Genomic DNA, 72089 nt, shown 5'->3' with positions numbered 1-72089 from the left:
CGCTCTGCACCTACTAGCGCCCGCCTGGCCCCCGCCTGGCCTTGGTCTTCATGGCTCACATCAGCTGAGCCTCATGAGGTGCACCTTGCATAGAACTCTCCGCCCCTCGGGAACCAGCCTGAAGAGGTCGATCCCCTTGGGGGTCTTGGCGTCGTCCACCTCACAAGGGTCTTGAGCTGTTGATGTCGAAGCTAGGCCGTACCAGGCCATCGATGGAGCAACGTGGTGGGCCACAGGCAAGCAAGTCTGGATACCCCCATATCCAGAACGCCGATAGTAGCCCCCGGGCCCAAGGCGCGCTCGCACTTGGCTTCTAGGCGAAGCCAAAGGGCACGTACGGAGCGCCGCGGGCCCTAACTGCCTGCGGCCTTGATGATGCATGGCGATTGATGGGACGTGGGCATCTCCACATCCCCATGCTGCCTTAGCAATTGTTTCTATCTAACAAAAGGGGAGCCGCCTGCTGTCATGCCTTCATTGCCTTTCCTTTGTCTAGCTCCAGATCCCCTTCTCCCAACACTGAAAGAACTCACCAGATCTGCTGATTTTCTCCTCCAATCTTCCGCCCAATGGCTACTGAGAAGACCAAGGCTTCAGCCCCGGCTGTCGGCCTCGCCTAGTATGAGCCGGTGCTGACCCCGCCCCCCGTCACCAAGGAGAAGCTCCAGACCGCGCTTCTCCTGACGGCGAGCGAGGACAGCGAGTGGAAGGAGACTGCGCGCTGGGTCGCCGCTGCTACACCGAAACCGGCGAACATCACCTTCTATCCTTTCTTCCTACACAGCGTCTATTCGGGGCTGGTGCCCCCATTCTCCCGCTTATTCTACGCCGTTCTTCACCACTACGGCCTCCATGCGCTCCATATTCACCCCAATTCCATCCTCCTCATGTCCAACTTCTCCTTCTACTGCGAGGCGTTCGTGGGGGTGATGCCCTCCGTCGCCATGCTCTGCCACTTCTTCTTCCTCCGTGTGGGTGGCGACCGACCCGCTAGGTGAATTGGCTTCATTGCAGCCCGGGGCGGTAACGTGATCTCCCACGCCAGGAATAAGGTGGAGGATTGCTACGTCTAGAGCTTGCATTGGTTTTCCTTGAAGAGGAAAGGGTGATGCAACAATAGTAGCGTAAGTATTTCCCTCAGTTTTTGAGAACCAAGGTATCAATCAAGTAGGAGGCTCCTCAAAAGTCCCACGCACCTACACAAACAAACAAATAACTCGCAACCAACGCAATAAAGGGGTTGTCAATCCCTTCACGGCCACTTGCGAAAGTGAGATCTGATAGAGATAGTATGATAAGATAAATATATTTTTGGTATTTTATAATATAGATGCAAAAAGTAAAGATGCAAATAAAAGTAGATTGAAAGCAAATATGATAAAAGATAGACCCGGGGCCATAGGTTTCACTAGAGGATTCTCTCAAGATAGCATAAGTATTACGGTGGGTGAACAAATTACTGTCGAGCAATTGATAGAAAAGCGAATAATTATGAGATTATCTAGGCATGATCATGTATATAGGCATCACGTCCGCAACAAGTAGACCGACTCCTGCCTGCATCTACTACTATTACTCCACACATCGACCGACTCCTGCCTGCATCTAGAGTATTAAGTTCATAAAGAACAGAGTAACGCATTAAGCAAGATGACATGATGTAGAGGGATAAACTCATGCAATATGATATAAACCCCGTCTTTTTATCCTCGATGGCAACAATACAATACGTGCCTTGCTGCCCCTGTTGTCACTGGGAAAGGACACCGCAAGATTGAACCCAAAGCTCAGCACTTCTCCCATGGCAAAAAAGATCAATCTAGTAGGCCAAACCAAATTGATAATTCGAAGAGACTCGCAAAGATAACTCAATCATACATAAAAGAATTCAGAGGAGATTCAAATATTTCTCTTAGATAAACTTAATCATAAACCCACAATTCATCGGATCTCGACAAACACACCGCAAAAAGAGTTTACATCGAATAGATCTCCATAAGAGAGGGGGAGAACATTGTATTGAGATCCAAAAAGATAGAAGAAGCCATCTAGCTAATAACTATGGACTCGAAGGTCTATGGTAAACTACTCACAACTCATCGGAGGGGCTATGGTGTTGATGTAGAAGCCCTCCGTGGTCGATTCCCCCTCCGGCGGAGCGCCGGCGAAGGCTCCAAGATGGGATCTCGCGGATACAGAAGGTTACGGCGGTGGAAATTGTGTTTCGTTGGCTCCTTGGATGTTTTTGGGGTACGTAGGCTTATATAGGAGGAAGAAGTACGTTGGTGGCCGCCCGAGGGGCCCATGAGATAGGGGGCGCGCCCTCCTGTCTCGTGGCCACCTCGGCTGCTTCTTGACTTGCACTCCAAGTCATCTGGATCACGTTCGTTCCAAAAATCACGCTCCCGAAGGTTTCATTCTGTTTGGACTCTATTTGATATTCCTTTTCTTCGAAATACTGAAATAGGCAAAAAAACCAGCAATACGGGCTGGGCCTCCGGTTAGTAGGTTAGTCCCAAAAATGATAGAAATGTGTAAAATAAAGCCCATAAACATCCAAAAGGGGTAATATAATAGAATGGAACAATCAAAAATTATAGATACATTAAGAGAGGTATCAAGCATCCCCAAGCTTAATTCCTGCTCGTCCTCGAGTAGGTAAATGATAAAAACAGAATTTTTGATGTGGAATGCTACCTAGCATAATTCTCAATGTAATTTTCTTTATTGTGGCATGAATGTTTAGATCCAAATGATTCAAGATAAAAGCTTATAAAACATAAAAATAATAATGCTTCAAAGCACACTAACAAATAATCATGTCATATCAAAATAGCATAGCCAAAGAAAGCTTATCCCTACAAAATCATATAGTTCGGCCATGCTTCATTTTCATTACAGAAAATACTCCCATCATGAACAACCCCGATGATGAGCCGAGCAATTGTTTCATACTTTTTAACGCGCTTCAGCTTTTTTTAACTCTTACGCAATACATGAGCGTAAGCCATGGACATAGCACTAAGGTGGTATGAGGTGGTGGTTGTGAGGACAAAAAGAGGGAGAAGATAGTCTCACATCAACTAGGCGTATCAACGGGCTATGGAGATGCCCATCAATAGATATCAATGTGAGTGAGTAGGGATTGCCATGCAACGGATGCACTAGAGCTATAAATATATGAAAGCTCAACAAAACAAACTAAGTGGGTGTGCAACCAACTTGCTTGCTCATGAAGACCTAGGGCATTCTGAGGAAGCCCATCATTGGAATATACAAGCCAAGTTCTATAATGAAAAATTCCCACTTCGTATATGAAAGTGACAACATAGGAGACCCTCTATCATGAAGAGCATGGTGCTACTTTGAAGCACAAGTGTGGAAAAAGAGATAGTAGCATTGTCCCTTCTCTCTTTTTCTATCATTTTATTTTTTTTTCTTTCCTTTTTTTCTTTTTCTTTTTCCTTTTTTTTCTTTTTTTCTTCCTTTTTTCTTTGGCCTTCTTTTTTTTCTTTTTCTTTTTGGCCTTTCTCTTTTTTTCTTTTTTTTTCTTTTTGTAAAGTCCGAAGTCTCATCCCGACTTGTGGGGGAATCATAGTCTTCATCATCCTTTCCTCACTGAGACAATGTTCTAATAATGAAGATCATCACACTTTTATTGATTTACAACTCAAGAATTACAACTCAAAGCTCGAACAAGATATGACTCTACAAGAATGCCTCCGGCGGTGTACCGGGATATGCAATGAATCAAGAGCGACATGTATGAAAATTGTGAAGGTGGCTTTGCCACAAATACGATGTCAACTACATGATCATGCAAAAAGCAATATGACAATAATGGAACATGTCATAATAAATGGAACGGTGGAAAGTTGCATGGCAGTATATCTCGGAATGGCTATGGAAATGCCATAATAGGTAGGTATGGTGGCTGTTTTGAGGAAGGTAAATAATGGGTTCACGATACCGGCGAAAGTTGCGCGGTATAATAGAGGCTAGCAAAGTGGAAGGATGAGTGTGCGTATATCCATGGACTCACATTAATCATAAAGAACTCATATACTTATTGCAAAAGTCTACTTAGCCCTCGAAGCAAAGTACTACTATGCATGCCCCTAGAGGGATAGATTGGTAGGAAAAGACCATCGCTCGGCCCCGACTGCCACTCATAAGGAAGACAATTAAAAGAGCACCTCATGCAACAAATTTGTCACACAACTTTTACCATACGTGCATGCTACGGGACTTGCCAACTTCAACAAAAGTATTTCTCAATTTCATAATTACCCACTAGCATGACCCTAACATTACTACCTTTATATCTCAAAACAATTATCAAGCATCAAATTGATCATAGCATCCAATTCAATTCCTATGATAGTTTTTATTATACCCAACTTGGATGCTCATCATTCTAGGACCAATTTTATAACCATAGCAAATATCATGCTGTTCTTAAAGACTCTCAAAATAATATAAGTGAAGCATGAGAGACTAGCAATTTCTACAAAAATAAGCCACCGCCGTGATCTAACAGATAAAAGTGAAGCACTAGACCAAAACTATCAAGCTCAAAAGATATAAGTGAAGCACATAGAGTATTCTAGCAAATTCTAATCAAGTGGGATTCTCCCAAAAGGTGTGTACAGCAAGGATGATTGTGGTAAACTAAAAAGCAAAGACTAATATAATACACGACGCTCCAAGCAAAACACATATCATGAAGCGAATAAAAATATAGCTCCAAGTAAAGTTACCAATGAACAAAGACGAAAGAGGGGATGCCTTCCCGGGGCATCCCCAAGCTTAGGATTTTGGCTATCCTTGAATATCTTGGTTACCATGGGCATCCCCAAGCTTAGGCTCTTTTCACTCCTTATTCCATAGTCCATCAAAGCTCTACCCAAAACTTGAAAACTTCACAACACAAAACTCAACAGGAAATCTTATAAGCTCCGTTAGTGAAAGAAAACAAAACCACCACATAAGGTACTGTAATGAACTCATTATTTATTTATTTTGGTGTTAAACCTACTATATTCCAACTTCTTGATGGTTTATAAACTATTTTACTAGCCATAGATGCATCAAAATAAGCAAACAACACACGAAAAACAGAATCTGTCAAAAACAGAACAGTCTGTAGCAATCTGTAACTAACGCAAACTTATGGAACTCTAAAAATCCTACAAAACTAGGAAGTCCTGGAAACTTTGTCTATTGATCAGAATCAAAAAGAATCAACGCAAAATCACGTTTCTGTGATTTAACAAAACTAATTTCGTGCGCGCAAAGTTTCTGTTTTTCAGCAGAATCAAATCAACTATCATCATAGGTTATCCTATAGGTTCTACTTGGCACAAACACTAATTAATACATAAAAACACATCTAAACAGAAGGTAGATGAAAAATTTATTCCTAAACAGAAACAAAAACAAAACACACAAATAAAATTGGGTTGCCTCCCAACTAGCGCTATCGTTTAACGCCCCTAGCTAGGCATAAAAGCGAAGATAGATCTAAGTAGTGCCATCTTTGGCACTCAGTTCACAATAGAGCACTTATAATCCTTAGGGGTTTCTCCCTTTTTGGCAATGATTAAACCTTTAGGCAAAAATTCAACAAATTCTTTTGTAGCAAAAGGTTCCTTAACGATAGAGAGACAATTGGGATGAACACTTATGGATTTGAGATCCGCGTCTCCCTTACTAGAAGATTCACCCTTATTTTTAGGAACATCAATTAACTTGGCAGTTTTGGTAGTGGGTTTTGGAGTGTTTTTCATGGAAGAGAACACGGAACCTAAGTTGGTAATGATATCCTCAAGTTTACCGATTCTAGCAGAATCTAGATCTATTTTTTCATTAACTATAGGTTCTTTCTCTTTAAGATTTTTCAAAGTAACTCCAACCCTAGATCCATATTGGGTAATGTGATTATGAATCTTTTTATCCAAATTTTCAATCAACTCAACAGTGGCAATTTTATTTTCAATAATATCAAGCCGTTGCATCACATGTTCTAAAGTTAAAACCGTTCCTTCAACCAAAAGAGGTAGTGGGCCAAACAAATCTAACATAGCATTATAAGCATCAAACGTATGGTACTCAAGAAATCCCCTCCGGCAACGGTATCAAGAACACATCTATTCCAAGGAGTGATGCCAACATAAAAATTGCGAAGAAGAACGGAAGTAGAAAGCTTCGTAGTAGATCTATTTTTAGCATTGCAAATTCTATGCCAAGCATCTTTTAAATTCTCTCCCTCCCATTGTTTAAAATTAAGAATTTCATGTTCGGGAGTGATAACAAGGATAGAAGGACTAGCCATAATGACAAGGTAAACGATCTAACACACGAGCAAACATAAAAAGGCAAGCGAAAAGAGAGAGGAGGATATTGGGAAAGAGAGGGAAAATAAAACGGCAAGGGTGAAGTGGGGAGAGGAAAACGAGAGGCAAATGGAAAATAATGTAAATGCGAGGGAGATGGGTTTGTGATGGGTACTTGGTATGTCTTGACTTGAGCGAAGACCTCCCCGGCAACGGCGCCAGAAATCCTTCTTGCTATGTCTTGAGCTTGCGTTAGTTTTCCTTGAAGAGGAAAGGGTGATGCAACAATAGTAGCGTAAGTATTTCCCTCGGTTTTTGAGAACCAAGGTATCAATCCAGCAGGAGGCTCCTCAAAAGTCCCACGCACCTACACAAACTAACAAAGAACTCGCAACCAACACAATAAAGGGGTTGTCAATCCCTTCACGGCCACTTGTGAAAGTGAGATCTGATAGAGATAGTATGATAAGATAAATATATTTTTGGTATTTTATAATATAGATGCAAAAAGTAAAGATGCAAATAAAAGTAGATTGAAAGCAAATATGATAAAAGATAGACCCGGGGGCCATAGGTTTCACTAGAGGATTCTCTCAAGATAGCATAAGTATTACGGTGGGTGAACAAATTACCGTCGAGCAATTGATAGAAAAGCGAATAATTATGAGATTATCTAGGCATGATCATGTATATAGGCATCACGTCCGCAACAAGTAGACCGACTCCTGCCTGCATCTACTGCTATTACTCCACACATCGACCGACTCCTACCTGCATCTAGAGTATTAAGTTCATAAAGAACAGAGTAACGCATTAAGCAAGATGACATGATGTAGAGGGATAAACTCATGCAATATGATATAAACCCCATCTTTTTATCCTCGATGGCAACAATACAATACGTGCCTTGCTGCCCCTGCTATCACTGGGAAAGGACACCGCAAGATTGGACCCAGAGCTAAGCACTTCTCCCGTGGCAAGAGAGATCAATCAAGGAGGCCAAACCAAACTGATAATTCGAAGAGACTTGCAAAGATAACTAAATCATACATAAAAGAATTCAGAGGAGATTCAAATATTTCTCATAGATAAACTTGATTATAAACCCACAATTCATCGGATCTCGACAAACACATCGCAAAAAGAGTTTACATCGAGTAGATCTCCATAAGAGAGTGGGAGAACATTGTATTGAGATCCAAAAAGAGAGAAGAAGCCATCTAGCTAATAACTATGGACCCGAAGGTCTGTGGCAAACTACTCACAACTCATCGGAGGGGCAATTGTGTTGATGTAGAAGCCCTCCATGGTCGATTCCCCCTCCGGCGGAGCGCCGACGAAGGCTCCAAGATGGGATCTTGCGGATACAGAAGGTTACGGTGGTGGAAATTGTGTTTCGTTGGCTCCCTGGATGTTTTCGGGGTACGTAGGCTTATATAGGAGGAAGACGTACGTCGGTGGCTGCCCTAGGGGCCCACGAGATAGGGGGCGCGCCCAGAGGGGGTGGGCGCGCCCTCCTGTCTCGTGGCCACCTCGGCTGCTTCTTGACTTGCACTCCAAGTCCTCTGGATCACATTCGTTCCAAACAAACACGCTCCCGAAGGTTTCATTCCATTTGGACTCTGTTTGATATTCCTTTTCTTCGAAATACTGAAATAGGCAAAAAAACAGCAATACGGGTTGGGCCTCCGGTTAGTAGGTTAGTCCCAAAAATGATATAAATGTGTAAAATAAAGCCCATAAACATCCAAAAGGGGTAATATAATAGCATGGAACAATCAAAAATTATAGATACGTTGGAGACGTATCAAGCATCCCCGAGCATAATTTCTGCTCGTCCTCGAATAGGTAAATGATAAAAACAGAATTTTTGATGTGGAATGCTACCTAGCATAATTCTCAATGTAATTTTCTTTATTGTGGCATGAATGTTTAGATCCAAATGATTCAATATAAAATCTTATATAACATAAAAAAATGCTTCAAAGCATACTAACAAATAATCATGTCCAATCAAAATAGCATAGCCAAAGAAAGCTTATCCCTACAAAATCATATAGTTAGGCCATGCTTCATTTTCATTACACAAAATACTCCCATCATGAACAACCCCGATGACGAGCCGAGCAATTGTTTCATACTTTTTAACGCGCTTCGGCTTTTTTCAACTCTTACGCAATACATGAGCGTAAGCCATGGACATAGCACTAAGGTGGTATGAGGTGGTGGTTGTGAGGACAAAAAGAGGAATAAAATAGTCTCATATCAACTAGGCGTATCAACGGGCTACTGAGATGCCCATCAATAGATATCAATGTGAGTGAGTAGGGATTTTCATGCAACGGATGCACTAGAGCTATAAATATATGAAAGATCAACAAAACAAACTAAGTGGGTGTGCATCCAACTTGCTTGCTCACGAAAACCTAGGGCATTTTGAGGAAGCCCATCATTGGAATATACAAGCCAAGTTCTATAATGAAAAATTCCCACTTAGTATATGAAAGTGACAACATAGGAGACTCTCTATCATGAAGATCATGGTGCTACTTTGAAGCACAAGTTTGGAAAAAGAGATAGTAGCATTGTCCCTTCTCTCTTTTTCTCTCATTTTATTTTTTTCTTTCTTTTTTTCTTTTTCTTTTTCCTTTTTTTTCCTTTTTTTCCTCTCTTTTTTTCTTTGGCCTTTTTTTTCTTTTTCTTTTTGGCCTTTCTCTTTTTTTCCTTTTCTTTTTCTTTTTGTAAAGATCGAAGTCTCATCCCAACTTGTGGGGGAATCATAGTCTTCATCATCCTTTCCTCACTGAGACAATGCTCTAATAATGAAGATCATCACACTTTTATTGATTTACAACTCAAGAATTACAACTCAAAGCTAGAACAAGATATGACTCCATATGAATGCCTCCGGCAGTGTATCGGGATATGCAATGAATCAAGAGCGACATGTATGAAAATTATGAAGGTGGCCTTGCCACAAATACGATGTCAACTACATGATCATGCAAAAAGCAATATGACAATAATGGAACGTGTCATAATAAATGCAACGGTGGAAAGTTGCATGGCAGTATATCTCGGAATGGCTATGGAAATGCCATAATAGGTAGGTATGGTGGCTGTTTTGAGGAAGGTAAATAATGGGTTCACGATACCGGCGAAAGTTGCGCGGTATAATAGAGGCTAGCAAAGTGGAAGGATGAGTGTGCGTATATCCATGGACTCACATTAATCATAAAGAACTCATATACTTATTGCAAAAGTCTACTTAGCCCTCGAAGCAATGTACTACTACGCATGCCCTAGAGGGATAGATTGATAGGAAAAGACCATCGCTCGTCCCCGACTGCCACTCATAAGGAAGACAATCAAAAGAGCACCTCATGCAACAAATTTGTCACACAACTTTTACCATACGTGCATGCTATGGGACTTGCCAACTTCAACAAAAGTATTTCTCAATTTCATAATTACCCACTAGCATGACCCTAACATTACTACCTTTATATCTCAAAACAATTATCAAGCATCAAATTGATCATAGCATCCAATTCAATTCCTATGATAGTTTTTATTATACCCAACTTGGATGCTCATCATTCTAGGACCAATTTTATAACCATAGCAAATACCATGCTGTTCTAAAAGACTCTCAAAATAATATAAGTGAAGCATGAGAGACTAGCAATTTCTACAAAAATAAGCCACCGCCGTGCTCTGAAAGATAAAAGTGAAGCACTAGAGCAAAAACTATCAAGCTCAAAATATATAAGTGAAGCACATAGAGTATTCTAGCAAATTCTAAACAAGTGGGCTTCTCCCAAAAGGTGTGTACATCAAGGATGATTGTGGTAAACTAAAAATCAAAGACTAATATAATACACGAGGCTCCAAGCAAAACACATATCATGTGGTGAATAAAAATATAGCTCCAAGTAAAGTTACCAATGAACGAAGACGAAAGAGGGGATGCCTTCCCGGGCATCGCCAAGCTTAGGCTTTTGGCTATCCTTGAATATCTTGGGGTGCCATGGGCATCCCCAAGCTTAGTCTCTTGCCACTCCTTATTCCATAGTCCATCAAAGCTCTACCCAAAACTTGAGAACTTCACAACACAAAACTCAACAGGAAATCTTATAAGCTCCATTAGTGAAAGAAAACAAAACCACCACATAAGTTACTATAATGAACTCATTATTTATTTATTTTGGTGTTAAACCTACTGTATTCCAACTTCTCTATGGTTTATAAACTATTTTACTAGCCATAGATGCATCAAAATAAGAAAACAACACACGATAAGCAGAATCTGTCAAAAACAGAACAGTCTGTAGCAATCTATAACTAACGCAAACTTCTTGAACTCTAAAACTCCTACAAAAATAGTAAGTCCTAGAAAATTTGTCTATTGATCAGAAGCAAAAAATAATCAACACAAAATCACGTTTCTGTGATTTAACAAAACTAATTTCGTGCGCGCAATGTTTCTGTTTTTCAGCAGAATCAAATCAACAATCATCATAGGTTAGCCTATAGGTTCTACTTGGCACAAACACTAATTAAAACATAAAAACACATCTAAACAGAAGGTAGATGAAAAATTTATTACTAAACAGGAACAAAAACAAAACACACAAATAAAATTGGGTTGCCTCCCAACTAGCGCTATCGTTTAACGCCCCTTGGTAGGCATAAAAGCGAAGATAGATCTAAGTAGTGCCATCTTTGGCACTCAATTCCACAATAGAGCACTTATAATCCTCAGGGGTTTCTCCCTTTTTAGCAATGATTAAACCTTTAGGCAAAAATTCAACAAGTTCTTTTGTAGCAAAAGGTTCCTTAACGATAGATAGACAATTGGGATGAACACTTATGGATTTGAGATCCACGTCTCCCTTACTAGAAGATTCACCCTTATGTTTAGGAACATAAATTAACTTAGCAGTTTTGGTAGGGGGTTTTGGAGTGTTTTTCATGGAAGAAAACGCGGAACCTAAGTTGGTAATGATATCCTCAAGTTTACCGATTCTAGCAGAATCTAGATCTATTTTTTCATTAACTATAGGTTCTTTCTCTTTAAGATTTTTCAAAGTAACTCCAACCCTAGATCCATATTGGGTAATGTGATTATGAATCTTTTTATCCAAATTTTCAATCAACTCAACAGTGGCAATTTTATTTTCAATAATATCAAGTCGTTACATCACATGTTCTAAAGTTAAAACCGTTCCCTTAACCAAAAGAGGTGGTGGGCCAAACAAATCTAACATAGCATTATAAGCATCAAACGTATGGCTACTCAAGAAATCCCCTCCGGCAACGGTATCAAGAACACATCTATTCCAAGTAGTGATGCCTACATAAAAATTGCGAAGAAGAACGGAAGTAGAAAGCTTCCTAGTAGATCTATTTTGAGCATTGCAAATTCTATGCCAAGCATCTTTTAAATTCTCTCCCTCCCATTGTTTAAAATTAAGAATTTCATGTTCGGGAGTTGTTGGGGATCTCATGGACAAGCTTACGACCCTGTTAACCGCAACGGTTATTCCCGCAGATAAAGATGAGCATGACGCGGAGGTGGCACGGGTGCGTGAGGAAATAGCTCAGGCCAAGGAGGCCTTGGCAGCTGAAGACACTAGATTAGCCACAGAGCAGGCGGCTCTAGACGCCCGGGCGCAGCGGTTACAGTCAGAAGCTTACCAGCTCACGATGAGCTTAAACGCGTCCAATGAGGTGATGAGGAGGAGACATCAGAAAACCCAGTCCCGTTTACCTCCGAATTACGACCATCGGGTTCTTTTTGCTACACCCGAAGCCGGCCCGAGTAACCCTCCAGAGGCCAATCAGCTTATGACAGCCGGAACAGGAGGGTCGGCTCAGCCTCGGGAGATGGCACCACCTCATGTGAGCATGGCACCGCCGCATTATGTGCCGATACCACCGGGTCACTTTTCCAACCCCATGGAGAACTTAATCGCGGCTTCAGCGCGTTTGGCGGCTCTTCCCATGGACGGCGATGACCCGACAGCAGTGGAGACCCGGAGGTTCAGAGAGCTTCTCTAGACGGCCTTAGCTCAGCATGAGACCTATTCTTATAGCCGGGACAGGATTCACTCAACTCCCCCGCCTTGGTTAGCGCCGCCTCATCAGAACTGGATCCCGAGTTACAGCAGGCACATGGAGTCTGAAGCTTTTTCAAGCAACGCCCAACACCGTAACCAGCCGGGTGGCTATAATCCGGTGCAAGACCGAATATGTCAGGAGAACGAGCCGGTGGCTCAGCTAGCGGCTCAGCTGGCGGCTCAACAAACGGCACATCAAGATTTCCCAGAGTATCTAACGACTTCTGTTGAGGCATGAGTAGCCACTATAACCGGCGGTGTTCCTTGTCTGGTACCAGCTCTGCGTAACATGTGCCTGCCCAAGGACTTCAAGGGACCTCGAAAGGTGCCGAATTACACGGCCGACCTGCAGCCCAGAGCTTGGATCGAGATTTATGAGATGGCCATGGAGTTATTGGAAGTCAGCGACACGGCAATGGCTAAATACTTCACCATGATGTTAGATGGAACAACCCGGTCTTGGTTGAAGGGTTTGCCACCCAATTCCATTGGTTCATGGGCAGAACTGAAAGCCCGTTTCATCCAGAATTTCAAAGACACTTGTAAGCAGTCTATGTCAATTGTGGACTTGACAAATTGTAAACAGGAGGAAGGAGAATCTACGACTCGTTGGGTACGCCGGGTTAAGGAGATAATACATTCATTTGACAAGATGGATGCCGGCTCTACAGTCCTCATGTTGGAGAAGAATTGCCGTTTTGAGCCACTAAGGCAGAAACTGGGGCGCCTTAAGTGTGATTACAATGATATGGGTACGCTGATGGCGGCTTTAGTCAAATATGTTGATTCTGATAGTACCAAGGATCCTGCGTCGGATGAGGAAAAGACCAGGAAGGGAAAGAAGAACGGCAATGGAAAGGATCAGCAGCATAACCCGATGAATCAAGGAGGCAATAAGTGTAAGGCGGATGGTAACCCAGAGTTTGTGGCCAATGCCAATGCGCAAGGTAATAATCAGCGACGTAAGGGTAAGCCGCCTCGATCCGGCGGGTCAGGCCCATCTCTTGAGCAGCTACTTAATGAGCCCTGCCTGAGACACGGCACCAGGGAGCGGCCCACCACACACCTGTGGAAAGATTGCACGATCATGAAAGCGTTTAAGAATTCCAACACCTTTGATGGCAATAATGGATTTGGTGGCGATTCAGGGGCTGGCGGTTTTCATGGCCCGGGCGGCGGTTAAGGTTCCGGTTTTCAGGGACGTCAAGGCGGCTATAATCAACAGCAATCTGGTCAAGGAGAGCAGCAGTAGTCGGGTTATCAAAGCAATCTAAAGTAGTTGAACGGTGGGCAGTACCACGTGTTTACCACTAGCTTATGCAAACGCGACCAGAAGGTTCATAAGAGGGCCGTGAATTTTGTTGAGCTGGCAGTTCCTCGTTACTTGAGGTGGTCAGAACAGCCCATTGTATGGAGCAAAGAAGATCACCCTTCACGGGTCGATAATCCAGGTCAGTTGGCCCTGGTGGTAGCACCTCAGGTTGGTGGATATAAATTCACTAAGGTACTCATGGACGGAGGTAGTAGCATCAATATCCTTTATTATGAGACCTTCCGACACATGGGGTTAACTGATAAGAATCTGAGGACATCCAACACTGTTTTCCATGGAGTGGTCCATGGTAAGTTGGCTTACCCAGTTGGCAAGATTGAGCTGGAGGTGGCCTTCGGAGATGAAGATGACTCCAGGGCTGAGAAGTTCACATTTGAGGTGGTCAAAATCAGGAGCCCATATCATGCTCTGTTTGGGCGGCCGGCTTATGCTAAGTTCATGGCCCGGCCGTGTTATGTTTATTTGCAGCTCAAAATGCCGGGTCACAAGGGCACCATCACTGTGCATGGAAGTTGGAAGGTAGCGTTGGAATGTGAAGAAGGCGACGCGGCTTATGCTGAGTCTGCCTGTGCAGCGGAAGAGCTCAAATTTTATCAAGATAGTGTTGACCCAGCGGATATGACCTCCCTGAAGAAACCAACTACAGAGCATGACCCGGCGTTGAAGTTTAAATCGGCCACCGAGACGAAGCTTGTTAACTTTACCCCAGGTGACTCTTCTAAGCAATTCAGCATGAGCAACAATCTGGATCCCAAATAGGAAGGCGCGCTCATCAAGTTCATCCCTGAGAACCGGGACATCTTTGCATGGAAACCTTCTGACATGCCGGGTGTACCAAGGGAACTCGCTGAGCACACTCTCAATATTGATCCGAAGTATAAGCTAGTCAGGCAGTTTCTTCGATGTTTTAACGAAGAGAGACGGAAAGCTATTGGAGAGGAAGTCACCCGGCTCTTAGCGGCCGGGTTTATTATTGAAGTTTTTCACCTGGAGTGATTGGCTAACCCGGTGCTTGTCCTCAAGAAGAATGGCACCTAGCGGATGTGTGTGGACTACACAGACTTAAACAAGGCTTGTCCGGCTGATCCCTTTGCTCTCCCCCGTATTGATCAAATCATTGATGCTACGGCGGGTTGTGAACGCTTGAGCTTTTTGGATGCTTACTCTAGTTATCATCAGATCAAAATGGCAGTTAAGGACCAGGAGAAGACGGCTTTCATCACTCCGTTTGGGGCCTTCTGTTATGTATCTATGCCGTTTGGACTCAAGAGTGATCAAGCAACTTATCAGGGATGTGTGCAGAACTGTCTACACGATCAAATCGGGCATAATGTTCATGCTTACGTAGATGACATCATGGTGAAGTCCAGAGAGAAGGAAACCTTAATATCCGACTTGAAAGAAACCTTTGATAATCTCCGGGTTTATAAAATGATGCTTAACCCGGCCAAGTGTGTATTTGGTGTACCTGCAGGCAAGCTTTTGGGTTTTCTGGTATCAAATAGAGGCATTGAAGCTAATCCAGAGAAGATTAAGGCAATTACCTCTCTGGCTAAACTGACGTGCATCAATGATGTTCAGCGATTGGCGGGTCATGTTGCCACTTTAAGCCGGTTCATAAGTCGGTTAGGTGAGAAGGCCCTACCACTGTATCAGATGATGAAGAAAACAGACACTTTTGTCTGGAGTGATGCTGCTGATGCTGCCTTTGAAGACTTGAAGAGACAGTTGTCTGAACCACCGGTTTTTGCGGCTCCCATTGATAAAGAGATGTTGTTGTTATATGTGGCTGCCAATTCACGAGCCGTCAGTGTTGCCATCGTGGTGGAGCGTAAGGAAGCTGGCAAGGAGCATCCAGTTCAACGGTCGGTTTACTACATCAGTGAGGTGCTCATTGAGTCTAAACAAAGGTATCCACATTGATAGAAACTCATTTATGGAGTGTTTATGGCCAACCGAAAGTTGAAGCAGTACTTTCAAAGTCATCCTATAACTGTGGTAAGTTCTGCCCCTTTGGGAGATATCATCCAGAATAGGGAGGCTACAGGACGAGTCGCCAAGTGGGCCATCGAGCTTGGGCCTCATGATTTGAAGTATATGCCACGTACTGCTATTAAGTCTCAGGCTTTGGTGGACTTTATCAATGATTGGACAGAGTTGCAGGCCTCTCAGGAGAAGCCAGATAACACATATTGGACTATTCACTTTGACGGGTCCAGGCAGCTAGAAGGCTCGGGGGCTGGAGTTGTTTTAACTTCCCCTTGAGGTAACAAATTTTGTTATGTACTCCGGCTTATGTTTCCGTGTACTAACAATGCAGCTGAGTACGAGGCCTTACTCCATGGTCTCCGGATGGCCAAAGACATGGACTTAAGCCGGGTAAGGTGTTTGGGCGACTCAGATCTCGTGGCTCAACAGGTGTCAAGCAAGTGGGATTCCAAGGATCCCCTTATGGCGGCTTATCGTCGTGAAGTAGATGTTGTGGCTGGTCACTTCAAGGGTTATCAAGTGGAGCACATTGATCGAAGGAAGAATGAGGCGGCTTATGCTTTTAAGCCGGTTGGGATCTCAACATAAACTGGTACCGCCTAACACCTTTCTCGATATTTTACATAACCCTTCTGTCAAGGTGCCCACCGAGGAAGAGCTAGCGGTGCCAGACCCGGAGGCACAGCTGGTGGAGGCTCTTCATGTTGTACCGGATTGGACAGTGCCATATCTGGCTTATATGACCCGGGGAGAATTACCTGAGGATGAGACCTTGGCAGGAAAAATCGTCAGGCGCTCCAAATCTATGACGATTGTTAACCACGAGTTACATCACCTAAGTGTTACTGGGGCGTTTCAACGTTGTGTGTCACCTGCAGAAGGCCAAGAAATGCTTCATGAGATCCATGAAGGGGATTGTGGCCATCATGCCGGGTCAAAATCTCTGGTAGCCAAAGCTTTTCGTCATGGTTTCTACTGGCTGACGGCTCATGCTGATGCGGAGGATCTGGTCAGTAAATGTGACGGTTGTCAAAAGTTCTCACGACGAGCTCATGTGCCGGCTCAAGAGTTGAGGATGATCCCAATTACTTGGCCGTTTGCAGTCTAGGGGCTTGACATGGTTGGACCTTTCAAGAGGTCTATAGATAAAAAGACACATCTCCTGGTGGCAGTGGATAAATTTACAAAGTGGGTTGAGGCAGAGCCAGTCAGTAAGTGTGATGCAGCCACGGCGGTTCAATTCATGAAAAATGTGATCTTTCGTTTTGGTTTCCCACACAGAATTATAACTGATAATGGCACTAATCTATCTAAGGGTGCCATGGAAGAGTTTTGTCAACGAGAACATATCCGGCTTGATGTTTCGGCTGTTGCTCATCCTCAATCCAATGGTCAAGCAGAAAGAGCTAATCAAGAGATCCCGAAGGGTATCAAGCCCTAGCTCTTAGTCCCCTTACAGCGGACTCCGGGTTGTTGGGTGGAGGAGTTACCTTCTGTGTTATGGAGCATCAACACTACGCCTAACAGATCTATAGGCTACACGCCTTTCTTTATGGTGTATGGTGCAGAGGAGGTCCTGCCAAGTGACATCCGGCATGATTCACCCCGCGTGGCGGCTTACGTTGAGGCTGACAACGAAGCAGCTCGTCAAGATGCACTTGACTTGTTGGATGAGGAGCGAGACTTGGCAATAGCCCGCTCGGCGATTTATCAACAAGACCTGCGCCGCTATCACAGCCGCCGGGTTAGGAGCAGAACCTTTCAGGAAGGCGACCTGGTGCTCTGGCTTATCCAGGATCAGTCTGACATGCACAAGCTATCCCCACCTTGGGAAGGGCCCTTTGTAGTCAGCAATAATCTGCACAACGGGTCATACTACCTCATTGATGTTCGAGAGCACAAAGACTCACGTAAATCGGAGGAGGAGACCCACCGGCCGTGGAATATTGCTCATCTCCGGCCTTACTATACTTAAGCCACCAGCTCTCATGATGTATATATTTTTTGACAATGTATATATTATATAAAGAAATAAAGCAGGACCTCTGTCCTTTTTACCCTCAAAGGTTTATGTGTGCTCTTTATCAGGTGGTGGAAACAACCAACAGGGAGCGGATCACATTTGAATTCGGCTTTTTCTTTGGTCTGGCTTATGATCATATCTGAATCTAGCCATGGTCACTTGGGGGCTTCCTGTTCAAACATAGGTCGTATTCGAACCAAAGAGAACATAGCTGTTGATACTCACTTGATCGGCATACTGCCAAACCCACTTGGGGGCTTCTTGATCATATTTGAATCATAGCTTAACCCCTTTGGGTCTGACGTGGGTCGTATTCGAATCAGCGTCATTAAACAACTCTTATGGTCACCTGGGGGCTTCCTGTTCAAACATAGGTCGTATTCGAACCAAAGAGAACATAGCTGTCGATACGCACTTGATCGGCATCGCCAAAGCCACTGGGGGCTATATGATCGTATCCGAATCTTAGCTTAACCCCTTTGGAACGGTTTACTGATCGTATTCGAATCAGAAGCCTTTGAACATTGTTTATCATAAGCATAATTATTTGACTATCTTGAGACCATTTTGAAAGCACTATAAGATGGCTTTCATTCTTCCGGCTTAATATTGATTATCCCAGGTTGTCAAGTGCCAGGTGAACATTATATGTTCCAACTTTCAGGAGTTGAATTTATCCATATGGTGAAGGTCATATAAGCGGGTGAGATTACCAAAGGGATTGCAGGTATGCTATGGTGATTATGTTTAACAAATGTAATCATAAACCGGCCTGTATATTATGTTTTGAGGTTTGCCCTCTGGGTTATCAATACCTTATGTGTCCCCGATGCAATAACCCGCCAAGGGAACTTTGCTTGTTTTATATGCAGGATAAGGCAAGCAAATTTAACATCAAGGAAATAAACGATCAACATAAGCTGGAAATATATAACAATGGCGGCTTAAGAAAGTATTAAGCGCCATAAACATGCACGAAGGCATGACAAGCATTGAGAGGTTTTTTCTATCCTATTACAAGACTCCCCGAGTCTGAATAAATGAAGCATTGTTTTTTGCAAAGTTATAAAACGCCTGGCGGTTCATTCCTTCGGCGGGCTTGAAGACTCCGGGTTATCCTTCTCCGCCTCTCCGTCGGTTGCTTTGTCCTGGAAGGTGGATGAGGCCCAGTCAATGCCACTCAAGGCTTCAAAGTCAGCCTCATCATCTATTAAACCGGCCGGGTCCACTTGAGGGGCAAAGGTATGTTCACGCATTGGAGGGATCAGGCTGACTTGGTCATATGGAATGTTTGGAATTCCCCGGTTCTCGCTATCATAGCCCGGCGAATACTTAGTAAGATCAGTATCATTCCCAATAAGGGTAGCCAAGGGACGTATGACTTTGACACAGGCGGTGAAATCTTGATCATCAAATATAGTATCGTCCTCCTTCAGGCTCGAATATCCAAGAGAGAGGTCAGCCAAGTCAAGCTCTGGCATCCATGCCTTTGCCCGGCTTAGTGCGGCCACGGCTCCGGCTCTTCAAGATGCCCGCCTTAAATCCTGAATTCATTGAGGTAGCACTGCGAGATGCTTCAGCATGTCTTGTAGGAGGTTGGGAGTGGTATTTGATAAGGCCACAACAGCCAAGGCACGTTGTGACCCGGAGTACAGCTGTTCCACTAAGGTGTAAACCGCCTTAAGCTTGATCAGCATGTTTTGCTTGAGGTTGGTACTCCTGGGGCCTGTATGTTCACAAGCATAACAATGAGCCGGAGGTAACTATTACAATAGTCATTGGAAGATTACAATGTTTGAGGTTTTACAAAGTAACTTACCGAAGATGGTCGAGACCATTTGGGATATCTGTCGTTTTAAGTCGGACAGCTCGGTTGTTGCCTCTGCAAGAGATGCTTCTGCCGTCTTAGCCCGAGTCACCAGTGAAGCCTTCTCATCAGTCCAGGCTTTCTTCTCTGACTCAAAATTTTTCTTCAACTTCTCATTTTCAGAGACACTTAATTCAAATTTGGAGTTGGCCTTCTGAGTTTCAAGTTCTTGGGTTTTCAGCCGGCTCTTCAGGACAGCAAGTTCCGACTCAAATTGACTTATGGTGGTCTGCATTGATATCAGATTATGGTAAGGATCACAGTCAGTTAACATTCAAGTCCCAAGCATTTTACAAGTAAAGATACTTGACACTTGGGGGCTAATGTATGCTTAAGAATTTTTAACCTACCCTGCCGGGTCATACTTATTAAGTCTCAAGCACTTTACAAGTAAAGACACTTGACACTTGGGGGCTAATGTATATCGCAAATTTAAAACTATCATGTTATAACCGGGTTAAATATATTCTATTGAAACCGGACAAACTAACAGTATAGCAGATTTCTAAGTCTACAGCATATTCATTCATAAGAAATAGACTTGGGGGCTGGTACAGTAAGTAAGATTCAGGAAAATAGCATAAGTTATACCTCAGATTTGTGTTGTATTTGTTTCACCGTGTCAATTTCCAGGTCACGACTATTATGCACTTGGTTCAGATAGCCCGAGACTATATCACCAATGCTTAAGTGAGTATAGTTAGTGATGTCTTGCTTGGCTTTTCGGCGTTCGGCAAGTTCTTCCTTGGCAGTGCATTTGGCAAGAACAGTAGGCCGCCCCCGTTCAACAATTTGAGTTTTCAGAAATTCAACTTCTGGGTCAGTCGTCTTGGCCGGGCTAGGAGCTTCCGGATTATCAGAATTGTGGATAGCATCTTCGGCAGGCGGGTCAAAGGTTGGCACCGGAATATCAGAAGCTGGTTTAGGCGGCGGCTGATGGGTGTAGCTGTCAGGAGCGGACATGTCAAGCGCTGGTTCAGTGACAACCGGGTCTTGGGACGGCTTATTCTTTCTTGCCCTCTTGTTGGGCTTCACTTGCACGCTGTCAATAAAGGTAGAAGGATGAATACTAAAGCATAAGTAAGGTAAAGCCTAAAGTAAGTAAGGTTACATTTCCCGGGAGCCGTTTTGAAAGCCGGCATGTTTGATTGCATAGACTCGTCGGAAGAAGGAGAGGTATCCTGGTAATTGGAGTCAGATGAATTGAGAGGTTGGCGAATCAAACCCGCCAAAGGTAAAACAGAACGTAAACTGGAGATAACCTCGGTCCGACGCTTCCTAGTTACATCGGGTAAGCCGGAGGAGAGTTCTGCGTCTTGATCGGCCCGATTCTGCCTCCGGTTCTCAAGTTGTTGTTGCTTCAAAAGAAATTGAGGATCTTGATAAGCTAGAGGATGTGAAAATCTTACTTTCTGGGTCACCCTTCGGATTTTTTATTTTGGCAAAGGCTCTGAGTCGGAGGAGATTATAGTTACCTCTTCTTCAACTGCTTGACTGTTCCTTGTATCCTCCTCAAAGGATAGAATGTCAGTAAAATAACGACAAGGGAGTTAAGAAAATTAAAGGATTACCTCTTCATCATCCAAAGAAGTATCATCCAATTTGAACAAGTCGGAGGCGCTGGGTTTCTTCTTCTTTGAGGTTCCCGTCTTGGCAGCTTTCCTTTCGGTTTTCTTGGCTGCCCTGGCTTGTTTGGTAGCCTCGTGGTCATACTTGACCTTCCAGAAATTATCACCAGCCTGTGGAAAAAGATAAGGAATTATAAGTACAAATAAGGTATAACATGTTAAAGAGTATTTATTAAGATTGATAACTCACTGCAGGGGCCGGGTTCTTCTTGCAGAAGGGAAGTAAGCCGAAGGCATTGCTAGTTACAATGCCCTCCTTCAGCAGTGACTGGGTTGTAGCATCTACCACATCATCTGGTAAGTCGTCAGGACTATGACGCATTGGATCGTCCTTTTCGCCTGTGTAAGTACACAGTAAGCCGGAGCGGCGGCTTAATGGAAGTACTCGCCAAGTGACCCAGACTCGGACCAGATCGATGCCATTTAAACCGTTTCCCAAAAGAGCTTTAATCTTCTTGATGGTGGGATTAAGAGGCAAACGTTCAACAGCGGTCAGTTTATCCGCCAGCTGATGGTTGGACTCAAGGCGCAGGGTGCGAAAGCCGGGCAGAGGCTTCTCATCAGCCGGAGAAGTGTCTTGACAGTAGAACCACGTCTGGTTCCAATCTTCTGGGTGACTCGGAAGTTCAGCATAAGGAAAAAGGCAGTCTCTCTGACGCTGGATCGAGATGCCTCCAAGCTCAAGACTTGGCCCGTTGGCACGTTCATTCTGCCGGTTCAAGTAAAAAAGTTCTCTGAACAAAAGAAGACTTGGCTCCTCTCCCAGGTACACCTCGCAGAAGACTTGGAAATTGCAAATATTTGACATGGAATTGGGTCCAATGTCTTGAGGTCTAAGATCAAAGAAATTCAAAACTTCCCTGAAGAATTTTGAGCTGGGAGGGGCAAATCCCCGGTTCATGTGATCCGTGAAAACTATCACCTCCCCTTCTTTGGGTTGAGGCCTCTCTTCAGACGGGTCAGGGGCACGATAAGACATAACCACCTTTTTTGGCCGATGGCCAGACTTCACAAATTTGGACAGTTTGCTCTTAGTGACTATGGATGGGACCCAATTGCAGGTCACAGGGGCCTTGGCCGCCTTAGGTGCCATGACAACAGTTGGCCTACGACAAAATAAGAAGTTCCGGTTCAATTTTAACCCGGGGAAAATATCTTAATTATTCAAGGTGGCGGCTTAAGAAGGGGCCTAACGATATAAGGATAACTGTGCAACAGTATTTAAGCCACTACATGTATCAAGCAGTTCAAACTTCTTAAGGTCATGAGAAGCAAGCAAGGTTCACGGTTCAGGGTCATGTGTTTAAGTCGGTTACATGGACAGTTGTGTTTTAAGGGTATTTGACAGAAGTAGTTTTCCGGGTGATATAAACAGGTTTCATAATATGCTACTGTTATTTTAGATCAAAAGGCAGTTCTGACAAGAAAATTTTGCAGATGTGTTCATAGGCTCGAATGAGGCTCTTACGCAAAGAAAGGGGTCTGTTCTCTATCCAAAACAAGTGCAAAAACAACTACCGCGGCCATTTTATATCATTCTCATATCAGAAGAGGCGTCTAAGAAGAAAACTAACAAGGGTTTGGCTCTAATGGTGATGAACTCCAACGAACTCGAGGAAGATCTGATGCGGATCTAAGCAAGGAAGGGAAGGGAACTTACGGATCTAGATGGGCTGCGGAAGTTCACCGTTGTTTTCTGATCCGATTCAGCTTGATGCAGCGGCCTGGGACGGTGAAGACAAGAAGCTCGAGAGCGGCGGCGGCGGAGCTCGAGAGGAGGCAAGAGGAAGAAGACGACTCAAAGAGGGAAGAATGGAAGACCTAGATTACCCTATTTATAAGGGAAGAGCTAACTGAGACGGCGCGAAAAACGAGGAGACCAAAACATTATTATCCAGCGTCCCCGACGCCTCGATTCTCGGGATGGTCAGTAAAGGCAAAGATCCGTTGGAGGATATGATGGAGTAAAAATGAGTTTTATTGAAGATGACGTCACGGTGATTTAACCCGGATCCAGATGATGACGTCACGGCGGGTTAAAGCTTCCGTGCAAGATAGAAGACTGAAGGCCAGTTCCATAAGGTTTTAAAGATTGACATGAACCATTTCAAATCAATCTGGGGCCTAATGTTGGGGATATAACTATTTGTGTAAGCCGCCCAGGAGGAGACGGGTTACGTAAAGAGGATTCACCAGAGAGAAGCCCAAGACCAAGTATGAAGATGGCGGTTCAATAAAGGGCTTAAAGTCCACAGGCGACTTAAGGCCCGATGTAGTAAACTGCCATAATGGCTTGACTTGTATCATAAGGTATATTTAACTAGTCACCGAGCCGGACACTGTTGATAAGCCGGCCGGGACTCTGTAAGCCACAGGGCGTCAACCTGTGTATATAAGGGGACGGTCTGCTGGCGGCTTAGGGCAAGAAACAACTCATCGAGAGCCGGGCATAGCGTATCTCGCTCCCTAGTCATCGAAACATCAATACCAACCCAACTAGACGTAGGCCTTACCTTCACCGTAAGGGGCCGAACTAGTATAAACCTCTCGTGTCCTTTGTCCCGATTAACCCCTTCAAGCTTCCTAGTTGCAATGGCTCCACAACTAAGTCCTTTCACGAGGACATCTGGCGTGACAATTCCACGACAGGAGTGATAACAAGGATAGGAGGACTAGCCATAATGACAAGGTAAACGATCTAACACACGAGCAAATAGAAAAGGCCAAGCGAAAACAGAGAGGAGGAGATTGGGAAATAGAGGGCAAATAAAACGACAAGGGTGAAGTGGGGGAGAGGAAAACGAGAGGCAAATGGAAAATAATGTAAATGTGAGGGAGATGGGTTTGTGATGGGTACTTGGTATGTCTTGACTTGAGCGAAGACCTCCCCGGCAACGGTGCCAGAAATCCTTCTTGCTACGTCTTGAGCTTGTGTTGGTTTTCCTTGAAGAGGAAAGGGTGATGTAGCAATAGTAGCATAAGTATTTCCCTCAGTATTTGAGAACCAAGGTATCAATCCAGTAGGAGGCTCCTCAAAAGTCCCACGCACCTACACAAACAAACAAAGAACCCGCAACCAACGCAATAAAGGGGTTGTCAATCCCTTCACGGCCACTTGCGAAGTGAGATCTGATAGAGATAGTATGATAAGATAAATATATTTTTGGTATTTTATAATATAGATGCAAAAAGTAAAGATGCAAATAAAAGTAGATTGAAAGCAAATATGATAAAAGATAGACCTGCGGGCCATAGGTTTCACTAGAGGCTTCTCTCAAGATAGCATAAGTATTACGGTGGGTGAACAAATTACTGTCGAGCAATTGACAGAAAAGCAAATAATTATGAGATTATCTAGGCATGATCATGTATATAGGCATCACGTCCGCAACAAGTAGACCGCCTCCTGCTTGCATCCACTACTATTACTCCACACATCGACCGACTCTTGCCTGCATCTAGAGTATTAAGTTCATAAAGAACAGAGTAACACATTAAGCAAGATGACATGATGTAGAGGGATAAACTCATGCAATATGATATAAACCCCATCTTTTTTATCCTTGATGGCACCAATACAATACATGCCTTGCTGCCCCTGCTGTCACTGGGAAAGGACACCGCAAGATTGAACCCAAAGCTAAGCACTTCTCCCATGGCAAGAAAGATCAATCTAGTAGGCCAAACCAAACTGATAATTCGAAGAGACTTGCAAAGATAACTCAATCATACATAAAAGAATTTAGAGGAGATTCAAATATTTCTCATAGATAAACTTCATCATAAACCCACAATTCATCGGATCTCGACAAACACACCGCAAAAAGAGTTTACATCAAATAGATCTCCATAAGAGAGGAGGATAACATTGTATTGAGATCCAAAAAGAGAGAAGAAGCCATCTAGCTAATAACTATGGACCCGAAGGTCTGTGGTAAACTACTCACAACTCATCGGAGGGGCTATGGTGTTGATGTAGAAGCCCTCCGTGGTTGATTCCCCCTCCGGCGGAGCACCGGCGAAGGCTCCAAGATGGGATCTCGCAGATACAGAAGGTTACGGTGGTGGAAATTGTGTTTTGTTGGCTCCCTGGATGTTTTCGGGGTACGTAGGCTTATATAGGAGGAAGAAGTACATCGGTGGCCGCCCGAGGGGCCCACGAGATAGGGGGCGCACCCAGAGGGGGTGGGTGCACCCTCCTGTCTCATGGCCGCCTCGGCTGCTTCTTGACTTGCACTCCAAGTCCTCTGGATCACGTTCGTTCAAAAAATCACGCTCCCGAAGGTTTCATTCCGTTTGGACTCCATTTGATATTCCTTTTCTTCGAAATACTGAAATAGGCAAAAAAAATAGCAATACGGGTTGGGCCTCCGGTTAGTAGGTTAGTCCCGAAAATGATATAAATGTGTAAAATAAAGCCCATAAACATCCTAAAGGGGTAATATAATAGCATGGAACAATCAAAAACTATAGATACGTTGGAGACGTATCAAGGATGCCTTGAAGAGGTGGGTCCTAATGGACGCCAAGTGCTCGCAGGACCTGCTGGAGCTGCCGATCGAGCTCCCCTCCTACGAGAAGGGGTGGCTTTCTGAGAAGATCACCGACCCTTCCCTGAAGCCGTTGATGAAGAAGATGGAGGAGGACCTGAAGGGACAGAAGCTGATGGGGGCCATGATCGTCAAGGAGTTCTTGATATAGCGCCTAGTGCCGCTCCAAGATCGCTCCTGCCCCTTGTGGAAGCTTGGGGGCACCGACGACAAGATTCGCCTCCACCAGGACGCCCTTCCCAAGGAGGAGCTGAGCAAGGTGTCGCTTTATTTGACTGGGAAAGATCCAAGTGGCCCTGTGGAGGAATGGCTCCCGCTGTACCGCCGAGTTGACGGGGAGGAGGTTGCTGCTGCCATGCCAGTCTTTGACGAGTTCGGGCCCGTGCGGACGGGGTCTCCCCCGCCACCTACCTCCTTGGTGGACCTATCCTCTAGCGACCATTCCTCTGAGGCCACCGAGGACGAGGGCGAGGGGGAATCCTCTACCCTGAGGCAGAGGGAGCTCCTCCACAACTTCCCTGATTACAATGATGATGACGCGCCTCCGGTGGTGGAGCTGGCTTGCCCCTCTGGGGTCACCACGAGATCCGGGGCGGCCTCCTCGAAGCAGCCCAAGCGATCGGCCGTGAAGAAGGGCAGGACTGCGCTGATCCCCCACGGGTAGTGCTCCGCCTTCGCCAGCAACATCACGAGTGGTGCCGACCGCGTGCTCTTCTGCTCCCAAGAGTGCAGCTCCGACTGCTCCGACAAAGCCCCCGCTATTAGGCCTGAAGAGGAACTACGTCTTCTCTGACCAGTGAGTGCTTTCCCTTGATCTTGTCATCGATTCCTGATGTGATGCTTAGAGTCTTCGTCTGTCATTAGGCAGCAGTCGTCGAAGAAGAAGGAGGACGCCGGAGTTGCCATGGTCGAGCGCGTCGAGGTAGCCGCCGCAGCCCTGGCGAAGGAGAGCGTTGTGGCCCCTGCAGCTCTAGTGGTGATGTCGTCTTCTCAAGGCATCGAAGCCCGTCCTCAGGAGGTGTCGGCACCTTTAGTGGGGCTGACCCTGTCGGCGCCCATCCTTGCTGCGGCTGCTGAGGTCGCCCATCCTCCGGAGCTCCCAGTCCTTCCTGCTGTTGTGGTTTCTCCTGTCCTGGCGCCGAGGACGTCTTCTCTCCTGCCCGGCGCGCAGCTGGGCCATGGCACTCCTGCCGCCTCCGGATCCCTGGAGGAGGCACGAGCGACGCTGAACCTTCTCCAAGGTGAACTTCGGGGCCCAGACCTGTGTGCAGCATTGGGGTGCCTGGGGCTAATCTCTGGATGGCTCCAGGCTAACGCCTCTGTCCGAGCGGCCTAGGGCTCTATGGAGGAGGCCCAGAAGGTGTCTGGGGTGGCAGCTGTCGAGCGCGACCTGGCGCGAAAGGAGGCCACAGAAGCCGAGGATCGGTGCCGCACGGTGGAGGCTAATCTGAAGGCTCTTCAGGATCTACAGGCCGCCCAGGCCGGCCAACTCCAGGAGCAAGAGGAGAAGCTGAATGCCCAGGAGGCTGCCATTGCCGATCAAGATGCTGAGCTGAAGAACACAGCCCTGGAGCAGGCTGCAGAGCGCGACTGCCTGACGAAGCTGAAGGAGGAGTTAAAGGACGCCTAGGCGTCCCTTGACGAGGCCAAGGAAGCGGCCACCATGGAGTGCAGCACCCTCGCCTCCCTCGAGGCGAGGTTCCACAAGGCTTAGCGGTCACTCTTTGGGGACGATCCCTTGAAGAAGAAGGCAGTGGTGGCCCCGAGGGAAAGCCCTGTCGCTCTGCTCCATGAGGTTGTGGCAGTGCTCGAGGACGCCATCGACGGGTTTGGCTCTTTGGTGGAAGGTGAGGCTCGCTTGCTTTCTTCCTCGGCCCTTACGTGTGTCTTCAGCCATCTCTATCTCCGGGACACCAGCTTCGACTTCGCCACCTTCCTCGATCTCGTGGACTTTGACTCCCACAGCACTGCTGCTACCACCATGAAGAGCTCCGTGGATGCCTTGCTGAACAAGTTCCTTGTCGTCGGTCCTCTGGCTGGGGCCGAGGGGATGGGCGACGCGCCTGGCGACGAGGCTCCGCTGGCGGGTGATGGCGGTACCCAGGGCTGAAGAGGTGGCCTCGTGACGCTGCTCCTTCCTGTTCGTCCTATATCATGTAGCATGCCTCGTGGAGGCGTTTAAAACTGATTGTTTGGAACAATATGTTTTGTAATAATTAGATTATGGTTCCCCGACTTTTTCCATTTGCTTTATTGTTCTGCATCGGCACAGCCCGGCCCCGCGCATACCTCACCTGCCGTTGGGTCGTCCGGATCGCCAAGACGAGCCCAAGGGGTGAGGTGCTACGTGACCAGTTAGGCTCCTGAGACGCGATGCTCAGGAGTCCTCCTTGACGTGCTAACAACTTTGGAAAAAGTGCGAAGGCAAGCCTTGGCATTCTGCGTTGGCAGTGCCCGGTCCCGCGCATACCCCAGCCGCTGTTGGGTCGTCCGGATCACCAGGACGAGACCAAGGGGTGAGGGGCTACGTGGCCAGTTAGGCTCCTGAGACGCGATGCTCAGGAGTCCCCCTTGACGTACGAACAACTTGAAAAGGGCGAAAGTCAGGCCTTGGCGTTCTGCGTCGGTAGGGCTCGGCCCCACGCATGCTTCAGCCGCCGTTGGGTCGTCCGGATCACCAGGACGAGACCAAGGGTTGAGGGGCTATGTGGCAAGTTAGGCTCCTGAGACGCGATGCTCAGGAGTCCTCCTTGACGTATGAACCGACCATCCTACCTTTCCTCGCGGGGCTCTCGCTCGAGAGGGGCGCGCGAAGACTAGGCACCGTGTGACCTGGCGAGGAGGGGTACGTCAGGCATGACCTGAGCATAGCCCCCGTGCCCAGCCCCCTCGCGCTACCCTCCCGAGGGAGAGCAGCATGATGAGGCTGGTCACTGACCCCGAAAGCTCCCTGAGATTAATGCAGCCGCGAGGCCACCCCCAGTTGTTTATCACTAGCGCGGAGCATAGCGCTTCCGCTCTTGCACGGGCATTGCCGCTCCTCGGCAATGTCGACGGCCAGCACGGAGCATGGTGCTTCCACTGGTGCGTGGGAGGGGGCTCCATCTAAGGAGAGCCCTCGGGGCGTGTACAGCCCCTCCCTGACACGTGGCTTGCACGGCAGGGCTGGAGGAGGTGTGTATGGGCACCCGTGAGCCAGCGCGGGACTCACAAGGCCCTACCTCAAGGCGGGTTGTGCCTGAACTTGATTGGAGACACTTGTACTAGTCCTGCAAGATGGTTAGGCAGCCTGCACCGAATGAGTCTCCTGAGGCTATTGCATGAGAAGGCCAGACACCAATGACCCTAGGAGGTGACGTGAACGGGGCTGGCCCACCAGACAGATCTCAGTTGTTGGGTTTATCGATGCTGCAGGGATGGACCCAAGCACAAACGCCGTGCCCAATCTTCTCATGCAAAGATCGTGAAGAAAAACAATTGGCGCGCGGTTCCTGTAGCCACAGGGGCATCAGGTCGCGTGCCCTTACTCATCCGCCTGCGATTAGCTCATGCAAGAACAATGGAGCAAGGGCCATGGGAGGTGACATACACAGGGACTGGCCCGCGAGCCAGAGCTCAGCCTCTTGGGTTTAGCGACACTACAGGGACAGACCCGAGCACAGACGTTGTGCCAGTCCTTAATCATGAGGCGGTCGCGGGAGGGCTTGCAAGGGCGCGAGACGTTCTTGGTGACGAAGCGCTGGTCAGGCAGATGATAACCTTAAGGTAGCTTGCGAAGGAAGGTAAACTACCTCTGATAGATGCAAAAAGGGATACATGCCGCAGGGATGGACCCATACGGCCTGGGGATGATGCAGCCCATGGGGCGCCCCCAAACTGAACGAACTAGAGAGATGCCACTTGGTTCCATCGCTGAAGAGGTGTTGGGGTAGCAAAAGACGCGCGCTGCTGGAGTCGTTCCTCATGAGCTGCCCTGGCCCCGAGACTCAGGAGGCCCAGAGGGCCTGGGAGGCTCCTGGGGGTGCTCCTCCATCTCCTCCAGGGTTGCTTGGTACCTGGCCTCGCGAGCTGCCAAGGCGTCCCTTGTGTAGTGCTAGAACACCACAGCTGCGCCTGGTAGGCCCAAAGGCATGCAGACGTAGCTGTGGGGTGGACCCTCGCATCGGCCGACACGAGACGGACAGAAGAGCTGCCGAGATGCAGCCCTGTTGAACCCTAGGATGTTGATGTAGACACGGAACTCCTTACCCTCACCAGGGCAGTGAGTCGCGCCTCGCGGTAGGCGGCGATCGCCTTGCAGAACCCTTGCCTCTTGAATCTGCTTGATTGTCTTGCTGATGAACTCCTAAACGCCTGGCGCCTCCCGCCTGACGCCTTCTCTTGGGAAGCCTGCACTGAAGCGCGCCTCCACATGGTGCTCGAGTGCCTCCCTCGTGACCCTGGCTAGGTCTAAGGTCCTCCCGAGGAGAGCCCCCGAGCCCAGCCCGAGAGGGGCGTCGAGTGCACCTTCCTATGCGATGGGTGAAGGCGCCCCGTCAGGGGACGCGAGGCTCAGCGTGGCGTCCTCGGGTGAAGTCTCCTCGCGAGATCCCTGACCCAGCTGCAACTTCTTCGTCTTGGGAGTGACCTTAGGAGGTAGGGCACTGCCCTCATTTTCAGGGGTCTCGACTGCTGCAGCCTAGAAGGCGCGCTCTAGGGAGCACACCACGTCCTTTTCCTGGCATGCGACCTTGATGATGCCGCTGCTTCCTGGCATCTTGAGGATGTTGTAGACGTGGTGCATCGCTGCCATGAACTTGGCTAGTGCTGGGTACCCTACGATGGCGTTGTACGGCATGCGAATGTCGGCGACATCAAAGTCGATGAGCTTAGTGTGGTAGTTGTTGCGTTCATCGAAGGTGACAGGGAGGTGGACCTGCCCTATCAGGTGTGTGGAACCGTCGGTCACTCCTGAAAATGGCTTGGTTGGCTGAAGCTGGTAGTACGACACTTGGAGTCTGTTGAACGTTTGAACAGACAGGACATTGAGACCCGCTCCACCATCGATGAGAATCTAGGTGATGACCACGTTGCTGATGACGGGCGAGCAGAGCATGGGGAGCACGCCGGCAGTGGCCACGCACTTGAGTTGGTCTAAGGAGCTGAAGGTGATGGCGCATTTGGACCACCTGAGAGGGTGAGTTGCTTCGGGCTTGGGGAGCGCTGCATTCACCTTGCGTGTGAACATCTTCAAGACGCGGTGAGAAGCCGGGGCCTATGAGCCGCCCAGGATGCAGGCGATGGCTCGAGGCTCCTGGAAGCCCCCAGCCCCCTCATCCTGGTGATGATCTTCATTCCTTATTGGTGGTGGAGGTAGTGGAGGAAGACCGGCATTGCCCTGAGGGTGCTCCTTGCAAGGCTGCTCCCTCCAAGCGCCCTCGCAAGGTTGTCCCTGCCAATGGTCCTCCCGAGGATGGTCGCACCACTCCTAGTGATGGTTGCGTCCATCCCAGCATCCTCCACCTCGGCCACCTCCGCGGTCGTAGCCTTGATCATTGCACTTGGGGCGTCCACAGAGGCGCCCATCACGGAGGGCCCTGTGTTGGAGATATGCCCTAGAGGCAATCATGTATGATGATATTTCCTATGTGTTTATGAATAAAGATAGTCCTTGGATGTAATCAATGATACTTGTTGGCAAGTACGTGACTTGTCTGTGAGATCTTGTGTTGTATGATACATCCTAAATTGTCCCTAGTCGCAAGTGACGTGTGGGCACACATCGGACTAGACTAGCATATGACACGGTGGATGGCTCGGTCTCACTAGCCATGGAGCATTGGATGCTAACCGGATAATATGGACTTGGAAGGATCTGGTCGGATTCAGTGCAGTCAAATCCGAGTCAAGATAAGGTCAGAGACGGATAGACCCAACTATGACACGCAGCAATATGTCCTCTGTGAGTCTCTAGTACAACATACGTTCTATGTCCCAAGACCTAAGCTGACGCATGTACTCGGGATGGTGACATACCTGCTTTGGGCCGACCAAACGCTACTCCGTGACCGGGTAGTTACAAGGGTAGGTTTCGGGCTTGTCTAAACCCATGCTGCGAGACGTGGTCAAGCAAGATGGGATTTGCCCCTCCAATCAGGAGAGATATACTCATGGCCCCTCGTGTGATCCGACCAATAGAAGCATGGCCATGCGACAAGGATTATGAGATAATCTAGATAGTGGTCGGCATCACTGGAACGATAAAGAGGTCGGGCTAGCACAAGGATGACAATCTCGCCTTGAGCCCGACAACATATATCGTGTGGCAAAGGGAACAGAAGTGTGACACATTGTACAGGTTCGCCTAACAAGCTTTATAGTCTGCTTGGTGTTTGGCATGCCTTGCTAGAGGCCGTTACCAACCATGAAGTTCGGAGGTGATCCAAACTGCGACCAAGCCGACTTGAACCTAAGGGGTCGCGCACTTAAAGGAAGGAACCTACGAGGTCGGATCCGAGGACACTGGTCGGATGTGATCCGAGTTGTATTTGGATTGTGGCTGAGTACACTTGTGGGCTTTAGGGCCCATGTGAGGCCCAAGTGTTGAGCCCGCGATGGACGCCTATATAAAGTGGAGGTGCGGCACACTCATGTGGGTAGATCGCTTCGGCGCTGTCACTAGGGTTTGCATGTGTTGCGAATAGCCACCTCCACTCGCTGCCGACTGTGTGATTGGACCTAGCAGTCCGCCGCACGGTGTTCCTCCTGCACGCGCGGATACCGTTCAAGGCAGTGCACTTGCGCCGCTCCAATGAACTTGTACGTTGGATCGGACGACCGGCTGTTCGTGGGAGATCGGACGAGGAGGAGATGATCCACGCGGACACGCTGCCCCAACTCTTCTTCCGTTGCACGGCACTACACGTCTAGTGGTAACGAACTGTGATCCATCTCCCATAGCATGTTCCTGTTGTTCTGCGCAAAGGCAATTTTTAATTTGCAGTCGGCGCACCCTGCCGTAGAACCCAACAGTGGCATCAGGGCCTCTGCTATAGGATTTGGATTCAGATCGTATGCATATTAGATATGTGGAGGCGGCAGATGAAATCTGTTGACGTTGATAGGATCGGCTGTGTGCACGGTTGATGAGGTCAACTGCACATGGGGATTGATGTGGCTATGTTTTCTGATGATCGGAATCGATGAGGTCGTGACACAACCTACCTCTACCGGTCGGTATCCGCCATCGGGGTTAACAATGAAAACATAAATCCGAATCGGATTTGCAATGATCGATAAGATCGGTCATATCAGAAAATTCGGCGTGAATGGAGTTCAGATGCGATCTGTGATTTCCAAAAATGTCGGGTGCTGCCCGCACCCGCGAGGGGCACTGCCCCTTCGAACCCCGCCCACTAACCGGCTAGCGGGACCGCATTGTGGGTAGCGCCGTGTATTTCATACCCGACACACAGACCGGTAGAATGTGATTCTATGCATAACTTTGTTTTGCAGGTTTGATGTGAGTAGTATGGCTCATGTGTATGTGATGCATGTGTGTAATTTATACATGGCCTACGTGTCATGTTTGTCAGCTGGCAGGAGCCAAAGTGCTGTCATTATATTGTATAATGACCTGCATGTCGACTTGTGACTCTATGTAAAATTCATTACTAGTTGTAGTAGTTGGATAATAGAGATCAGGTTGGTGGCTTGGCATCCTGACGTGACAAACAAGATGGAGTTCGTAGATGGTCATCGGAGTCAGAGCCGACCTGGAAGAACGTCCATGAAGGAGCCATACTATTTCACAATATGTGTTTATTTGTGATTATTATGCTTCTTTGTTTCTATGCATGTTAGAATGGTAGAATGATCCCTCATGAATATCAAGCGAATTGCCATCCCCGATGTTGCACCTTCGCACGTCAAGTACGTCTAGTAGTGGGCTCATAAAATTGGGGTGCTGCTGGGTGTCCTTGAACTGAAGGGTTCGTGTCGGACACGGACATGCACTGCATCAGGTTAACTTGACAAGGCTATCAAAATGGTTTTGGGCCTTGTGGCAAACAAGATTGGGAGCCGGGGTATAAGATACCTTCCCGACCGACAGGAGTCGTATAGAGATGCTATTAGCAAGGACTTGCTTACCGGATAGGTATGTTGGCTAGCAGTGATGCTAAAGCTCACTAGTCGCATGCGCTAGTCGGATCCTGAATCACTAAGAGTCTGCGGAGGGATGCTGACTTCGGTGGGAGTATTTTTGTTTAGGCTAGAATTACTCTACATAAACACATTCCTTAGTGATTGCATATTTTCTGTTGTAGATCAATGGCACCACCTGCTCAACCCAACTTTGCATTGAAATCAATTCTGGAAAAGGATAAACTGAATGGAACAAACTTTACCACCTGGTATAGAAATCTAAGAATTGTTCTCAAGCATGATAAAAAGGAACATGTTCTAGAGGATCCACTTCCAGAGGAACCTGCCGATAATGCTAATGCCATAACAAAGAATGCCTACTAGAAACTCGTCAATGAATGAATGGAGATCAGATGTCTGATGCTGGCTTGTATGGAGCCCGATTTGCAACAACATTTCAAAAATGTTGAGGCTTACGATATGATCGACAGTGTCAAGAGCATGTTTCAGACACAGGCTAGGACCGAAAGGTTCAACGTCTGGCGATCCTTGATGGATTGCAAGCTGAAGGAAGGTGATCCACTGAGCCCACATGTGATCAAGATGATCGGATATGTGCAAGCTTTGGATCGTTTGGGTTTCCCTCTCTTGGATGAGCTGGCTACTGATGCTGTTCTGGGCTCTCTTCCGCCCAGCTATGGGACGTTCATCTCTCATATGCATGGCATGGATAAGAAGCTCACTAAATTGCATGGGATGCTCAAGGTGGCAGAGCAAGATATTAAGAAAGGCACGCATCAAGTATTGATGGTGCAGAAATCGGCTAAGTTCAAGAAGAGTTGGTCCAAGAAAAAGGCTAAGGCAAAGGGAACGGAGAGGGTAACCTCCGCTGCTGCGCCGAAGTCTGGACCGGACTCAAAGACCGTTTGCTATCATTGCAAGGAGACAGGTCACTGGAAGAGCAACTGTAGCAAGTGGCTTGCAGAGCATGGCAAGAAGGCCGGAAATGCTTCTTCGAGCAAAGGTACACTTGTTGCATATGTTATAGACATTTACCTTGCTGACATGCCTAGTAGCTCTTGGGTATTTGATACTGGATCGGTTGTTCATATTTGCAACTCAATGCAGAGGCTGGTAAGAACTAGGCATGTGGCACAAGGGTAGATTGACATCAGGGTCGGCAACAAAGCAAGAGTTGCCGCGTTGGAGGTCGGCACGATGCAGCTCCAGCTTCCTTTTGGATTCATTATGGAATTTAATAATTGTTATTACATTCCTTCACTTAGTCGGAACATTATTTCTGCCTCATGTTTGATGAGTCAAGGTTATGAATTCAATTTAAAGGACAATGGTTGTTCGATATTTTTGAATGGTATGTTCCACGGCTATGCACCCATTGTTGATGGGCTACTTATATTGAATCTAGAACAGGAACCGGTCTATAACGTAAATGTCAAGAGGCATAATCCTAATGAGATAAATCTGACATACTTCTGGCATTGCCGGCTTGGACACGTTAGTCTGAAACGCATGAAGAAGCTCCATGATGATGGGCTCCTAACTTCGTCTGACTTTGAGTCATTCGAGACATGTGAATCATGCTTGCTCAGCAAGATGACTAAGTCTCCTTTCGCAAAGAGTTGCGAGAGGGCGTCTGAGCTATTGGTACTTATACATAGTGATGTGTGTGGTCCAATGAGCACAACCGCCAGAGGTAGCTATCAGAAATTCGTGACTTTTACCGATGACTTGAGTAGATATGGATATATCTATTTGATGAGGCACAAGTCGGAAACTTTTGAAAAGTTCAAAGAGTTTCAGAACGAGGTTGAAAATCAGCTCGGCAAGACAATAAAGCTTCTACAATCAGATCGTGGAGGTGATTACATGAGCCAGGAGTTTGATGATCATCTGAAAAACTGAGGTATAGTACCTCAGCTCACACCTCCGGGTACGCCACAGAGAAACAGCGTGTCGAAACAGAGGAATAGGACCTAATTGGATATGGTCTGGTCAATGATGAGCAAATCTGATATACCCTTGTAATTCTAGGGATACGCTCCAGAAACTGTAGCTTTCACACTTAATAGGGTACCATCAAAATCCGTAGACAAGACACCACATGAGATGTGGACCGGGAAGAGTCCCAGTTTGTCTTTTCTAAAGATTTGGGGTTGTGAAGCATTTGTCAAGCGACTCATGTCAGACAAGCTTACACCTAAGTCGGATAAATGCATATTCGTGGGATATCCGAGGGAAACCTTGGGATATAGCTTCTACAACCAGGAAGAGAACAAAGTGTTTGTTGCTCGGAACGGGGTTTTCCTTGAGAAAGAGTTTCTCAGTCGAGAGGCCAGTGGGAGGACGGTCTGACTCAAAGAAATTCGAGGACCACTCGGGGACGGCTCAACTGGTGATGAGATCATACCGGAGTCAGTCAGGGAACCTATAGTGGAAGCGGCACTGGAACCATAGAGGTCAGAAAGATTGCACAGAGTGCGTGATGTAATGTTGCTAGAAAGCGACGAGCCGGCCACATATGTGGAAGCGATGGTGAGCCCAGATTCCGAGGCATGGCTGGAGGCCATGAGGTCCGAGTTAAAGTCCATGGATGAGAATCAAATCTCGGACTTGGTTGATCTGCCGCCTGGCGTAACGGCCATTGGTTGCAAATGGGTCTTTAAGAAGAAAACCGATGTGGATGGAAATGTTCAGATCCACAAAGCTCGGCTTGTCGCTAAGGGTTATGGACAAGTTCAAGGAACTGACTACAATGAGACTTACTCGCAGGTAACAATGCTGAAGTCGGTGGGGATCGTACTAGCTATAGCTGCATATTTCGTATATGAGATATGGCAGATGGATGTCAAAACGGCTTTCCTTCATGGAAATTTAACCGAGGACGTGTATATGATACAGCCCGAGGGTTTTGTCAATCTGACTAGCACTAGTAAGGTATGCAAGCTCAAGAGATCCATTTATGGGTTGAGGCAAGCATCTCGGAGCTGGAATATTCATTTTGATGAGGTCGTCACTGGTCTCGGTTTCATCAAAAGCAAAGAGGACGCTTGTTTATACAAGAAGTTAAGTGGGAGCTCGATAGTGTTTTTGATCTTGTATGTGGATGACATATTTTTGATCGGGAACAATTCTTCGATGCTAAACTCGGTCAAGGAATCATTGAATGGCAAGTTTTCGATGAAGGACCTTGGTGAGGCAGTGTATATTTTAGGCATTAAGATCTATAGAGATAGATCGAGGAGGCTGCTCGGCTTAAGCCAAAGCACGTACATATATAAAGTGTTGAAGCGGTTCAACATGAGTGAGGCGAAGAAAGGGTTCGTGCCACTCTCACATGGTATAAGGCTAAGCGAGACTCAGAGTCCTTCGACATCTGATGAGCAAAGCAGGATGAGTAGGATTCCGTATGCCTCGACAATCGGATCCATCATGTATGCCATGATATGTACAAGGCCTGATGTTGCTTTTGCAATAAGCCTAACAAGTATATACCATGCCAACCCAAGTGGGAGTCACTGGGCAGCGGTAAAGACTATTTTGAAGTACCTGAAAAGGACTAAAGAGATGTTCCTAGTTTATGGAGGTGAGGAAGAGCTCGTCGTAAGGGGTTACACCGATGCTAGTTTCCAAACCGACAGAGATGACTGTCGATCACAGTCTGGATTCGTGTACATCATGAACGGAGGGGTAGTGAGCTGGATGAGTTCCAAGCAAGATACGGTGGCCGATTCTACCACAGAAGATGAATACATTGTGGCTTGTGAAGCTGCAAAGGAAGGTGTTTGGATCCGGCATTTTCTGGATGATCTTGGTATTTTCCCAGCCTCGGTAAAACCATTGGACCTTTATTGTGATAATTCCAGTGCCATCGCACAAGCCAAGGAGTCAAGGAATCACCACAAGGTCAGACACAAAGATCGGAAATAACACCTAATACGAAAGATGGTAAAGAATGGTGATGTAGACTTATGCAAAATTCACACAGATGCAAATGTGGCAGATCCGTTGACTAAGCCGCTTCCACAACAAAAGCATGAGGGGCACGTTAGAGCTATGGGCATTTGATATCTATTTGATTGACTCTAGTGCAAGTGGGAGACTGTTGGAGACATTCCCTATAGGCAATCATGTATGATGATATTTCCTATGTGTTTATGAATAAAGATAGTCCTTGGATGTAATCAATGATACTTGTTGGCAAGTACGTGACTTGTCTGTGAGATCTTGTGTTGCATGATACATCCTAAACTGTCCCTAGTCGCAAGTGACGTGTGGGAACACGTCGGACTAGACTAGCATATGACACGGTGGATGGCTCGGTCTTACTAGCCATGGAGCATTGGATGCTAACCGGATAATATGGACTCAGAAGGATCTGGTCGGATTCGATGCAGTCGAATCCGAGTCGAGATAAGGTCAGAGTCAGATAGACCCAACTATGAGATGCAGCGATATGTCATCTGTGAGTCTCTAGTACAATATATGTTCTATGTCCTAAGACCTGAGCTGACGCATGTACTCGGGATGGTGACATACCTGCTTTGGGCCGACCAAACGCTACTCCATGACTGGGTAGTTACAAAGGTAGGTTTCGGGCTTGTCCAGACCCATGCTGCGAAACATCGTCGAGCAAGATGGGATTTGCCCCTCCGATCAGGAGAGATATACTCTGGGCCCCTTGTGCGATCTGACCAAGAGAAGCATGGCCATGCAACAAGGATTATGAGATAATCCGGATAGTGGTCGGCATCACTGGAATGAGAAAGAGGTCGGGCTAGCACAAGGATGACAATCTCGCCTTGAGCCCAACAACATATATCGTGTGGCAAAGGGAATAGAAGTGTGACATGTTGTACAGGTTCGCTTAACCAGCTTCATAGTCTGCTTGGTGTTCGGCATGACTTGCTAGAGGCTGCTACCAACCGTGCAGTTCGGAGGTGATCCGAACTGCGACCAAGCCGACTTGAACCTAAGGGGTCGCGTGCTTAAGGGAAGGAACCTACGAGGTCGGATCCGAGGACACTGGTTGGATGTGATCCGAGCTGTATTCGACTTGTGGCTGAGTAGACTTTTGGGCTTTAGGGTCCGTTGTGAGGCCCAAGTGTTGAGCCTGTGACGGACGCCTATATAAAGTGGAGGTGCAGCACACTCATGTTGGTTGATCTCTTCGGCGCTGACACTTGGGTTTGCATGTGTTGCGAATAGCCACCTCCACTCGCCGCCGACTATGTGATCGGACCTAGCAGTACGCCGCACGGTGTTCCTCCTGCACGCTCGGATACCGTTAGAGGCGGTGCACTTGTGCCGCTCCGGCGAACTTGTATGTGGGATCGGACGACCGGGTCTTCGAGGGAGATCGGATGAGGAGGAGACGATCCACGCGGACGCGCTGCCGCAAATCTTCTTCCACCGCACGGCACTACGCGTCTAGTGGTAACGAACTGTGATACATCTCCTATAGCATGTTCCTGTTGTTCTGCGCATAGGAAATTTTTAATTTGTAGTCGACGCATCCTGCCGTAGAACCCAACACCCTGAGCTCCTGGCAGTCGTTGGTGTTGTGGCTATGGACGTTGTGGAAGATGCAGAACGGTCGATTGCTTTTGGACGACTCGGGGTGGTCGCAGTCGCGCTTCATCTCTGGCTCGGCCGCGAGCACGGATGGCCCTTTGCGCTTTACGTCCTTGGCCTTGGCCTTCTTGTCTTTGGGGTCAGCATCGGGGAGCTCGACGAGGGAGAGGCACCCCTCCTTAGCCCTTGCACACTTGTTCGCCATATTAAACATCTCCAAGGCCGTGCAGAGGTCCTCATGGATGGCGAGCTCCTCCTTCATCTTGACATCGCAGACGCCATCAGTGAATGCTGAAATGATGGCCTTGTCCGACACCTTGGGGATCTTGAGGTAAACGTTGTTCAAGCGCTGGATGTACTTCTGCAGGGTCTCTCCTGGCTGTTGTTTGATGCGACGCAGGTCACCCGCGGCCGGCGGACGGTCGCAAGTGCCATGGAAGTTGGCGATGAAGCGGACGCGCATCTCCTCCCAGGAAGAGACTGATCCTCCGAGGAGGTTTAGGAGCCAAGAACGCGCGCCATCCTTGAGGGCCATAGGGAATCAGTTCGCCATGATCTTCTCGTCGCTGCTGGCCGCCTTGATGCTCAGCTCGTAGAGCTGCAGGAACTCGGTGGGGTCGGCGGTGCCGTCGTAGCGTGGGGGCAGGTCAGGCTTGAACTTGCTCGGCCAGATGATGTTGCAAAGCTCCGAGGTGAATGCGCTACATCCCGCTGTGGCCATGGGGGCCCGCCGAGGAGGTAGAACTTGGTCCTGGTGCACGCGCGCCGCCACCTCCTATGGCGGCACGCGGGCCTGACGCGGGGGTGCAGGAAGTACGTGTGCTTCTCCTTGAGGCCGCTGCACCACCTGGCAGCTCACCTCTTCCCACGCAGGTGCCTGGCACGGCGGGTTGCGCAGCGGTGCCAAACGCCTTGGCTCGATGATGACACCCTAGGACGGAGGTGGTGGAGGAGCCCCGTGAACCACGTCGCCCGCGGCAGGTGGCTGCTGAGGCAGTGAGCGGGCCGGTGCAGTGGAGCCCTCAGCAGCGCTGACAAGCTCAGTGATCCGCTCGAGCCATTCCTTGTAGAAGTGGTTGTCGGTGTCAAAACCGGCGGATCTCGGGTAGGGGGTCCCAAACTGTGCGTCTAAGGCTAATGGTAATAGGAGGCGGGGGACACGATGTTTACCCAAGTTCGGGCCCTCTCTATGGAGGTAATACCCTACTTCCTGCTTGATTGATCTTGATGATATGAGTATTACAAGAGTTGATCTACCACGAGATCGTAGAGGCTAAACCCTAGAAGCTAGCCTATCATTATGATTGTTGTTGTCCTACGGACTAAACCCTCCGGTTTATATAGACACCAGAGGAGGCTAGGGTTACACAGAGTCGGTTACAGAGAAAGGAATCTACATATCCGAATCCCCAAGCCTACCTTCCACGCAAAGGAGAGTCCCACCCGAACACAGGATGAAGTCTTCAATCTTGTATCTTCATAGTCCAACAGTCTGGCACAAGCATATAGTCCGGCTGTCCGAGGACCCCCTAGTCCAGGACTCCCTCAGTAGCCCCTGAACCAGGCTTCAATGGCGATGAGTCCGGCGCGCAGATTGTCTTCGGCATTGCAAGGCGAGTTCCTTCTCTGAATACTCCATAGAAGGTCTTGAAGACAAGGATCGTGTCCGGCTCTGCAAAACAAATTCCACATACCACCGTAGAGAGCACAACATTCCACAAGTCTAATCTGTTGACAACTTTTCATAGCGTGACATCACGCCGTGGCCCGGTCATTATTCAAACCGTTTTTCTCAACCTGCTACTGCACATCTTGCGAGACAGTTTCATTGGCACGTCTTGTCGAAGCACAGATCGTGTCCCCTATCACGGGATTCTCATCAATACGGGTGTGGGTAACCCAACTGCGCCATCAACACGGCGCTTGGGGGATAAGTGAGTTTACAGGGCAAGTGGGGAGGCGCATGGTTTCTACCGCCTTTATAAAGGGATAAGGATTCCCCTTTTTCACCCACGCCTTCTGCTTCCTCTGCTCATCCATTCTCCCTCGCTCGAGCTCCAGCGCCCAAGTTCTCACCTTCTCCATAAAGCCATTCCAAGCATGTCCGGAGCGGGAGGCAAATGGATGGCCTCCTCCTTTACGGAGGAGGACATCACGAAGCTTCGGGAGGCCAGATACCTGTCTGCAAACATCGCGCACCGGCTTTCGGCTGAAGGGCAAATTGTCCCTACCCCGAAACCCCAGGAGAGGGTAGTGTTCCTCTCTCACTTCGTCCACGGACTGGAATTCCCCCTCCACCCATTCGTCCACGGACTTATGTTCTACTACGGGCTGGACTTCCATGATCTGGCCCCCAATTTCATCCTCAACATCGAGGCGTTTATCATCATGTGCGAGGCCTTCCTCGGCATTACGCCCCACTTTGGCCTATGGCTGAAGACCTTCAACGTGAAGCCAAGGGTGGTGGTTGGCCGGCAAGCGAAGTGCAGAGGCGCCATGGTGGGCAAGATGCCCAATGTCACCCCGAAGTCTCCTTTGTGGAGACTGTGAAGGGGTACCAATCGGGGTGGTCCTACATCACCGAGTCGCGCGACACCAACTGGGCGGCGACCCCCGAATTTCGATCCGGTGTCCCCATGCGGCTCACCTCCTGGAAAGAGAAGGGCTTAGCCTAGGGCTCAGTGGTGGAGCTGACCAGACTCCAGACCTGCGTCCAAAACATAATAGGCAAGAAAATCAAGCTTGTCAATGTGGTCCAGGTCATGCTCATCCGTCGGATCCTTCCGTGTCAAAGACGGGCCTATAATTTGTGGGAGTTCGACCCGGCCGAACACCAGATGCTGCAAGAGCTCTTCGACACGACGCACGAAGACGTATGGAAGGTGCTCTTCAAGGCGACCAAGGTCCCCCCACCCATAACCGAGGATCGCGAACTCAGCGCGTAACGCTAAGCCCATCCAGTGAGTTTTTAGATTTTGCAAGATGTGCCTTTTACCAGCATATCCGTGGGAGGAAACTAAGCATCCATGCTCATTTAATCAGGACTAGGTATTGATAGCAGAGCGGATTGACTGTCCGGCTCCACTTCTCGAAGATCAAGCATCTCTTATCATGAAGATGTTGTTTCCGGCGCCCTATGAGGTGGCGGAGAAGAAGACCAAGAAGAAGGCCGCTGGGACCAGGAAAGGTCTCCGGTGCAAGGTAGTATCGGACATGACGTCCGAAGACACCGAGGCGCACTCCTCCAACAAAGAGGAGGAGGAGGAAGAGGAAATCCCTCCCCCCCCCCAACCGGGGGGAAAAGAAGAGAAAGGCCGCCCCGTAGGGGGAGGCCGAGGCATCCAAGAAGGGAAAGACCTTCCTTTCGGACCACTCCACCACGGCCACCTACAGCGGCGAGGAGTGGTTGCCCAGGGACAAGCCCCTGGCTAAGTCGTAAGTATCCGGACACTATAATACTTCCAGTATGTTTTTCTTTATTGCTTCTTATCATGCCGAACATGCATATGAAGTCCGGCCAAATCCCACATTGAGGTATCCTCTTCGGAGGGGTCCCTGGGCCTGTCGGCGATGAACAGCGATTCACTCCCGACAGCCTCCTCCCCTAGGCCCACGGACGACACCAAGGTGTTGTTTCAGAGGATACCGGACCAGGGGAGACAGTTCTGGAGACGCCCCCAGGAGAAATCCCAGTAGCCAGGCACATGGAAGGGAAGACCCCATGGACTCCGATAACAGGGGCCGCAGCAAGTCTGGGCCCCAGCCGAACACGGCTCCGAAAACCCAAGTGGTTCTGGATTCAGGCAGGCAGCTACTCTCTAAGGAGGGCGAGCCGCCTATACTAATGACCTCTGTCCATCCAGAGGCATCAGATAACTTGCTGGAAGCGCTTCGCGACGCTTCCATTGATGAAGAACACCGTACCCTTATGAGTACGGTGACTGAGAATGTCCAGTCCGCCAAAAGCAGATTGACCGAAGCCTGCGCCGGGCTCCTAACAGGCTTTGAGGTAAGTAACAAAATTGTTAGAAAATATCATAGTATAGACAGTAGCCCCTGATGCTCTGTTTGGTGTTCGGAAAGAAAGGACGAACAGAGGATCAAATAACATTCGCAGGAGTCTAACAGAAAATATCTATGTGAATAAGCAGGCGTCGCTGCTGGCCGCTGCCGCTCGTACTGCGGAGGTCTCCGGACTGAAGCGGGACCTAGAGCGGACCGAGGGAGAGCTTGGCCTCGTGAAGAGGCAGCTTGAGGAAAACAAAGGTACACAATACCCCGTTTGTATATTTAAAAAGGAAAAATGGTTTCTGCTGACGAAAGCGTCATGAACTTTACTAGGGGCCACGACCGAAGTGGTGGCCCTTAAGATGGCGCTGACCGAGGCCGAAGACAAAGCGGCCAAGGAGAGCGCCGAGCGCGAGAAGCAAGAGGCCCGGGTCAACGAGGTCCAGCAAGAGCTCCAGGATTTCGTCCAAAAATACGAGTCCTTGGAGCGTGACTCTAAGACGCAAGAGTCCGAGCTTGCTAAGGCCCTCCAAAACGTGCAAGACACCAAAGCCGAAGCCCAAAAGGCCCTCCAGGAGATTCAGGCGGTCAAGAAGATTGCGGCGGGTAAGGCATTCATTATGTAAAGCAAGCATGTGAAGGAGACTTTCCTTTTACTTACCCGAATTTCGAGCTCTCCAGGAGCGTTCGCAGATCTGCCGTGCAGCATATCTGATGCCGCAGAGTTCTACCGAGCCGAGGAAGGGAGCTCGATGGAGAAGTTGTTCTGGTCTCAGTATATTGGGAGAGAACATCCGATGCCCTTGAGCGACCAGCTGAAGCAACTGGTCGAACTGCACAAGGCGGCCGAACTGGCCATGAAGGACCTCATAGTCCGGTTGTGGCCTGCCGAGCCTCTGCCCAGCAGCTACTTCGGCCTAGTAAAGCGGCTTGTGAGTGCCTGCCCGCGGCTTGAAGTTATAAAGCATTTAGTTTGCATTGAAGGTGCACGAATGGCCTTCGCCCGCGCAAAAGTGCACTGGGCGAAGATGGATGCCGAGAAGCTGATGACCGAAGGGCCGCCGAAGGGCAAGGAGCATTGCCACCCTGAAAAGTATTATGATAGTGTCCTGAAGGTCTCCCGCCTTGTGGAGGAGCAATGTGCTAAGGATGTAATCTTTGAGTGAATGTACTCATTTTATTCTATAATATGAAACAAGTTCTTTTGTGCAATATGACGCTTGTTGATTTAAAATTTTACCTTATGTGCGGTCGTTTATAAAATCTGAGAGTTGGCCAGTCGGCGGCTTCTGCCCCCATGTAACTAGTACAGGGGTGTTCGGGATAAATCTAAACACTCTTTACCCAAATTTTTGGACCTTTAACGAGGTGTTTAGCGCAATGAACAAGGCAATCAGACTATACAGCTTTATCACTCTCACTTAGCCATAGAAGTTCTATAATTTTACATTTCGGCGTAGCCCCTGGTATTCGGAAGGCCGAACTTGGGGAGCTATACACGCCTAAATCAGACAAAGACTGATTCCTCGCCCGAAGCGGAAAAAATCTTTAAGGATTTGAAACCTCTCGAACAGCGACCAGCTCTCGCCGCATCATGACAGTCAGTTTTCGACTTTCTCTACTGAGGTGCTCATCCGTAAGAACCGGGACACAATCGCAGTAGTTCTCCCTGTGCCACCTTAGCCAATATAGCGGAACGTAAGGCAGCAAAACATGGGAGCCGGGCAACCCAACTATTGACCCAAGACATGATTCGGAATTGATGCATATAATTCTATAAGTTTGGGGTGCCGCACTATCGAGAGTGTTTGGACTTTTCATGACGTGTTGTGGGGTACACTGAAGCTCCTGGCGAACTGAACGTACCAAAATGTATGGGTGCAATTTGTAATAGATAAACAGTCAAGGAAAAAGAAAAAGAAATGTAATAATAAGATGATGTTGTACATTATTTTCCATTGTTATTTGGATGATACATCAAGGCGTATGTATACAAGTAGTACGATAAGCAAAATAGGACTATTTGACATGTCCTAACCAAGAACGAGTTGCGTGCGGGTATGTAAAAACAGGTATCTCGATCGTTATCAGAGACCACCTGGGGATTCCCTCGTACGCCAAAGCTTCTTGACTCCTTGGTGTTTCCGTCCCGTGATGGGTCCGATAGTCAGGTTATTGGAAGAGCCTCAAGAAGATAGGGACCTGAAAGAAAGAAAAGGGTGAAGGTATACGGATCCTAAGGTGGTTGAGACGCATTGTGGACAGCATTCTAGTTGTGCCTCCGTCTATGCCCATGGTATTTTAAGTGCGTAATTATGTACGCGTGGCACAAATTTCACCGTTTGACTGGGACTAGGACGGAGGCCGAATTGCTAGACGAGCTCTGGACGTGCCTGACGATCCTGTTGCAGAGTACTTCAGACTTGCTTGGCGGTGTCCGGGGGCTTTATTGCCGAATTGGAGGTCTGCCTAAGAAGGCTGCTCTGTACTTTTGCTGTGAGGGCTGCAGTGTGCTCCTCCGTACGGAGGGAGCGCTCTATGTTTCCATTGACTGTTATAACCCTGCGAGGTCCTGGCATCTTGAGCTTGAGGTAGGCATAATGTGGCACCGCATTGAATCTGGCAAATGTGGTTCGTCCAAGCAGTGCATGATAGCCACTGCGGAAGGGGACAATATCGAATATTAACTCCTCGCTTCGGTAGTTGTCCGGAGATCCGAAGACTACTTCCAGTGTGATTGAGCCCGTGCAACAGGCCTATACACCTGGTCTGACACCTTTAAAGGTGGTTTTGGTGGGTTTGATCCTTGAGGGATCGATGCCCATTCCGCGCACTGTATCCTGATAGAGCAGGTTCAGGCTGCTGCCACCGTCCATGAGGACTCATGTGAGGTGGAATCCGTCAATGATAGGGTCAAGGACCAGTGTGGCCGAACCGCCATGACGGATACTGGTCGGGTGGTCCCTGCGATCCAAGGTGATCGGACAAGAAGACCATGGGTTGAACTTTGGGGCGACTGGATCCATCGCGTAGACGTCCCTTAGTGCACGCTTCCGCTCCCGCTTGGGAATATGGGTGGCGTATATCATGTTTACCATTTTCACTTGGGGAGGAAATTTCTTCTGTCCTCCTGTGTTCAGCGGCTAGGGTTCTTCGTCGTCATCACTATGCGGCCCCTTTTCCTTGTTTTCGGCATTCAACTTGCCGGCCTGTTTAAACACCCAACATTCTCTGTTGGTGTGGTTGGCTGGTTCATCGGGGGTGTCGTGAATTTGACATGAGCGATCGAGTATGCGGTCCAGACTGGACGGGCCCGAATTGTTTCTTTTGAATGGCTTTTTATGTTGACCTAACCTAGAGGCACTGAATCCGGCATTGACGGCCGTTTCTTCGGCGTTATCTCCATTATTGCGACACTTGTGTCTGTTGCGTCGGGGCTTGCCATTGCTATCTCTGACGTCCGAGGTGCCAGGATTTCTTGATGTGCTGTTTCTACGAGCCAACTAGCTATCCTCGCACACACAAAAGCGGGTCATGAGTGTCGTGAGGGCCGCCATGGACTTCGGCTTCTCTTGGTCGAGGTGTCGGGCAAGCCACTCTTCGCAGATGTTATGCTTAAAGGCCGCTAGGGCTTCGGCATCTAGACAGTCGACAATTTGGTTCTTTTTAGTTAGGAACCGAGTCCAGAATTTCCTGGCTGACTCTCCGGGCTGTTGGGTTATATGACTTAAATCATAAGCATCTGGTGGCCACACATAAGTTCCGTGGAAGTTATCCAGGAATGTGTCTTCTAGGTTCTCCCATCTTCCAATAGAGTTTGCCGGCAAACTATTCAGCCAATGCCAAGCCGGTCCCTTGAGTTTTAGTGGGAGGTACTTGATGGCATGTAGATCATCACCACGGGCCATGTGAATGTGGAGAAGAAAATCTTCTATCCATACCGCGGGGTCTGTAGTCCCATCGTAGGGCTCGATATTCACGGGCTTAAACCCTTCTGGGAATTCATGCTCCATTACTTCGTCAGTGAAGCATAGGGGGTGTGCGGCGCCTCTATGCTGGGCTACATCACGATGCAGCTCAAATGAGTCTGATCTATTGTATTCGGCCCGACCGGATTTGTATTTAGTATATCCGGCGTGGCGGTCATCATCACGCGTTGGGGCGCGCCCCCGTGATCCGTAGATCGATCTTGATTGTCCTGCCTTGTTTTCCAATTCGTCTCACAGGTCATGCATGTAGCCCCGGGCCTTTGTGTTTTTATTTGTTTGGCGACGGGGTGCGGGCTGGTGTTCGGGCTGCCGGTCAGCCGCATCCTGCACTGGTAGTGTAGACTCTAATGCCTCCTCCTCGAATTGAGGTAACAACCTGCACTTCTGGTAACTTTTGGTTGGGTGCTCGAGTCCGTATTCCTCGGCTGCCCGGACCTCAGTCCATCTATCAGTTAGCAGATCTTGATCAGCTTGAAGCTGCTGCTGTTTTTTCTTGATGCTTTTTGCAGTGGCTATAAGCCGGCGCTTGAAGCGCTCCTGCTCGATGGGATCCTCAGGCATGATAACTTCTTCGTCGTCGAGGCTCACCTCGTCCTCGGAGAGAGGCATGTAACTGTCGTCCTCCGAGTCTCCATCCATTGAGTGTTCATCAGAGCTAGCTTGCCCATCCTCCCGTCCGGCTTGCTCGAAGCTTGGCTGGGCGGGATTGTTTTCGTCTTCGGCATCCTCCGGAGTGCTATTGTCTCTTGTGCCGGTATCACTATTTTTGTTATGGCGAGGCTTAGAGCGGCGCCGCTGACGCTGGCACTTAGATTGTTTCTCAAGGGGATTGTCCTCTGTTGCCTCATCGCCATTGCTTTCTTTAGGTGTGTCTACCATATATATATATATATATATATATATATATATATATATATATATATATATATATATATATATATCATATGATGAGGTGGCTATCCAGCACCCTAGGGGCGGTGGTTCTTGTTCTTCTCCGGCATCGTCATCCATACCGTCGATGTCTTCGGAGTCAAAATCAAGCATGTCGGTTAAGTCGTCGACAGTGGCTATTAAGTGGGTGGTGGGTGGGTAACGAATTTCTTCGTCGTCCGCTTCCCACTCAAGCTGGACATAGTTCGACCAAGAGTCTCCTGACAGGGAGAGAGATTTTAATGCGTTTAGCACGTCGCCCAAGGGCGAGTGCTGAAAGATATCCGCGGAGGTAAACTCCATGATCGGTGCCCAATCAGGTTCTATGGGCACGGATGCACGCGGTTCGGAGCCTATGGGCGGAGACGAGTCCGAGGGTCCGATGATGCAGACCTCATTGGAGGCGAAGTCTGTGTTCAGATCTATCGCCGTTGAGTGTGCGGCCCCCGTGGCGGGGTCCATCCACCCATCCTCGGATGGCACAATCTGCTCCGGATTTAGAGCCAGGGTAGCTGCAGGTGTGATCTCCTGAACGCCATCCGATGGCAGATCTAAGTCATGCTGATCGTGACTGTACGGCGCACCTGTCATGGGCTCGAATCTGTCGAAGATCAAGTCTCCGCGGATGTCGGTAGTGTAGTTCAGGCTTCCAAACCTGACCTGATGGCTAGGGGCCTAGCTATCGATCTGCTCCAGATGGCCAAGCGAGTTGGCCCACGGTGCGAAGCCGCCGAATGCGAAGATCTGTCTGGGGAGGAAAACCTCACCCTGGATCGCATTGTTGTGGATGATTGAAGGAGCCATCAAGCCTTACCATGACGACACAGTGGAACTCTCAATGAAAGCACCAATGTCGGTGTCAAAACCGGCGGATGTCGGGTAGGGGGTCCCGAACTGTGCGTCTAAGGCTAATGGTAACAGGAGGCGGGGGACACGATGTTTACCCAGGTTCGGGCCCTCTCTATGGAGGTAATACCCTACTTCCTGCTTGATTGATCTTGATGATATGAGTATTACAAGAGTTGATCTACCACGAGATCGTAGAGGCTAAACCCTAGAAGCTAGCCTATGATTATGATTGTTGTTGTCCTACGGACTAAACCCTCCGGTTTATATAGACACTGGAGGGGGCTAGGGTTACACAGAGTCGGTTACAAATAAAGGAATCTACATATCTGAATCGCCAAGCTTGCCTTCCACGCAAAGGAGAGTCCCACCCGGACATGGGACGAAGTCTTCAATCTTGTATCTTCATAGTCCAACAATCCGGCACAAGCATATAGTCTGGCTGTCTGAGGACCCCCTAGTCCAGGACTCCCTTAGTCGTCGACCGGGCGGTAGCGAAGGAGCTCCCACGCCATGAGCAGAGTGGCATGTGCGTTCGCCGGGCCGTGACGCGCGTGGGAGGACGAAGCTTCCGGGGTCAGTGGCGGAGTGGTGGTGCGCCTGGCGCGGCGCACCGAAGGGTGCATCGAAGAAGCTTGCTGCTCGTGGCCAACAGGCGCCGCGGCGGTGTTGGCCACCGGAGACGGAGCACGACAAGCACAACCATCGCCCGCCGGAGCCGTCTAAGCAACGCGAGCGGCGACTGCGGCCCGGCGCTCGGTGCGAGCTCGGGGTGTGTCAGCCATGGAGGTGTCAGAGTGATGGTGGATCGATCGGCGGAAGAGAAGATCCAACGCACCCCTACCTGGCGTGCCAAATGTCAGATTAGGGTTCCACAAACCCTTGAAAGGTTTGAACTCTGGGGTGCATGCGGAGGTCTCAACCAAGCCAGCCTGCCTACTCGCGATCCTCCTAAGCCTAGCGCATCGAGCTCGAAGAGACAAAGAGACACAGCAGTTTATCCTGGTCCAGGCCACCTTGCGGTGTAATACCCTACTCCAGTGTTTTGGTGGATTGCCTCGAAGGGCTGAGGATGAACTAGTACAGTGGATGAACTGGCCTCAGGAGGTGAGGTGTTCTTGAGCTCAGGACAGCTGGTGGGATGTGGACTAGATTAGATGTCATCCGATCCCCTTCTATGGTGGTGGCTAAGTCCTATTTATAGTGGCATTGGTCCTCTTCCCAAATGTTGGTGGGAAGGGATCCCACAATGGTCGGATTTCAAAGGGGACAAGTAGTACAACTTATCCTGACAGAAGTGGTCTTCGCCTGTGAAAAGCCCCTGGTCGTGACGTTGTGGTGGGCTCGGTGATGACCTCCGTCCTGCCGTCATGTTGGTCTTTGGTCTTGTTGCACCATAATAGAAACCTTTGGCTGATTCCTCAGGACTCCGCGCCTATGGCTTGCCTCCCTTGCACCAAAGAGGAAACTAGCGCTCTGCACCCGCTGGCGCCCGCCTGGCCTTGTTCGTCATGGCTCATGTCAGCTGAGCCTCATGAGGTGCACCTTGCATAGAACTCTCTGCCCCTCGGGAGCCAACCTGAAGAGGCCGATCCCCTCGGGGGTCTTGGCGTCGTCCGCCTCGCGAGCCTTGGCCCCTCGCGAGGGTCTTGAGCTGTTGATGTCGAAGGTGGGCCATACCAGGCCGTCGATGGAGTCACGCGGTGGCTCGCAGGCAGGCAAGTCTGGATACCCCCCATATCCAGACGCCGACAGCGGCCTGAAAGGGAGGCACACCCTCCACTTCAAGTTTGACGGGGTGACGATGCTCTTCGTCAAGATCTTCAGGGAGGCCGGTGGACGCCTGGGATGATGCCCGAAAAATGATGGCCTCCTCTGATGACAACGGCCGCTGCAGCGGCGACGACGTCCTCGGTCATGAACTTTCCCTTCGCAATGGTCATGGTGCTTCCAGCAGCGATGGCACTTCCTCCGGGGGGAGTGAGAGCGACGACGACTACGACAAGCCGCTAATACGTCTCCAACATATCTATAATTTTTTATTGTTCCATGCTATTGTATTATCAACTTGGGATGTTTTATATGCATTTATATGCTATTTTATATTATTTTTGGGACTAACCTATTAACCTAGAACCCAGTGTCAGTTTTTGTTTTTTCCTTGTTTATGAGTTTTACAGAAAAGGGATATCAAATAGAATCCGAACGAGCTGAAAATTTACGGTGATTTTTATGGACCAGTAGAATCCCACAGAGCATCAGAGTTCGGCCAAAGGAGTCCCGAGGCAGCCACAAGGGTGGAGGCCGCCCCCCTAGGGCGCCCCCCTGGCTTGTGGGTCCCTCGAGCACCTCCTTGACTTGTTTCTGACGCCAAAAATTCTTATAAATATAGAAACCTTTAAAAAGAACCCTAGATCAGAAGTTTTGCCGCCGCAAGCCTCTATAACCATGAAAAACCTCTCGGGACCACGTTCCGGCACCCTGGCGGAGGGTGAAATCATCATCGGAGGCCATCTTCATCATCCTGGCGGCCTCCAGGACAAGGAGGGAGTAGTTCACCCTCGGGGCTGAGGGTATATACCAGTAGCCATGTGTTTGATCTCTCTCTCTCTCTCTCTCTCTCTCTCTCTCTCGTGTTCTTGATTGGGATGATCTTGATGTACTGTGAGCTTTGTTACTATAGTTGGATCATATGGTGTTTCTCCCCCTCTACCTTCTTGTGATGAATTGAGTTTTACCTTTGAGGTTTCACTATTATCGGATTGAATACTTCTATGGATTTGAGAACAATTGATGTATGTCTTGCGTGGGATACCCGTGGTGACAATGGTGTGTTCTATTGATTCACTTGATGTATGTTTTGGCACTCAACTCGTGGATTCCCGAGATGACACTGGGGTAATGTATGCATAGGGGTTGATGCATGTTTTCATCCTTGTTTCTCCGGTAGAAATCTTGGGGCACTCTTTGAAGTTCTTTGTGTTGGATTGAATATTATGAATCGGAAGTTGTTTGATGCATATCATATAATTGACCCACAGATACTTGTGGTGATATTGGTGTATCTAGGTGACATTAGGGTTGATTGATGTGTATCATATGGTGTTATTTTACTACAAACTCTAGGGCTATTTGTGACACTTATAGGAATAGCTCAATGGATTGATCGGAAGGAATAACTTTGAGGTGGTTTCGTACCCTACAAGCAATTTTGTCTTATGTTCTCCGCGATAGGAACTTCGGAGTGACTCTTTGTCGCACGTTGAGGGATTGTTATCTGATCTAATTATGTTATCATTGTTGAGAGACTTTGCACTAGTGAAAGTATGAACCCTAGGCCTTGTTTTCAAGCATTGCAATACCGTTTTTGCTCACTTTTGTTACTAGTTACCTCGCTGTTTTTATTTATTCAGATTATAAAAATATATTTCTACCATCCATATTACACTTGTATCACCATCTCTTCGCCGAACTAGTGCACCTATATAATTTGCCATTGCATTGGGTGTGTTGGGGACACAAGAGACTCTTGGTTATTCGGTTGCAGGGTTGGTGGAGAGAGACCATCTTCATCCTACACCTCCCACGGATTGATAAATGTTAGGTCATCCAATTGAGGGAAATTTTCTACTGTCCTACAAAACTCTGCGCTTGGAGGCCCAACACAAGTCTACAAGAAGAAGGTTGCATAGTAGACATCAAGCTCTTTTCTATCGATGTTGCCGGGGAGGTGAGTGGTTGAAGGTATATCTTTAGATCTTGCAATTGAATTTTTTAGTTTCTTGTTTTATCACTAGTTTTTTTATAAAAGAAAACTACAAAAAAATGACTTGAGGTTGCCTCATATGCTTCATCTTTTTAATGTCTTTCGTGAAAACGATGGAAAGGAAAATTGTGCTCAAGTGTTGGAAGAAGAAATCAATAAAATGTTTGGCACTAAACCTTTGAATGATGAGCATGATTGCAATGTTGTTGGTGTACTTGATATGAGTATTCATAATACTAATGATGATTTCGCTAGTCATGATAAAGAAGTTTCTTATAAGCATGCCAATTTTTGTGGCGTGAATAGAGTTTGTGAAGACATGCCTTATAGGGATGATAGATATTGTAAGAAGCATAAACATGATGAAATCAATCAGTGGCTTAAGGTGATAGATAAATTTGCTACAAAATTATGCTCTCTTCATCCCATTACTTGTGAACTTTGCAATCGAGTTGGTCATCTTAATTTTCAAAGCATACTTTTTCATGGTCGAATCATGACCGAATATTGCAGTAACGTGATCACCCTTGAACTTTGTAATGAACTCTGTTTATTTTTGGGGTGTGAAGAATTGTCACATAAAAATAGTTGGTTTGAAGCGTTCATATTCACCGACCATGCTGAAACTACTCTTAAAGAAATATATATGCTTTGCGTAGTAAATTGCAATGAGAATGCTTATATTGCCAACTATAGAAAGATGGGAGAACCATCAGAATATAAAAGAAATACTAATGAAAGGGTAAAGCTCTCCACTTTCCCTCCTATTGTATCTTGTGATGAAATAGGTTACTAGAATGAGCTTCCTATGCAACCAATCTCATCAATAAGGAGCTCCGAAAAGTTGATTAAACCCACACATGATGTGGAGAAGAAAAAGAAACGACGGAGAAGCAAAGGTAAAAAAGTATCCCTCCCAGATGATGTTGCTCCTATTATTGTTATACCTCATGAGAGTGAATCAAAAATAAATGTGGAAGATGATATACTTGATAATGATAGTGTTTCTTTACCTTATGTTACAACGTCCGAACAAAACTATTGAGGATGATTTTGTTATGCCTATTACTCATTGTGATGATTATGATTGGGAAAGTAATGATACCTGTTGTAATCTTAAGAATCTTTTTCGCACCAACTTAGAAAATTCTGATGATAACAATTGTTATAATATTGGTGTTATTCATACTATTAATGATGACAGTGATTATGCTTATGATATGCAAAGCCACAAGCTTGGAGATGCTATGTTTAATCAAGATGATATTTTTTGTCCCCCAAGTTTTGATGTGCAAATTTATTATGATGATAGCATGCCTCCTACTTATGATGATTGCAATATTTATGAAAGTCGGCTTGGAAGAGTGTCAACTTTAGATAATAATTGTCCCACTATTTTAGAGGGTGCTGAATCTTATTATAATGATAAAAGTGGATTTGTAGAAGTCATGACTTTATTTATTAATGATTCCACTATCTTGGAAGAGGTTTCAATTGACTATGATGAGAACAAAGTTGCTACTTATGATGATTATTGTGATAACACTTATGCTATAAAAAGTAGTGATGATTATATTGATAAAACTTGTCATAGTTATGAATATCCTTTTTATGAACATTACTCCTTTAATGTGGAAACAATCTATAGTATTCAAGTTTCATATGATACTCCCATATTACGAATGAGAAGAATTTTGCTTATGTGAAGAGTAGTAAAATTTCTATGCTTGTGAATCATGAAAAGAATGTTTCATGTGATAGTTACATTGTTGAATTCATTTATGATGCTACTGAAAATTATTATGAGGGAGGGATATATGCTTGTAGGAATTGCAATAATAGCATGTTTCCTCTCTATATGTTGAAAGTTTTGAAGTCATGCTTGTTTTGCCTTCCCATGCTAGTTGATTCTTCTTCCCATGAATTATTTGCTCACAAAATTGCTATGCATAGGAAGTGTGTTAGACTTAAATGTGCTAGTCATATGCTTCATGATGCTCTCTTTGTGTTTCAATTCCTATCTTTTATGCGAGCATCATTGATATCATCATGCCTAGCTAGGGGCGTTAAACAATAGCGCTTGTTGGGAGGCAACCAAATTTTATTTTATGTTTTTGTTTTTGTTCCTGTTTTTCAATAAATACACATTATAGCCTCTGGTTAGATGTGTTTTCAAGTTTTAGTTTAGTGTTTGTGCCAATTAAGACCTTTGGGATAGTTTGGAATATTGTTGATTTGATCTTGCTGAAAAACAGAAACTTTTGCTCCAAGTAAAATAATTTTCAAAATTCACAGAAGCGTGCTTTTGATCTGATTTTTTTACAAAAGGTTGATATACAAATTTCCCTGGTTGTCCTATATTTTTCAGAATTTTTGGAGTTACAGAAGTATATGAAGTTTCCTGATTACTACAGACTGTTCTGTTTTAAACAGATTCTATTTTTCATGTGTTGTTTGCTTATTTTGATAAATCTATGGGTAGTATCAGGGGGTATGAACCATGGAGAAGTTGGAATACAGTAGATATTACATCAATATAAATAATAATGAGTTCACAACAGTACCAAAAGTGGTGATTTATTTTCTTATACTAACGGATCTCATAAGTTTTTCTGTTGAGTTTTGTGTTCTGAAGTTTTCAAGTTTTGGGTAAAGATTTGATGGACTATGGAATAAGGAGTGGCAAGAGCCTAAGCTTGGGGATGCCCAAGGCACCCCAAGGTAATGTTCAAGGACAACCAAGAGCCTAAGCTTGGGGATGCCCCGGATGGCATCCCCTCTTTCGTCTTTGTCTATCGGTATATTTACTTGAGGCTATATTTTTATTCACCACATGATATGTGCTTTGCTTGGAGCGTCTTGTATGATATGAATATTTTCTTTTTAGTTTGCCGCAATCATACTTGCTATACACACCTTTTGAGAGGGACACGCATGAATCGTGAATTTATTAGAATACTCTATGTGCTTCACTTATATCTTTTGAGTTGGGCAGTTTTTGCTCTAGTGCTTCACTTATATCTTTTTAGAGCACGGCAGTGGTTTTATTTTATAGAAATTGATGAACTCTCATGCGTCACTTATATTATTTTGAGAGTCTCTAAACAACATGGTAATTTGCTTAGGTTCTGAATTTAGTCCTAATATAATGGGCATCGAAGAGGGATATAACAAAAACTTTCATATAGAGTATTGAATACATGAGCAGTTTGATTCCTTGAATTTGTTTTGAGATATGAAGATGGTGATATTAGAGTCATGCTAGTAGTAAATTTTGTAGTCAAAGATATAATTGCGTTAAGGTTTGTGATTCCCGTAGCATGCACGTATGATCTTCTAGTTATGTGATGATGGTGGAGAGCAATTTATTCTTGATTGTTTTCCTTTGCGTGAAAGTCAGGAGTACGCGATGATTAACTCCTACCAACCTCTCCCCTAGGAGCATGTGTAGTAGTACTTTTCTTTGAGGGCTAATAGATTTTTTGCAATAAGTATGTGAGTTCTTTATGACTAATGTTGACTCCATGGATTATACGCACTCTCGCCCTTCACCATTGCTAGCCACTCTAGTACCGCACAACTTTCGCCAGTGCATTAAACCCACTTTTTACCCTTCCTCAAAACAGCCACCATACCTACCTATTATGGCATTTCCATAGCTATTTCGAGATATATTGCCATGCAACTTCCACCGTTCCGTTTGTTATGACACATACCATCATTGTCATATTGCTTTGCATGGTCATGAAGTTGGCATAGTATTTGTGGCTTGGCCACCGTTCATATTTTTTATACATGTCACTCTTGATCATTGCACATCCCGGTACACCGCCGGAGGCATCCATATAGAGTCATACCTTTGTTCTAGTATCGAGTTGTAATTTTGAGTTGTAAGTAAATAGAAGTGTGATGATCATCATTATCAGAACATTGTCCCATGTGAGGTTATCAAAATAAAAGAGGCCAAGAATCCCAAATAAAAAAAGATGCCAAAGAAGCCCACCAAAAAAGGAAAAAAGAGAGAAAAAGAGAGAAGGGTCAATGTTACTATCCTTTTCCACACTTGTGCTTCAAAGTAGCACCATGTTCTTCATGATAGAGAGTCTCCTATTTTGTCACTTTCATATATTACTAGTGGGAATTTTTCATTATAGAACTTGGCTTGTATATTCCAACGATGGGCTTCCTCAAATGCACTAGGTCTTCATGAGCAAGCAAGTTGGATGCACACCCACTTAGTTTTCTTTTGAGCTTTCATACACTTAAAGCTCTAGTGCATCTGTTACATGGCAATCCCTACTCACTCACATTTCTATCAATTGATGAACATCTCCATAGTTCATTGATTTGCCTAGTTGATGTGAGACTTTCTCCCTTCTTTTGTATACTACCACCTTCTATTCCACCCATAGTGCTATGTCCATGGCTCACGCTCATGTATTGCGTGAAGACTTGAAAAAGTTGAAGCGCATTAAAAAGTATGAAACAATTGCTTGGCTAACACCGGGGTGGGCATGATTTATACTTTGTGCTGACAAGAGGGAGCGTAACAAGACTATATGATTTTGTAGGGATAACTTTCTTTACCCATGTTATTTTTGAAGCTTAATGATTTGCTTGCTACTATGCTTGAAGTAGTATTGTTTATATGTCAATGAACTTTTGTTTTGAATTATATGGATCTGAATATTCATGCCAAATAGAAGAGATTGCATGGATAAATATGTTAGGTAGCATTCGACATCAAAATTTCTGTTTTTATCGTTTACCTACTCGAGGACGAGCAGGAATTAAGCTTGGGCATGCTTGATACGTCTCCAACCTATCTATAATTTTTGATTGTTCCATGCTATTATATTATCAACTTGGAATGTTTTGTGTGCATTTATATACTATTTTATATTATTTTTGGGACTAACCTATTAACCTAGAGCCCAGTGCCAGTTTCTGTTTTTTCCTTGTTTTTTGAGTTTTACAGAAAAGGAATATGAAACGGAGTCCAAACGAGCTGACGGTGATTTGTTACAGACCAGAAGAAGCCCACGGAGCATCGGAGTTGGGCCAGAGGAGTCCTGAGGCAGCCACAAGGGTGGAGGGTGCCCCCCCAGGGCACGCCCCCTGGCTTGTGGGTCCCTCGGGCACCTCCTTGAGTTGTTTCCGACGCCAAAAATTCTTATAAATGTAGAAACCTCCAAAAAGAACCCTAGATCGGAAGTTCTGCCGCCGCAAGCCTCTATATCCATGAAAAACATCTCGGGGCCCCGTTCCGGCACCCTGCCGGAGGGTGAAATCATCACCGGAGGCCATCTTCATCATCCCGGCGGCCTCCATGACGAGGAGGGAATAGTTCACCCTCGGGGCTGAGGGTATGTACCAGTTGCTATGTGTCTGATCTCTCTCTCTCTCTCTCTCTCTCTCTCGTGTTCTTGATTTGGCACGATCTTGATGTACCGCAAGCTTTGTTACTATAGTTGGATCATATGGTGTTTCTCCCCCTGTAACTTATTGTGATGAATTGAGTTTACCATTGAGGTTTCACTATTATCGGATTGAATACTTTTATGGATTTGAGAACACTTGGTGTATGTCTTGCGTGGGATACCCATGGTGACAATGGGTGCTCTATTGATTCACTTGATGTATGTTTTGGCACTCAACTCGCGGACTCCTGAGGTGACATTGGGGTAATGTATGCATAGGGGTTGATGCATATTTTTGTCCTTGTTTCTCCAATAGAAATCTTGGGGCACTCTTTGAAGTTCTTTGTGTTGGATTGGATATTATTAATCGGAAGTTGTTTGATGCATATCATATAATTGACCCACGGATACTTGTGGTGACATTGGTGTATCTAGGTGACATTAGGGTTGATTGATGTGTATCATATGGTGTTATTTTACTACGAACTCAAGGGTTGTTTGTGACACTTATAGGAATAGCCCAATGGATTGATCAGAAAGAATAACTTTGAGGTGGTTTCGTACCCTACAAGAAATTTCGTCTTATGTTCTCCGCGATAGGAAGTTTGGAGTGACTCTTTGTCGCACGTTGAGGGATTGTTATATGATCTAATTATATTAGCATTGTTGAGAGACTTTGCACTAGTGAAAGTATGAACCCTAGGCCTTGTTTTCAAGCATTGCAATACCGTTTTTGCTCACTTTTGTTACTAGTTACCTCGCTTTTTTATTATTCAGATTATAAAAATATATTCTACCATCCATATTACACTTGTATCACCATCTCTTCGCCTAACTAGTGCACCTATATAATCTGCCATTGCATTGGATGTGTTGGGGACACAAGATACTCTTGGTTATTTGGTTGCAGGGTTGTTTGAGAGAGACCATCTTCATCCTACGCCTCCCACGGATTGATAAACGTTAGGTCATCCACTTGAGGGAAATTTTCTACTATCCTACAAAACTCTGCCCTTGGAGGCCCAACAAGAGTCTACAAGAAGAAGGTTGCATAGTAGACATTAGCCGCCGCGCAGCCACGTCAAGGTGGAGGACAACTCCGACTACGCGCCGGCGACGTTGGAGTCTCAGGAGCGGCGACCTCTGGGAGGAAGTTTCTTTTGCTTCTTTTTATTTTCTGCATCAAAAATCATCAAGGGCCCCGTGGGGCGTGTAAGAAACTGTGGCACTTGCGCCTTTACCTTAGTGCTTCCAGCTCGTGTTTTAACTTATGTTGGCATCTATCATTTGGGCTCGAGCTCAGTTTCTTCATGATAGCTTTGTGCTCTGCGTCGGCCGTCGCCGGTATGCCAGGTCGTGATGCCTTGGGAAAGGCCAGGAGGTGAGGGGCTCGAGGTCCGGTAAGAGCTCCTGAGGCGCAATGCTCACGGGGTCCCCCTTAACGCGCAAGTAGCTTTCGAGAGAGAAAGGGTCCTTGCTCAGACAAGATCGTGAAGGTAATGTGGGTTGTTCTTAAGATACTCGCACTTGACGTGAAGAGGATGACTTAGCTTGTGGGGTAGCGCGAGATGTTCGCAGCATGTCTGTGGTCTATCCAGCGTGAGGGTGCGCTTCCTTGGAGCTCTAGTTCCATGTGCTTCACTTTCCTGCGATGGGTCAACACAAGTCCCGCAAAGGGCGCGTAAAGCATCGACATCCTTTGCATTTTAACTGAAGTGAACTTAGCCGAGTTGCTTCCCTCTCACCACATCTCCTCACGAGGTCTGCCTCTCTTTTCTCACTCGCCAAGGTGCTCTACGCCATCGGTACCCTACCCTCGAGCGAGGCTTAGCCGCCGCTGGTATGTCAGCCACGATGTCTGGGACAAGGCCAGGGGGTGAGGGCTCAAGAGCAAGTAGGAACTCTTGAGGTGCGATGCTCTAGGGTTCCCCTTTTAACGTGCAAGCGACATGCATGAAAAATAAATGCGTGTCTCATGAAGGTCATTGGGGAGGTTCCTCGGTCGGCAGTGACGCGGCGTAAGGTGGTTGTACTTAGCTTTTTGTCGGCAGGCGGCTGCTCGTCCAGAGTCGGCCCTCTTGAGGTGGCAAGGCATCGCCGGGGCACCATTTGAATGTCTGTCCTTGGAAGTTCATGTGTACTAATTAATTACAAGGTACAAAGGGCGGTGCGCGCATGCTGATCTGCTCATGAGTGTTTCGTGAGATGACAAGGCACTAAGGACCTGGTGAGGTGACATGCACGGGCCCGGCCCGCAAGCCAGAGCTGAGTCGCTTGGATTTATCAATGCTGCAGGGAAGGACCCAAGCACAGGCGTCGTGCCAATATCCCCCTCACATGGGACAATCAGGAGGAGAGATGGAGGCGTGCGAATCCCGTTGGGTGATGCTCCAGGGGTGACGAGTTACCAAACGCATGGTTAATAGTCATAGCGACTCATGAAGGCATAACTGGTTTTTAATACATGAGCAAAATGATACAGCTGGAGGGACATGCCCTAACAGCTTGAGGATAATGCAGCCCGAGGGGCGCCCTCAATTGAGCAAACCAAAAATTCACCTGGTAAAGATGTTGCAGAAGCGTCGAGGAAGTCGATGAAGTGTGCCATGGAGGTTCGCTCCTCATGAGCGGGGTGGCTCTGGATGCTCGAGAGGCTCACGAGGCCCAAGGGGATCGCGAGGGTCCGGGACCTCCTGAGACATCGCAGCCAAGCATCAGGCCTCGTGCGATGCCATTGCGCGATGCGCCAAACGCTAGTATGAGGCACCGACGTTCAGCAGGCTGAAGGGCATGCAGACGTAGTTGCAGGGGTAGCCCCCGCTCCAGCCGACGCGCGATGGCCAGAAGAGGTCCTGAGAAGCGGCCTGTTGAGGCCTGGGATGTTGAAGCAGACGCGCAGCCTGTCGCCCGTGCCTGGGCCAGTAGCTACACCTATGGGACATGTCGAGTGGCGCTCCTGGCGCCTCGCACCTTGTTCCTTGCTTGTGGGGGCGTGCATCAAAGCATGCCTCCAAGTGGTGTCCGAGCACCTCCCTCGTCGCACTAGTCAGGTCAAAGGCCCTCCAGATGGAAGCCCCCGAGCCCGTCCTAAGGGAGGCGCCAGGTGCGCCTTCTATGTGGGAGGAAGCGGCGCCCCAGCGGCAGGCATGCAGCCTGAGGCATCAACGGCGGGTTTCTTTGCCTCAGGACGGCTCTTGGGGCAGAGCTACTTCTTCTTCGCGGGGCGGCTTCGGGAGGCATGATGCCACTCTCTCCATTGGAGTTCTCGGCCGCTGCAGCACGGTAGGCATGCTCAAGGGAGCAGACCACATCCTTCTCATCACAGGCGATGGTGATGACGCCGCTGCACCCTGGCATCTTGAGGACATTGTAGCCATGATGAGTGGTCTCCATGAACTTGGCGAGGGCAGGATACCCCAAGATGGCGTTGTACGGGAGGCCAATGTGGGCCACGTTGAAGTCTATGAGCTTGATATGGTAGTTTTCACGTTTGCTGAAGGTGACTGGGAGGCGCACCTGTCCTAGGGGAGTGGTGGAGCTATCGGTCACCCCAGAGAATGGCCTCATGGGCATGAGCTGGTCGTAGGGCACCTGAAGCATCTCGAAGGTCTCGACAGAGAGCATGTTGAGTCCAGCACCGTCGATGAGGGTCTTGGTGACTGAAACGTTGTTGATGGTGGGCGTGCACAGCATGGGGAGCGTGCCAGTGGTGGCCGAACACCTAAGGTGGTCCTTGGAATCAAAGGTGATGGCGTACTACAACCACTTGAGGCGACGCACGACCTCAAGCTTCGGGAGGGCCGCGTTCACCTCATGAGAGAACTGCTTGAAGATGCTATTCGAGGCGGGTGCCTGAGCTCCACCAAGAATGCACACGATTGCGCGAGGCTACTAATAGCCCCCTCATCCTAATGGTTGTCGTCATTCCTCCTTGGCGGCGGTGGCAGCGGAGGGGGCCAGCGTTGCCTTGAGGACGGGCCTCACGAGGCTGATTGCGCCAGCCGCCCTCGCGAGGCTAGTCATGCTAGGCTTGGCGAGGGTTGCAGTTGTCCCAGCAGCCTCCTGCACGGCCTCCTCCATGGCCAAAGCCATGATCACTGCGCTTGGGGCGCGACCCAGGCGCTCGTCCTGGAGCGCCCTAAGCTCCTAACAGTCGTCGGTGTTGTGCGTGTGCATGTTGTGGAAGACATAGAACGAGCGTCCAGCCTTAGCGGTCTCGTCATGGTCATGGTCGCGGTTTAGCTCGGGCTCGGCTGCCAGCACGGCAGGGCCCTTGCGCCTCACTTCCTTAGTCTTGGCCTTCTTGTCTTCAGGGTCGTCGTCCGGGTGCTTGAGAGGGGATAGGCAACCTTCCTCTGCCCTAGCGCACTTGTCCGCCAAGTTGAACATCTCCAGCGGTGAGCACAGGTCATCATGGATGGCGAGCTCCTCACTCATCCTGACATCCATGACACCCTCGGTGAACACCGAGATGATGGCTTCATCCGAGGCCTTTGGGATCTTGAGACGGACCTGGGTCAAGAGCTGAGTGTACTTGCGGAGAGTCTCGCCAGGGCGTCGTGATACGTCTCCAACGTATCTATAATTTTTTATTGTTCCATGCTATTATATCATCAGTTTTGGATGTTTTATATGCATTAATATGCTACTTTATATTATTTTTGGGACTAACCTATTAACCTAGAGCCCAGTGTCAGTTTCTGTTTTTTGCCTGTTTTACAGTTTTACAGAAAAGGAATACCAAACGGAGTCCAAACGAAATAAAACTTTCACGATGATCTTTCTTGGACCAGAAGCAAACCAGGAGACTTGAAGATGAAGTCGGAGGAGCCACGAGGAGGCCACAAGGGTGGAGGGTGCGCCCAGGGGGTAGGGGGCGCCCCCTGCCTTATGGGCCCCTCATGGGTCTCCTGACCTAATTCTTTCACCCATATATACTCTTATACCCCAAAACCATCAAGGGGAGGCACGAAAACACTTTTCCACCGTCGCAACCATCTGTACCCATGAGATCCCATCTAGGGGGCTTTTCTGGCGTCCTGCCGGAGGGGGACTCAATCACGGAAGACTTTTACATCAACACCATTGCCCTTCCGATAATGCGTGAGTAGTTTACAAGAGACCTACGGGTCCATAGCTAGTAGCTAGATGGATTCTTCTATCTCTTTGATTCTCAATACCATGTTGTCCTCAATGTTCTTAGAGATCTATTCGATGTAATACTCTTTTGCAGTGTGTTTGCCGAGATTTGATGAATTGTGGATTTATGATCAGATTATCTATGAATATTATTTGAATCTTCACTGAATTCCTATATGCATGATTTGATATCTTTGCAAGTATCTTCGAATTATCGGTTTAGTTTGGCCTACTAGATTGGTTTTTCTTGCAATCGGACAAGTGCTTAGCTTTGGGTTCAATCTTGTGGTGTCCTTTCCCAATGACAGTAGGGGCAGCAAGGCATGTATTGTATTGTTGCCATCGAGGATAAAAAGATGGGGTTTTCATCATATTGCTTGACTTAATTCCTCTACATCATGTCATCTTACTTAATGCGTTACTCCGTTCTTTATGAACTTAATACTCTAGACGCATGATGGATAGCGGTTGATGTGTAGAGTAATAGTAGTAGATGCAGGTACGAGTCGGTCTACTTGACACGGACGTGATGCCTATGTTCACGATCATTGCCTTAGATATCTTCATAATTATGCGCTCGTCTATCAATTGCTTGGCAGTAATTTGTTCACCCACCGTATTATTTGCTATATTGAGAGAAACCACTAGTGAAACATTGATACGTCTCCAACGTATCTATAATTTATGAAGCATTCATGCTATTTTATTATCTGTTTTGAATGATTACGGGCTTTATTATACACTTTTATATTACTTTTGGGACTAACCTATTAACCGGAGGCCCAGACCATATTGTTGTTTTATTGCCTGTTTCAGTATTTCGAAGAAAAGGATTATCAAACGGAGTCCAAACGGAATGAAACCTTCGGCAGCATGATTTTTTGGACGAATATGATCCTGGAGACTTGGAGTTCACGTTAGAAGATCCTCGAGGCAGCCACGAGAGAGGAGGGAGCCCCCCCTGTAAGGCGCGCCCCCTGTCTCGTGGGCCCCTCGAGGAACCCCCGACCAACTTCTTTCGCCTATATAGTCCCACGTACCCTAAAAACATCTACGGAGAAGATAGATCGGGAGTTCCACCGCCGCAAGCCTCTGTAGCCACCAAAAACCTCTCGGGAGCCCATTCTGGCACCCTGCCGGAGGGGGAACCCATCACCGGTGGCCATCTTCATCATCCCGGCGTTATCCATGACGAGGAGGGAGTAGTTCACCCTCGGGGCTGAGGGTATGTACCAGTAGCTATGTGTTTGATCTCTCCCTCTCTCGTGTTCTCTCTATGGCACGATCTTGATGTATCGCGAGCTTTGCTATTATAGTTGGATCTTATGATGTTTCTCCCCCTCTTCTCTCTTGTGATGAATTGAATTTCCCTCTTGAAGCTATCTTATCGGATTGAGTCTTTGATTTGAGAACACTTGATGTATGTCTTGCCGTGTTTATCTGTGGTGACAATGGGATATCACGTGCCACTTGATGTATGTTTTGGTGACCAACTTGCGGGTTCTGCCCATGAACCTATGCATAGGGGTTGGCACACGTTTTCTTGACTCTCCGATAGAAACTTTGGCGCACTCTTTGAAGTACTTTGTGTTGGTTGGATGAATCTGAGATTGTGTGATGCATATCGTATAATCATGCCCACGGATACTTGAGGTGACAATGGAGTATCTAGGTGACATTAGGGTTTTGGTTGATTTGTGTCTTAAGGTGTTATTCTAGTACGAACTCTTGAATAGATTGATCCGAAAGAATAACTTTGAGGTGGTTTCGTACCCTACCATAATCTCTTCGTTTGTTCTCCGCTATTAGTGGCTTTGGAGTGACTCTTTGTTGCATGTTGAGGGATTGTTATATGATCTATCTATGTTATTATTGTTCAAAGAACTTGCACTAGTGAAAGTATGAACCCTAGGCCTTGTTTCCTATCATTGCAATACCGTTTACGCTCACTTTTATCATTAGTTACCTTGCTGTTTTTATATTTTCAGATTACAAATACCTATATCTACTATCCGTATTGCACTTGTATCACCATCTCTTCGCCGAACTAGTGCACCTATACAATTTACCATTGTATTGGGTGTGTTGGGAACACAAGAGACTCTTTGCTATTTGGTTGCAGGGTTGTTTGAGAGAGACCATCTTCATCCTACGCCTCCTACGGAATGATAAACATTAGGTCATCCACTTGAGGGAAATTTGCTACTGTCCTACAAACCTGTTCACTTGCAGGCCCAACAACATCTACAAGAAGAAGGTTGTGTAGTAGACATCAAGCTCTTTTCTGGCATCGTTGCTGGGGAGGTGAGTGCTTGAAGGTATATCTTTAGATCTTGCAATGGAATCTTTTTGTTTCTTGTTTTATCACTAGTTTAGTTTATAAAAGAAAAGTACAAAACATGGAATTGAGTTTATCTCATACGCTTCGTCTTTTTAATATCTTTCGTCAGAATGATGGAAAGGAAAATTGTGCTCAAGTGCTAGAAGAAGAAGTCTATAAAATGTTTGATACTAAATCTTTATATGATGAGCATGATTCCAATGTTGTTAGTATGAATTCCTTGAATATCCATGATGCTAATGATATGCAACGCCACAAGCTTGGGGAAGCTATGTTTGATGAATATGATATATTTTGTCCCCCAAGCTTTGATGAGCGAATTTATTTTGATGATAGCATGACTCCTATTTATGATGATTATATTGATGAAAGTGGGTTTGGAAGAGTGTCAACTTTAGGAAGTAATGATCCCACTATTTTGGAGGATGTTGAATCTTATTGTGATGAAAATGAAAGTGGATTTGGAAGAGTGTCAACTTTATTTAGTGATGAATCCACTATTTCGGAAGAGGTTCCAATTGATTATGAGAACAAGGTTGCTATCTATGATGATTATTGTGATGACTTGTATGCTATTAGGAATAATGATAACCATGAAACTTGTCATCATGATTTTAGTTTTCAATTGGATTATGCCTCACATGATAATTATTTTGTTGAGTTTGCTCCCACTACTATTGATGAGAAGAATTTTGCTTATGTGGAGAGTAATAAATTTTCTATGCTTGTAGATCATGAAAAGAACGCTATAGGTGCTGGTTATATTGTTGAATTCATTCATGATGCTACTGAAAATTACTATGAGGGAGGAATATATGCTTGTAGGAATTGCAATAATGTCAAGTTTCCTCTCTATGTGTTGAAAATCTTGAAGCTATGCTTGTTTTACTTTCCTATGCTAGTTGATTATTATTCCCATAAGTTGTTTGCTCACAAAATCCCTATGCATAGGAAGTGGGTTAGACTTAAATGTGCTAGTCATATGCTTCATGATGCTCCCATTATGTTTCAATCCTTATCTTTTATGTGAGCATCATTGTCATCATCATGCCTAGCTAGAAAGGCATTAAAGAAAAGATCTTGTTGGGGGACAACCCAATATTTATCCTTACTGTTTTTGTGTGTCCACATGATTATGCTACTGTAGTAGTCATGTTTTATAGGTTTTGTTTCAATAAAGTGCCAAGTAAGACCTTTAGGATAGCTTACGGTGATAGTTGTGTTGATCCTGTTGAAAATCAGAAACTTTTGCACCTAGTAATTTAGTTTTGTTAATTCACAGAAACGTGCTCTTGATCTGATTCTTTTTTCTATGGATTGGTGTACAAATATCTTAGGGCTTCCGAATTTGGTAGGATTTTTGGAGTTCCATAAATATACGTTTGATAAAGATTACTACAGACTATTCTGTTTTTGACAGATTCTGTTTTCTATGTGTTGTTTGCTTATTTTGATGAATCTATGAGTAGTATTGAAGGGTATGAACCATATATAAGTTGGAATACAGTAGATATTACACCAATATGAATTTAGAATAAATTCATTACAGTACCTAAATGGTGGTTTTATTTTCTTATACTAACGGAGCTTACGAGTTTTCTGTTGAGTTTTGTGTTGTGGAGTTTTCAAGTTTTGGGTAAAGATTCGATGGACTATGGAATAAGGAGTGGCAATAACCTAAGATTGGGGATGCCCAAGGCACCCCAAGATAATATTCAAGAATATCCAAAAGCCTAAGCTTGGGGATGCCCCGGATGGCATCCCCTCTTTCGTCTTCGTTCATCGGTAACTTTACTTGGAGCTATATTTTTATTCACCACATGATATGTGTTTTGCTTGGAGCGTCATTTTCTCTTGTTAGTATTTTCTTGATGTTATTTAGATTAATGTTTTGCATATTTATTTTCAATAAAAATGTCAAGGATGGCCTTTACCATGCTTATTTTGCTAGTATACATGTTGCTGTTTGAAAAACAGAAAGTTTACCGCTGTTGCAAAAATTCCCTAGACAAAAAAGAGAATGGTATAATGTTGAAACTTTTTTAATATTGATATCTGATAAATTTAATACAATGAGAATTTAATTTCATAATTTTTGGAGTTAGGGAAGTATTGATACTCTTGCATTCTTTACAGACTGTACTGTTTTGGCAGATTGCTGTTATGTTTGCATTGTTTGCATATGTTTGCTTGTTTAATGATTCTATTTAAGGATAGGAGTATTAAATATGCAGAGGCATTTAGTATGCAATGTTGAATAATAATTTTAGTGATTTGTTACAGTAGAAATTATAAGGTTTTGCATTGGTTTATACTAACCTATCTCACGAGTTCTTGTTGAGTTTGTTGTGGATGAAGCTTTTGAGAAATAGAGAAACCATGATATGAGAGGAATTAAGGAGACACAAAATTTCAAGCTTGGGGATTCCTAAGGCACCCCAAGATAATATTTCAAGAAGTCTAAAGCATCTAAGCTTGGGGATGCCCCAGTAGGCATCCCACCTTAATTCTTCAACAACTATCGGTTAGTATCGGTTGAGCCTAAGTTTTTGCTTCTTCACATGAGTTGTGATATCCTTGCAATGTCATTTTATTTTGTTTTGCTTGCTGTTTGAATACAATACCAAGATCAGAAATTCTTTAATGAGAGAGAGTCTTCGCATAGTTACATAATTATTTATCTACTCATTGATCTTCACTTATATCTTTTTGGAGAAGTTTTTCATTTACTCGTGTGCTTCACTTATATCCTATGAGTAAATTGTTGAATGAGTTGATTGTCATAAATCTGAAATTATATATGTCTCATTTGTTTATCCCATGGGGAGTAATGACTTCACGTCTAAGAAGTAGAGGTTGTAAATTTATTGAAGGTTAGCAAGCATTGTATTGGTCATTTGAACAATTCATGAAAGAATATTGAAGGAAGAGAGACTTCATATACAAATACACTATCGTAGACATCTTTTATAATTGGGAGCACTCGTTTAGTATGACATGCTAAAGAGTTGATGTTGGACAAGGAAGACAATGTAATGGTTTATGTTTTCCGACATCTCAGTTAAAGTATATTGTCATGGATCATTCAAACATGTTGAGCTTGCCTTTCCCCCTCATGCTAGCCAAAATTCCTTGCACCAAGTAGAGATACTACTTGTGCTTCCAAATATCCTTAAACTCAGTTTTGCCGTGAGAGTCCACTATACCTACCTATGGATTGAGTAAGATCCTTCAAGTAAGTTGTCATCGGTGCAAGCAATAAAAATTGCTCTCTAAATATGTATGATCTTTTGGTGTGAATAAAATAGCTTTATACGATCTCTTGTTATGGAAGCAATAAAAGCGACGGACTGCATAATAAAGGTCCATATACAAGTGGCAATATAAAGTGACGTTCATTCACATTAAGATTTTGTGCATCCAACCCAAAAAGCGCATGACAACATCTGCTTCCCTCTGTGAAGGGCCTATCTTTTACTTTATGTCTTTTACTTTATGCAAGAGTCAAGGTGATCTTGACCTTTCCCTTTTTCATTTTATCCTTTGGCAAGCACTTTGTGTTGGGGTGATCTTGATATATATATCCAATTGGATGAAAGTTAGCATGAACTATTATTGTTGACATCACCCAAAGGTGAATACGTTGGGACGCAACACTATAAGCCCCTATCTTTCTCAGTGTCCGATTGAAACTCCATAACCATTAGTATTGCATGAGTGTTAGCAATTGTAGAAGACTATATGATAGTTGGGTATGTGGAGTTTGTTATTCCTGAAAATAAGATGAATTGCAATTGTTTGATGACTGAGAATGAAGTTTGCTAGTTTTCAAGAAAGTTTATGGTCCATGCTTTGACATGTGAATTGCGTGTTACTTTATCGCGAGAAGTTTTATGAGATGAACTACTGTTATGACATATTATCATGCTAGAAAAGGTGATTGAAATTATCATTGATCATACTTGTGCACCTTCTAGCATTCACACTTCATAAATTCTTTCTTTTATCATTTACCTACTCGAGGACGAGTAGGAATTAAGCTTGGGGATGCTAATACGTCTCCAACGTATCTATAATTTATGAAGCATTCATGCTATTTTATTATGTATTTTGAATGATTACGGGCTTTATTACACACTTTTATATTACTTTTGGGACTAACCTATTAACCGGAGGCCCAGCCCATATTGCTATTTTATTGCCTATTTCAGTATTTCGAAGAAAAGGAATATCAAACGGAGTCCAAACGGAATGAAACCTTCGGCAGCGTGACTTTTTGGAAGAATATGATCCTGGAGACTTGGACTTCACGTCAGAAGATCCTCGAGGCAGCCACGAGATAGGAGGGAGCCCCCCCCCTAGGGCACGCCCCCCTGTATCGTGGGCCCCTCAAGGACCCCCCGACCGACTTCTTTCGCCTATATAGTACCACGTACCCTAAAACATCCCCGGAGAAGATAGATCGGGAGTTCCGCCGTCGCAAGCCTCTATAGCCACCAAAGACCTCTCGGGAGCCCGTTCCGGCACCCTGCCGGAGGGGGAACCCATCACCGGTGGCCATCTTCATCATCCCGGTGCTATCCATGACGAGGAGGGAGTAGTTCACCCTCGGGGCTGAGGGTATGTACAAGTAGCTATGTGTTTGATCTCTCTCTCTCGTTTTCTCTCTATGGCACGATCTTGATGTATCGCGACCTTTGCTATTGTAGTTGGATCTTATGATGTTTCTCCCCCTCTACTCTCTTGTGATGAATTGAGTTTCCCTCTTGAAGTTATCTTATCTGATTGAGTCTCTGATTTGAGAACACTTGATGTATGTCTTGCCGTGTTTATCTGTGGTGACAATGGGATATCTTGTGCCACTTGATGTATGTTTTTGTGACCAACTTGCGGGTTCCGCCCATGAACCTATTCATAGGGGTTGGCACACGTTTTCTTGACTCTCCGGTAGAAACTTTGGGGCACTCTTTGAAGTACTTTGTGTTGGTTGGATGAATCTGAGATTGTGTGATGCATATTGTATAATCATGCCCACGGATACTTGACGTGACAATGGAGTATCTAGGTGACATTAGGGTTTTGGTTGATTTGTGTCTTAAGGTGTTATTCTAGTATGAACTCTTGAATAGATTGATCCGAAAGAATAACTTTGAGGTGGTTTCGTACCCTACCATAATCTCTTCGTTTGTTCTCTGCTATTAGTGGCTTTGGAGTGACTCTTTGTTGCATGTTGAGGGATTGCTATATGATTTATCTATGTTATTATTGTTGAGAGAACTTGCACTAGTGAAAGTACGAACCCTAGGCCTTGTTTCCAATGATTGCAATACCGTTTATGCTCACTTTTATCATTAGTTAACTTGCTGTTTTTATATTTTCATATTACAAATACCTGTATCTACTATCCATGTTGCACTTGTATCACCATGTCTTCGCCAAACTAGTGCACCTATACAATTTACCATTGTATTGGGTGTGTTGGGGACACAAGAGACTTCTTGCTATTTGGTTGCAGGGTTGTTTGAGAGAGACCATCTTCATCCTACGCCTCCTACGGATTGATAGACCTTAGGTCATCCACTTGAGGGAAAATTGCTACTGTCCTACAAACATGTGCACTTGCAGGCCCAACAACGTCTACAAGAAGAAGGTTGTGTAGTAGACATCAAACCTATGGCCCCCGGGTCTCTTTTCCATCATATAAGTTCTCTTTTCCATCTTATTAGTTTCCTATCTACTATTTTGCAATCTTTTACTTTCCGATCTATAAACCAAAAATACCAAAGATATTTACTTTACCATTTATCTATCTCTATCAGATCTCACCTTTGCAAGTAACCGTGAAGGGATTGAAAACCCCTTTATCATGTTGGGTGCAAGCTTGTTTGATTGTTTGTGCAGGTATTCGGAGACTTGTGTGTTGTCTCCTACGGGATTAATACCTTGGTTCTCAAACTAAGGGAAATACTTACTCTACTTTGCTGCATCACTCTTTCCTCTTCAAGTGAAAAACCAACGCAAGCTCGGGAGGTAGTAGGAAGAATTTCCGATGCCGTTGTCGGGGAGATTTACGCCAAGTCAAGTCAA

Source organism: Triticum dicoccoides, chromosome 3B (genome assembly GCF_002162155.2).
Source record: "Triticum dicoccoides isolate Atlit2015 ecotype Zavitan chromosome 3B, WEW_v2.0, whole genome shotgun sequence".
Lineage (NCBI taxonomy): Eukaryota > Viridiplantae > Streptophyta > Magnoliopsida > Poales > Poaceae > Triticum > Triticum dicoccoides.
This window is presented reverse-complemented; position numbering follows the sequence as displayed.